Source organism: Ochotona princeps, chromosome 21 (assembly GCF_030435755.1).
Source record: "Ochotona princeps isolate mOchPri1 chromosome 21, mOchPri1.hap1, whole genome shotgun sequence".
In the NCBI taxonomy this organism is placed as follows: Eukaryota; Metazoa; Chordata; class Mammalia; order Lagomorpha; family Ochotonidae; genus Ochotona; species Ochotona princeps.
The window spans coordinates 33,145,788-33,209,238 of NC_080852.1; the positions used below are offsets into that span (position 1 = coordinate 33,145,788).

Below are 63,451 nucleotides of genomic sequence, written 5' to 3' on the forward strand. Positions count from 1 at the left end.
TCCAAAGCCAGGAGTCAGGATCTTCTTCTGGATCTCTCACAGGGCACAGGGTCCCAAGGCTTTGAGCCATCCTCCACTGCTTTCCCAGGCCATAAGCAGGGAGCTGGATGGGAAGTGCAGCAGCTGGGATATGAATCAGTATCCATATGAGATCCCGGCATTTGCAAGGCAAGGATTTACCCATTAAGCCATGGCGCGGGGCCCTAGACTCATGTTTCTATCCACATGTATTGCTCATCTCCCAACAGCATTCACAGTCAGGCTCATATACAGGAGTCTTGAATGTTAAATCTACCTTGTCCCTTTTGGCTACTGTATCTTGACATTTCTTGGACTTTTATTGGTATAGGGCTGTGATTGGCGCTTTCATCAGAGTAGAGTGGATTTTCTATTAGCGAGATAAAGCACTCTCTTCCAGGGTGATGCTGTGCTTTAGTGAGCTAAGCTGCCATCTGCAACACCACCTTCCCATGACAGTACATCCACTCTAGTCGCAGCTACTCTATTTCTAATCCAGCTCCTTGCTAAGGCACTAGGAAAGCAGCACAAGATGGCCCAAATGCTTAGGTTCCTTAGAATAAGGGGGAGACACCTGATCTCAGCCTAGAACAGCTCTAGCTGCTGTGATCATCTGGAGAATGAACCAGCAGATGGGAGATCTTCTCTCTGTATATCTATCACTCTGCCTTTCAGATAAACAATTATTTTAAAAAGGTGCTTCCTCTTTTATTACATGAATAATCAGTTGTCTTGCAGCCATGTATGCAATACAGCTTGTCTTGAATCACCATCTGTGTCTGACTCCTTTTCTAGAATCTTCTTGTTTGCTCGTGTCTGCCTAGTACTGTGGCTTACAGAATGCTTGTCACCCAGAGATGTTCCCACACATTGCCGGCAAGCTTTGCTCCAGCATCATCCCCACCATGTGCGATTGTCTTGCACTCTCGCCCACCTGCTCCACTTGATAATGCTCGGGCCGAGTCAGAGTCCATCTGCTGAAACTTTCCTCAGGATTCAGACTTGGACTGCACATTGTGATGCAGATGACTACAGCAAACCCTGGAGTCCTTCCTGTGCTGTCTCCCCACACGAGAAACTTGGTAGCACCACTCCTTGGTCTCCTTTATGTTTTCTATCAATGTATGTTTTATCCTCTTACATGCTTTTAATCCCTTTACTGCCATGTTGCTTGTGATTTTTCTCACTGTCCTGAAAGTCAGGCTCTCTATTCTGTTGACTTTGAATTGAGACGGTAACTGCCGTGCTGGCCCCAGGGCCAAGCTCTTCCTGTGCTTCACCGTGAGCTGGGCATGGCCATGAGCTTGTTGGCCCCGGTGGACAGCAGACAGGACACAAGCAGGGATTGAAAATGGACTTGCTCTCTTGCAGCTCTGCCCTCACCGGGAGTACAAGTCCCAGCTAATGGCAGGAGTGGGTTGGGGGGCAGATGAAGCAAAGCCCTGTATCAACAGGCCCAGGTTCTAGTAGCTGCAGCACCTACCAGCTCTGCCCACCCCAAGATACCCAGACACATGAGCCACACCAACCTGGGTCAACCAACTCCCAGGCAACATATGGCATTCTGGCAGTTAACACTGCTGGCCAAGGGCTGAGGCAAGCTAACAACGACACAGCATTTCCAATGGATCCAGTGGTGTGGAATTTACCTGTCCATTTAATCTGTATTTGGCTTTGACTGCACACTTCTAGAAATTCTGTTAGATTTCCGTTGGTCATTTTCTGACTTTCGGATGGAAATCCCATCATACGCAGCTAGATTGTTTTGCTCCTTCCTTTGCTCATTTTCTTTTCCCTCATTGTCACACTGCTTTGGGGCACATGTGGCTGTGTGTGCCCAGTGTCCCCTGCAGCCTAAGAAGCCTCTGTGGAGGCCATGAATTAGTCTAAAATCCTTATCGATCCCAAGCGCAACAGAGCAGATGGGGCCCCCAGCAGAAAGCCAATGTGAGGAAACTAAAAGGCAATAGCCTTGAGGAACTGGTAGACTGCCAACCATAGGGAGCTGATCACAACAGAGTGACAAGGAAGAGAGTAAAAGAGAGGCATTTGGCACAGAATATGCCCCCACCCCCAACACTCAGCTCTACCCACAACCACCACTGCCTGCCCGGATGATGCTCTTGGATGAGGGCTCACCCACCTGAAGCTGCTCAGGAATCCAAAGGTGTGGTGGTCCTAGGCAGCTAGTGTAGGGTCACGAGCTTAGAAACCACTTCCCCTGTACTCCCCACCCCCTACCTATGTGAGTCTATCTGTCCACCTGTGATGCTCACCTATCATCCATCATCTGGAACCTGAGAGGGGACAGTATTGCATTGTTGCATAAGCACTCCTGTCACAAACCCCCATAAAGGCACTCCGACTCTTGGCCCCTCCAGTACCAGCTCCTGCAGACAGACTCCAAGGACAGGTAGCCCCTCAACACGGCCCCTGAATGTCTGTACTTCTCATCCTCTGTTCACTGCTTAAGTGACTCAGCGAAGATGTTAATGCTGAGATACTTTGTATTTCTAATTTTGTGTACTTTCAAGAGTTTCAGGAGAGGTGAGGCCTAGCAGTAATGGAATGTGGGCAGAGAAACTAGGAAAAGGTGAATGTTTGCACCTTTGTGAGCCCAGGTTGTTTGCTGCATGTCTCTTAGGATAACTTATATTGCTGGGAAAGCTGGGCCACAGGTCTTCAGTTTAAAGGATGGGTTTCACAGTAATATTCCTCTCAGACTGGATTGCCAGTGGACTTGTCATTTGCTAATTTCTAATGGGCCTGTATCACCAAGCCTGGTTAATAAAGACTCCTTAATACATCCTAGACTTGCCTGGCGTGATCTCTCTCGCACCCCACAACAAGGCCCCCACTGTCACTCTCAGGCCCCAAGCCGGTACAAGTCTCTATACTCACCCGCCTACTTCCTTCAACAGACATTAGCCCATCCTGCAGCGGGAAAAGAGATGGCCCAAGAAAAATGCAGCTGGGTAGAAGCGTCAGGTGTCCAGTATTGATTAGAGCAGTCTCAGGACAGGAAGTGCACCCAAAAGCCCAGGGGTGAACACTGCTCCTATTTGGGATTGGGTTTGTGGCTTGACATTTCATCAGCAGAGGCCATCAGCTCTCTCCATGATTGAGGATGTGAGGGTCTGGGCAGGAGCATGCAGAAAGGCACCATTTACCAGGAGGGAGGGAGCTCGGCAGCCCTTCCCAGGGCTGAGCTGCAACCCAGACTCCCATCCCCAAGGTCATTTGCAAGTCAGATGTGGGGGTGCTGGGAGGAGTCAATGTGCGATTGCATCAGATGTCTGCTGACCAGCTGAGTTCATTCAGAACTTCTCAGAGATGCTGTGCGGATACTTGGGGTGATAAAAATACCACTAATGGCTACAGAGTTGGCTGTGTGCCACACATTGTGCTGCCTTATTGTAATTTTTTCCCAGCCTCTCCCTCTCTGTACTTCTGCCTTTGAAATATGTAAATACATCGTAAAGCAGAAAAAAAAAATAAGAAAGGGACTGGCACTGTGGTGCAACAAGTGAAGCAGCTGCCTGCAACGTCTGTATTCTACATGGGCACTGGTTCAAGTCCTGCTGTGCTGCTTCCCAACCAGCTCCCTGCTAAAACTCCTGAGAAGGCAGGAGAAGATGGCACCAGAGCTTAAGTCCCTACCACCTGCTTGGGAGACCTGGATGGCATTCCAGGCTCCTGGCTTCATGACTGGAGTCCCAATCATGACTAGCAAAGGTACACTATTTAAAAACAAAACAGAAAACAAAAAACTAGACATAGACTTCAAAAGTGTTTGTACTGAGCTAAAATTATCTGTTAATTTCATTTCTTAAGAACTTTATATGCATATGTGTGTGTGTAAATACATATATATTCTAAATTTTCATCTGCTTGAAAGGCATTGTGACAGAATGGCTCACTTCCCTAAATGCCCACATCAGTCAGAGCATCACAGGCAGACCCTGGTGACACAAGGCTCTGCTTCTGCTTCTAAGAGTCATGATTCAGTCCTGGGCAACCTTGGCCTCCCAAACAAAGCATTTCAGCTCTGGGTCCTGATCCTAGGCTGCATCAGAAGCCAGACTGCAGGCCCTACTCTGGTCCATATGACATGCCTTCTCGGAGTGTAGATGAAGTCACAAGGAAATGAAGCCACCCAGTGCCCTGGGGTCGCCCTCTGCTGAACAGGTGCCATTCTGCTGGGGAGGACCCACTGCAGACACAGCATCGGGCAGCAACATGCCCTAGCAGGAATGGCCACAGCCTGCCCTCTGCCTCCCTGCTTCCTTGCCATGTTCTGGCTGAGCACACCCATGAAAATGGCATGTTTCAGCTTCCCTGGCAGTGATGAGGCCCTCTTGAGGCTAGCCAGTGGGGTGTGAAGATCCAGTGTGCACATCTCAGCCTGTGCCTGAAGGGCAGGCAAGAGGCTCATGGCTCCTCACCTGCTCACAGCCACTGGCAGGTGTCCACTGAGCCATAAACACCCAGTAGCGGCCAGGAGAGGCAGGGCAGCAGGACAAGACAAGGAGCCTGGTGCCCCATGCAGGAATTGCCACACCAGCCCTGACTGCTTGCTTTCAACAGTGAGAAATAAACTTCCAGCTTGTTTAAGCCACAGTCTAGAGGGGGGTGAGATCTTTGTTACAAGCCACCTAATTCGTATGCTAGTTCCTACCCTGTCCCTGGTCCTGGGGGCTGGATCCTGTGTAGGGTAGCCTGGGAGGGGAATCCCACAGGGCCATCTGTCTGCCACTGTCCAGACCTCTGCTTGTTGTTAACAAGTGTGGGGACACACCTGCTCCTCTTGTAGCCACAGATACCATGGCAATGTCCTACAGGCAGGTGTTTGGTGCAGTTCTCTGTGTTCCAGGGTGCTTGAGGTGGTCAAGCAATAGAGCAGAAAGCTACCCACGCTCCCAGATGCTCCTTCCTACCGGGGCCCAGGCTCATCACTGGCTGTCACTCAACATCATATCTGTCCCCTCACTCACCATCTACCACCCCACCATTACCTGGGGGGGCTTGCAAGACTCTTGCGTGCCAGGGAAGAAGCTAAAATCTGTGGAGGTTTAAGACATGCACCACAAGTGGTAGGACTAGGAGCAGCAGGCTGCGTGGCTGCAAAGGGCCCGCTTCTCCATGCTCCAGGGCTGTGCTCCGGATTCAGGTGCCCTCCCACCTGAGACCCTGTGGGGCAGATACATGGCAAGCTTGTAAGCCCATGCTTCAGGCAGGGCCCAGGAGCTCAGCCTCAAGGGAACCACTCCCACACACTCTTGATCCCATGTGGGCTCGCTCACCCTGGCCCCACAGGTCAGCTGAGGGGCCACAGGTTCAGCAGTCACTGTGGAAGCACATGCTGTGTGTCCTGTCAGCCCCCAGGAACAGAGGGTACATGAGCACTCAGTGCCACCACCCTGGCCAAATGACAGTACTCCCCAGCCCTTCGTGTCCCTCTGACCTGCAGCTGCAGATTGTGCTCGCACAAAGAGCGGTCCCTCCCACGCAGGTGCTTGCCACTGTAGACATCCGTGCCTCGCTCCTCCAGAGCACTTTTGCCTGCAGAGGGCACATTTGGTCAGAGGTTATCAGCTCCAGTCCTTGCCTCAGGCCCAGGGCCAGGGAGGATGGGAGCATCTCTCCTCTGGACAGCCATACCAAGTGCTGGGCACACAGGGCAGCTCAGTGTCCTCCAGTTGCCACCAGATGGGACAGCTGAGCAGCAGCCACCTCCCAAGGTAGCCATAGCAATGACCACTGCCTGCTCAAGTATTCAAATCCACATACTAACCACACAGCCACCTTCCTGTCAGACATCTGGGGTACGGGGACCTCCCCTGAAAAACACAAGTTCTTCCAGAAGGCTCTTGCCAGCCCCATGCAGGTTAACGGGCCAGGTGTGGCAGCCACCTAGCATTTACTGAGCCAGAGGCAGGCCAGTCCCTGTTCTCCTTCCCTTCTTGGAGCCATTCCCCTAGTGGCTGCCCACACATTTAAACCTCCACTCTGGGACTATGTGGCAGAGAGCTCAAGCACTGTCAGGGAGTTGGGAAGGATGGAGGAGGCAGAGGAGGTGCCCTCACACCATACGCTGGCAGCTCTGAATCCCACTTCTGCCTGGTCCAGGTTCCTGGCATATCTGTAGTCATTGTACAAGGAGCAAAAAGCATGGTCACTTACCTCGGGTTAGTCCAAGAGGATGGCGGATGCGCTGGCCAGCACACAGCAGGTGCACCAACAGGCACCTGACAGACCGAATGCTAGGCAGGAAGTGCCCAGCAACGGCCTCAAACAGCCTGCAGAAGACAGGTGATCCCTGCAGGACCTACTTGATTCCGAGTGGTTCTCACAGAGGCTGTTGGATTTGTGTGGCTGATGCAGAACCCCAGCCCCAGGCACAGTGCTGGGCTCTTTGGGAACCCCTCACTACTGGGCCAGAGCTGCACCCCAAGAGTCCCGGGGTCCCTCCTCTGGAAAGAAAAGCAAGGTTCCCTTGAAGTCTGCCAACCCCAACGTAAACCACAGACTCAGCACCCCAATTTTGTGGCCTTCTGATGTCTGAAGGTCCAGAACAAGTCCCGGAAGCAGTACACGCACCTGCAAGAGCTGCTCAATTTTTTTTTCTTTTTTTTTTTATTGGCAAAGTAAATATATTTTTTTATGAAGGCCCAAAGAAAATATACATAATTGTAACATATGTACACCGGCTTTATAGATTTTTTTTAAAATTTCAAATGTACACAAATGCTGATGTTATTAAAAGATAGTTTATGTAGATGTCCCTATATACAGTTTATTTACATACATTCATAGGATGTGAAATCCACCTATCAACACAAGCTAGTTCATTTGAGATTAATTTCTAAATGAGATAAGGAATGCATTTCTAAACCGGGGGTCGTGGGGGGAGGAGGCACTAGCTGGATCTTTCATACCCATGCAGCCTGCTTCCAGCTCCTCCCACACTAGAGGGGGCATTTGGATTTGTCTGGTACACCAGAGAGCCCCAGCCATGTGAGGGGCAGCAGCTTCCAGCTCCCGTACATTTAACTCAAGTTCATGCACCCCCACCTCTTTCCCACATGCACACCCCTCAGACCACCCCATGACCCTCTGGTGACCGTGTTGAGCCAGGTGTTTTTTTGGGGGGTGTAGCTGCCCTCACACGGCAGTGCAGTCCTGCACTTTTGGCCTATTTCCTCCAACCCAGCAAGTTTCCCTCTGGGAACTGAACATTTCACAAGTGCACATTTCTGCTTGGCAGAGCAATATGGGAGCTGGATCTGGCCCAGGAGAGAGCCCAGTGGGAGAAGGGCCAGCCCCCACCCCCCCAAAAAAAACCTGCCTACAACGGGAAGGCATAAAGGCACCAAGGCTGGCCTTCAGCCCTATGTGCACGCGTGTGTGCACCGAAGACACAGACTCCAGGGTCGCGGGGTGTGTGGCTGCAAGTCCTCCCTGGAAAGGCATCAGGTGGCAAGGTGGGAGGGGATTGCTGGATGCACGCCTCCCGTACTTCGTACTTTGGAAAGGGATGCTGGTAACATTGTCACGTCCCTCTCAAAGAGGGAAATAAATTATTGCTTTAAAAAAAAAAGACATAGAAACGTGAGGCCCAGGATACCAGGCCAGGCCTCGTGGGGCATGCTCAGTTCACCGCACGCACGGAGCGGCTACTCCGTGGGAAGCGATGCACCTTGATGTGCTTGGAGAGGTGGTCGCTCCGCGCGAACTTCTTCTCGCACACAGGACACTGGTAGGGCTTCACACCGGAGTGCGAGCGCCGGTGTCGGGACAGCTCGTCGGAGCGTGAGAACCTGCGGGACAGGGCAGTCAGCGAGGCCCCGCCAGGCAGACTCACCCAAGCAGGTGGCGCCCACGCATTTGCAGTCTGCTGGTGTTGGCTGGGCTGTTTCAGTTCCTAAGGGAAGTTTGAGTCCCCCGGCTTCTCTCCACAGTTCTGAGGCATAAAGTGAAGGCTCCCTGCTGGCACTTGGGTTCCAGGCTCTAGACTGTGGGACCTGCGACAGCTGGTTAGCATTCTGGACATGACAGGCTCTCAAAGAATCAGGGACTTACCTGGCCCACTTTGCAGTGGGGGCATGGGGTCAGAAGCCACAGCTGTGCCCAGTCACTTAGCCCTCATGGCTCAGAATTCCCCAGAAGGCATCTCTCAAGAGGTCTGGGTAGAGAGGCTTTGGTAGAGACCATGGCCTTCCCCAGCCCAGAACCACAGCTGGGCCTGACTCCTTTGTTACTTCCACTAGGCAGGGCGAGGGGGTCCTCAGACTCAAGTCCATCTGACCCCAGGACCCTGCAGCATTCCAGACCCCCTGAGAAACTGCTGCACAGGTCCCTGTATAAGTGGCTGCCCAGATGGCCTGCAAACCAGTGCTCTGAAGGTAGTACAAGTCAGAGCAGTAGCAAAGTGCCCAGATAGCTGTGATGGACCTCATGGCTTGAAGCTCTTCCTTCTTTGATCCTTGTCCTAATAGCAAGATCCCCTTCCCTCGTCCCAGCCTATCTAGCTACCTTACCCAACTACACACACACACGCCTCCTCCCTGTGCACCACTAACACTGCCCATCCTTGATCTTCTTACCATAGGACATTCGCACTTACTCTCTCCTACCCATTCCCCAGAGCTCAGCTTAAATGTCAGTTCCTCAGGAGAGTCCTACAGAACTGCAACTCACCCCAGGCATTAGGCATGTCTCTTTCCTTGTCCTTGTCATCACTTTAATTTGAAATTGGTTTCAGCTTTCTGATGACTGTCAATGTGTCCCACGAGGCCTCATGGGTGCTCAGCCCTGGGTGTGGGACGTGCTAGAGGATCAGTGAGTGCAAGGAAATACAATAGTGGATATAGCAGGCATCCCCAGAGCAACCGAGAGCTCTCCTGGTAGCAGGCCCTCCCAGTGCACGCACACATGCACAGCTGTGCACACATGTGTATGTACAAGTGCTGACACACACCTACACAGGTACTATCACGCACACACACACAGACACCCACGAATGCATAGAAGCATCAGGCCTGATGCCTGCTCTCAGATCTGTGGCCACAAGGTAGGATGGGGTGAAGCAGCACCCTAGAACAGCAGTCCCCAACTCAGACCAAGGGTAGGGGCTGCTGATCCCCTCTGTCCCTGTGGGTGGAGGCCTTGACCCATGTAGCCTGGGGAGAGAAGGGGAACCCAACAGAACAGTTCTCGCTGCAGCCTTCCTGGTTCTGCCCACCCTGGCAACAGCAAGTGCCTGACCTCCCACCCCAGTGGGCTGTGCATGTCACCAGAGCTCCATGTCCTGGCACTCAAACCCCAGCCTGTTTCCCAGGCTAGGGCCACCTCCCCCCATCTACAGTGCATATACAGCTGAGCCAGGACAGAGTGGGGGTGGGGAGGGAGGCAGGGTGCAGCAGGGAGATGGGCACGGGTACAGAAAAAAGAGGCCGAGCCTTCCTTGTCTGGCTGCCAGCTCAGCCCCGCATGCCTGCCAAGAACATGGCAAAAACTCAGTCACACAGCCTGCCCGAAGGTCCATCCTGCAGGTCCCTGTGTGCTTTTCCACAAACAGGTCTCCCTCAGCCAGCCACAGCCTGTCTTAGAGTCCAAAAGCAGTGACGTGGCGCTGTAACCACCCTACGGCTATAGCGACATCACAGGCAGGCCAAGCAGTTGGAAAGAGCCAGGCTGGTCTTCACCTGTCCTCCACAGCCCCTGGTCATGACCCCAAGGTATGCTGGTACTGGAGGTCACCATCCCTGGGAACAGAGCCCTTAGGTGGCCCCAACTGCACCCCTGCATACCATAGGGGGCTCAGTGGGCACCTCTGCAGGCAGGAAGCTCTCACGGATTTACCAGGTAGGCTGGGCTGGTGGCCAAGCTTGCTGGGCCTCAGTATCCCCACCTGGAGAGGAGGAGAATGATGGTCCCCCTTGCAGGTGACTGCAAGGACTGCAAAGGGCAGCAAGTAAGGACCTGGGAGTGACACTCAGCTTGCAGAGCTGCCGAGGAACTGGGAGCTCCCATGACCTGCAAACAGCCTAACACGTGGCCCAGGTGAAGTCCCTGCTTGTGCAGGTTCATGCTGCCAGCTTGCAAGGTGCCCTGATGACTCAAGAGCCTCATGTAACATCAGCACCTCTATGTAAATGTGTCCCTTCCTTGAGACGCCAACCCTACAGCCAGTGGGAAGTTGTTATGGTAGTCATAAGGATTGCAGTAGGGACAGTGCTGCCTGCATTTGTGCAGTGTCCGACCTGCCTAAATGCTGGTAGTCTCAGCTTTTGCTAAGGATGTGGTCAAAAATGCCTCATCATGTACAGGGGACAGTGGATGCAGGGCTCAGAGAGTAGGCTTGGAGCCAGGCCACCTAGGTTGCCTGCTGTCCCTGCCACCTGCAGCTCCTGTGACCTCAGACCTGCAGCTTCCATGCCCTGGACCTAGCATGCCCTCTGCACTTGACGGCAGTGTCTGTTGCTGATTCTTCCTGCATCATGCTTCTGGGCCATTCCAGGACAGGACGTTCAGTCATGAGAACAACGGAGACCTGTGTCTTGTAAGGAAGCTTCCTAGAAGGCAGGCAAATGCACTTCCCTGACTGTCAGGCCAGTCCAAGTGAGACCAGCAAAGCAGGGATGGGGAGTCCGGGTCCAAGACAAAGGCAGCAGGAAGTGGGGGGCTGAGAACCTGGGCCAGGGGTACAAAACTCAGCACCTGGGCCCCTAGGAAGAGATGAGCAGAGGCCCTGAGGTGTGGAGGGAGGTCCCTCATGGAATGTGCATGCCAGGCATAGCCACAGTATCAGGCGGAAGCCCTCCCACCCCTGAAGCAAGCTATCCCACCCCTTGTCAACACACACACAGGTGGGCAGGGGTAGCAGGAGGCCCCAGGTAGACTCCCAGTTCAGCCAGTGTTTGCTGTGTGACCGTGGAGGGCTTGGTTAACCACGCTGTGTATCAGATGCCTCTGACATGAGAGGAGCACCTGGAGCTGGCCTATGGAGCTTCCATGAGTATAGAGAGGCAGACTGCAGATGGGCCCCAAGTCCAGATAGCATTTAGTGGTCCAAGGACACCTAGAAGCCAGCATAGCCTCTGCAGGTGATGGGACATTTAGAGTCCAGTGGTATGTCAATGAGAGCTGATGGCAGTGCCCCAGCACACGGTAACCCAACCCTCTCACCATCGTTTTCCCTGTCTAGACCAAGCTGCCTCCAAAGCTAGGTTCATCCTCCCCCTGGGGCTGTGGGACCCTCTCACCCTCTGATAAGTGGGTGCAAACAATGTGAAAGAGAAACAGCACTGGGGAGGCATGCCTGGGGGTGCAGGATGGCAGCCCTGGGCTTGTTCTTGTATCCACATAGATACAGCCCTTCTAGGAAGTAGGGGCCCTTAGCTCCTGTACCATAGATGACTCCACAGAGGCCAAGCCTGCCATGTGAGTCCTGGGCAAGGAGACCTGTGCCAAGACTCCCCAACAGCAAAGCTGAAGTCCCTCCACACCTCCTGCCTTGGGGAGCTCTGTCCCTCCCACAGTTGCTGGGTGGAGGGTGCTGTCTGTGGTCTGGCAAAGCTGACAGCTCAGAGGAGTGGGCAGCGTAACCAGGCCCACTCTCTCCCCTTTAGCCTGCCCATCCATATCCCTGTGCAGGAGCATCAGCTGGGAGATAACTCCTGCAAAGGGAGCTATCGTGTCCCAGGGAAAGGGTTACCTGCCAAGTAGCTGCCCGACACTTGCATGGTCCCTGCTTATTTCCACTTAAGAACACACAGGAATTACTGCAAGTTGCCCTGGCACCCAGTGCTGGAGTTCATTGCATGCCAAGCCAGCATTCTGGCCCTCCACTCTACAGCTGAGGAAACTGAGGTCCCTCAGCAGGCATGTCCAGGGGCGCTCAGGGACCCAGGGGTGGGCTCGACCCAGTGCCCCCTACTGCCTCCTCCATGCTCCCTTCCCTAGAAATTATGGGTGCCTTTGAGTGCCTTCCTCAATCTCTCGTCTACCACCCATCCATGAGGTGCACCCACCACTGTGGCCAGCCTCATGAGCAGGCTGGCACCCAGCACCCATAGAACAGTTCAAGGGGACACCAAGGGCTCTTATGCCCATGGCAATGAGGTGGGAGTTGGGCACCAAGCAGTGTTGCTCTGGTGCAGCTAAGATTCCCCCATATCCAAGATTCCACTTTAAGAAAAGCCCTTTCGGGCTCGGCAGCGTGGCCTAGTGGCTAAGGTCCTCGCCTTGATCCCATATGGCCGCTGGTTCTAATCCCGGCAGCTCCACTTCCTCTCTGTCTCTCCTCCTCTCAGTATATCTGACTTTGTAATGAAAATAAAATAAATCTTTAAAAAAAAAAAAAAAAAAGAAAAGCCCTTTCTCTGGCCCACTCCACGAAAAGGGGATGTCTGTGCTGCACCTACATTCCCCAAGCAGTTTCCTATCCCTGGTGCTACCTCGGCCAGCCAGCACTCCTGCCACAGGCCAACCCACACAACTCTCAGAACCAGGGCCCAATTGAGAAAACAGAAGCCCCAAACAGCTCTTTGTGTGCCATACTCACACATGCACACACAATCAGACATAAGGTGTATAAACAGGTGGCATCACATGGTACATATAGGAAGCAAGGTGTGCACACACACACATACATGCTCACACAGCTATGGGCCTGCAGGCTCATCTATGTACACCCCCCACACATACACAGTCACACGTGCAGCGGTAGCTATGGCAGCAAACAGCAGGAATGTGTTGGTGATACGTGCATTCTTCCAAGAGATCGCTGTGGGATGGGGATCCTAAACTGGGGACAGCCTTGCTGCAGCACCCCTGTGCAGGGGAGCTCACGGCAGGCTGCCTGCATCCCAGAAAAGGGTGCCCAAGGACAGCAAGCAGCCCCCAGAGCCCAAGCAAGCTTGACCAGCCAAGGGTTGGGCTTGTCTGGGCAAGACCCTCACATCCTGAAAGCTTGGCTTCCCCATTAAGCCACAGAGCAGACGGGGATTCTAGTGGACTTGGCCACCTTCTGCTGGTGCCTAAGTACTTCTCCTTGGCTGGCCTTTGTAGCCTCTCCAGCACATACCCAGATCCCCAAAGATGAATTGAGTCCAGGCCCAATGGACATTCTTGAAGACTCCTGGGAATGAAGCTCTTCCCAGCATCTGGGCATACAGCCTTTTCGGGATGGGACCTCCCTGACCCAACCCTCTTTTTAAGGGCAGTGAGCAGGCCAAGTTCCTTGCCTGATGGGAGCTCCTGAGCCACTTATACAGAAGTGGGAATGATGGTGGTACTTACCCCATGGGTGCTGGCCTGCTGCCCTGCCCCTCCATCACTCTCAGCTGGCCCTGTAAGCACCCTTCTCTGTGGCTGGGCCTCAACCCTCACTCTGTCCTGGGCTATCTACCTAGCGGGCAGTACAAGCTTCTATGAGCCTTACCTGTTCATTATAGAACTGGAGACCAGTTGACTCCTAGCTTCAGTCACCAGCAGGGACAAAGATGTCCCTGGGCAGCTGTGCCAGCTCTGGCCCTGATTCCTTAACCCCCAACCTGTACCCTTGCTCCCCTTCCCAATCAGCTAGGTTGAACAGTGGTGGCAATGGCCTTGCATGTACACCCAAGCTAGCAGATGAGGGCAGGACCTTGCTCGCTGCCCAGGCCTGTCCCCCATCATACTGACCTCCAGCCGCAGCCCGGCCAGGTGCAGGCAAAGGGCTTCTCGCCCGTGTGCCGCCGCAGGTGGGCCTTGAGGTGGCTGCTTTTGGTGTACATCTTGCTGCACCCCGGGAAAGTGCATTTGTGCATTTTGATGAGTTCTGCTGCTGGGTTCTTAGGGAACTTCTGACCCACAAGGAGGCCAGCCGGTCCGGGTCCCAGAGGTCCTGACCCCATGGGCTTGGCAGCAATGGGCACAGGAGCAATACGCACAAACTTTGAGGGCAGATTCAAGTTGGAAGAGGGCACCATTTGTGGCACCAGTGCGAAGGTCTGACCCTGGATGTTGACCAGGAGCTGGGCGACCTTGACGCTCTCTGGGGGTTGGCTGGGGGAGGCAGGCCCCATACCCGATTCTTGTTTCACAGGCACAGGCTGGATCTGCAGGAGCACCGGAACGGGGCCATCTGAAGTGGGCCCCGTGCCTGGGCTCTGGGCGCCACCTACAGCGGCAGCACTTGGCGGAGGAGTAGCACGCTCTGTCCCGCCAGAGCCCGAATGGATGGGGTTCCTGTGTGGCCCAGCAGCCGAGAGCTGCCCACAGGCTTCTGCATCCTTGCCGCCGCTCTCAGGGACCTCCTTGGCTCCCGGCTCCATGTTCTCCTCCAGAAATTCTTCGATCTCCTCCAGAGTGGGCTGGAAGGGCCTGGGGACGTCATCTGGGTCACCCACAGGAAACTCAGGGAAGCAGAAGTGTTCGCCCTTCCCAGGCGCTGGGGCCCTGCGCCAGGAACCCCAGGCCACGGGACCACTGCTGGCTCCCAAATTGCCACCACTGCTGCTGCCACCCAGGGTGGCCTGGGACAACAGGAAGTCCAAAATACTGTCCTGACCCTCAGTGCCCAGGCCTCCACTGTAACAGGAGCAGAGAGCTTGTGAGTCCGGGCTGGCACAGGAGCAGGGGCTGGAGGCATCACTGTCGTCTTCTGAGAGGGGCGAAGGTAGCATGTGGTATGCCCTCCGGCTGGCCAGCCTGTCACCCAGGTAACCAACTGGGCACTTCGGAGACGAGAAGTTCTCGTCCACTGGAAGCAAGTGGTCCACCATGCTGGCCGGGCCGTGCCGGTGGCGGCTGCACAGAGAAGGGACAAGGGAGGCCTGGTCAGAGGCTGGCACGCTCACCTGGCGTCTCATGGACCCATATCCCCTACCAAACCTTCCCCCCAACCGCCTGTGGCCAAAGGCCTGGATCCTGCCTCCATCCCACGGGAGAGCTGAGCCTGCAAGAGTGTGTTCTGCAATTGCACCACCTGTTTGCAAAAGAGCCCTCTCCAGGCCCATTGCACAACACAGGGTACTTCTGGTGTCAAACAGATTTTCCAGAATGATCTTGGAAGAGTGTGTGTGTGTGTAAATGATGGTGCCTGCTGTGTGTGTGCCTGAGTGTGGCAGGGGACATGGCTCCTGAAGTCCAAAGAAGCAGAAGTGCCTGGATGCCTGCTTCTCTAAGGATACCCCAGCCCCTCACCACCCCCACTCAGGCCTGTTGAGTCACAGAAGCAGGGTAGGAGAAGAGCCATTTGTCCTCTGACCCCTGCACTATAGGGTCAGATTGAGCAAATACTAGTCTAGGCTGCCGGTGATACTTTAATTGCAGATTTTAAATTGTGTACCACTCTTCACAGGTGTAGAAGAGTGGACAGGCTTAATGCTAGCAACTTATTTTCACCTATGATCCAAACTGAACTGCTTCGCCTGTGTTTCATCCAGCATTCATGGTCTGGAGGCCAAAACCTCAGAGAGCAGTAAGCGTGCCCCCCTTTGCGGGCTGTTTTCCCAGCAAGAGGGAAGACAGGGACAGCCACAGAGGCCCAGGGGGTTCTCGGTGCAGCGGAACAGAGGAGCTTGCATTAGACCCAAGTTCCCTCAGCCACGGCCAAAGCTGAGCCACTCTGCAGCCCTTGGGGCTGCTCTGCTGGCCCAGGACACTCACCACTTGCCAAGATCCAGCTAGCGCCTGTCCCTCTGACAGCATGGCCCATGATGCTGCTGGGTCCCCAGTGCCCACTGTGACACTTGGTGCCTGACAGGGGCTCAAAGGACACTAACAGGGTGGCAGGGGAAGGGTACCAGAAGTCTAGTAGCCATTTCCTGTGTCAGAGGAGAGTCAATAGTGTTTGGCTGTGGCAGGGCCACCTTTCTGGACCTTGGTCCCTGCCACAGCAGGTAGGTCAGCTGTTTATCGGAGTTGACATCTGAAGCCAGTTTCTCCCCCAACCCCCGTTCCCTGCCATCTCAGGGACCACTCCAAGGGCCACACACACTGCACTGCCCAAGAGCCATCAGGCCCCACCCTCAGCTGTGCCCTGGGACAAGTTCTTGCTCTCCCTCAGTTTCTCCATCTGTCTGGCAGACTGCAAGACAACTGACCTCCATCCCAACTAACCCCCCAAGCTTCAGGCAAGACCTGTGCCCCAGGGCAGTTTTGCCAGGAGGTCCTTAGGATTTTTTTTTTTTATTAAAAACAAAACAAAACAAAAAAACACTCGACTAAGGGTTTAAAACTGGGCATGCTTTCCAAGGCAGGCACCATTCACTAACTCTGATACCGGAAGACCAAACCCGTGGTTCCGCTTGGCTGGGTACCCTCAGGCAGGTGGTACAACATGTGTGTGACTCTCTCTGGAGACCAAGGTTCCACCATCAGGCAGTTCCCAGGGCTCTCTCACACACAGCACCCACACGACCCAGCGGTGGATCTGCCCCTCTGCCTATCCAGGCTTTCCTGGACCCAGAGCTGGCCTGTAGCCCAGCCTGCCCAGAAACACCAGCGACCCTCAGGAAGGTAGTATTTAACACTTACTGTTTACTTTCTAAGTGTGACCATGTTGTTGAGGTTAGTTTTTTCTTTTTTTTTTAAGCTATATATTGAGATACTCACAGATAAAATAGAAAAAGCAGCAGCGGGAGAATTAGGCACAGCAGGGGCAAGACAGAGAAGGAAGTGAACCCCAAAAGCTTTGCAAAGAACCCAGCCACCCCCAAGGAAGGCCAGCACCTGGATCTGCTCCCCTCCCCCCATCCCGACTTCCAACTCCCGCCCACCTCCTCCCATCACCCCCCAGCACTTAGGAGAGGGCCCATAGCTTACACTTCAGTTCAGGAATCATTCTGTTCCATCAGGACCCCACGTGGCAGTCTTCCTCACAGGTTCCATGTGCAAACTGCATAGCGCTGTCCACACACACACACACACACACACACACACTGCTGTCTACACCCCTACCAGAATACAAGCTGTACTGACCATTCAGTCCCCGGCCCTGCTCCAGACTCTAAAACTGCGCCGGGCAGACTTTGCGCAATGAGTGAACGAGTGAGTGACTTGCACCCTGGGGAGACCAGGAATGGAGTCAGACACTCAGGAAAAAAAGACTCGTGGCAGGGTGGGCGTCCTCATGAAGGGGCCACACCAAGGTGCTGCCAGCCCTAGAGCGAGAACATGCGTGAGGTATGGAAGCCGGCTGGCAGCTAAAAAACAGCAGCACGTGGCGCGGCCAGAGGGCAGGCTGCGAGCAGGGGGAGGGGACACGCTGTTCCGGGCACCGTCCCTGGCCGGCTGCTGGACTCCGCCTCCCCCCCCCCCCCCCACCGGCCCGGCTAGGCCTGCTGTTTATCCTCCCGGGGACACAGCGGCTGCAGGAACAACATGTAATTGATAACAAGCCCAGCGCCGGCCAAGGGCTTGCCATTGGGTCAGCGTGCAAATCACGGGGGTGGCGGTGGGGGCCGCCCTTCAAAATAAGAGTCTCCGCTCCTACCCGTCCCCGCAGGCCCCAAAGTCGCTGAGTTCTGGTGTCCTGGCACCTGTAGGGCATTGGGAACTCCCCAAGGGCCTCGGGGTCCTGGGGAGGGAGGAGATTTGAGAGGCACTGTCATGAGGTTTGGGGGGGGAGGATATTTGTCACTTCTGAGGCTATGGGGTCGAAGTAGCCCCAGGCTCTCTAGCAGAAGGATTTCCAATGGTAATCCCACATTGGGGCGAAAAGTGAGGGTCCTGGGATTGGGTGCACCGGGGATGGGAGTGGGAGGGGGATTGATCCCGGGGTCGTTCTGGGACTGAGTGTGAAGGGTGGGGCGTGGTGCCCACGGAGCTCCCCAAGGTTCCTGCGAAGAGTGCACGGCGACCACGCGTGAGTGCCCGAAGGAGTGTGGACTGCGTGGTGCCCGGAAGACTCAAGGGGTGGGATCGGACCCTCGGTGGAGTCCAGGAGCATTGCCCGCTGGGCACAGTGCCCGGGGCTCGTGCCCCCTCCCCGTCCCCCATTGCAGTGACCGACAGTAACCCCTCCGCCTTCCCCCCTGCCCCCACCCCGCCACCTCGGACTAGCCAGCGCGTCCTCCGCCCGCTCCTTTGCCAGGCCCGGGCCGAACGCCCGCCATATGGGAGCGCCGGCCCGGCAAGCAGCGCAGCCGCCACGCGCGGCCGGGCGTCCAGGCTGCCGCGCGGACCTGAGCGGGGCAAACGACCTGGAAGCAGCTGGAGGGCCTCCTTCCCATGGACCTCCCCTCGGACCCCGCTACTTCACCCCCGCGGGTCCGACACTTTGCCCGGCAGCCGCGCAGAGTCTCGGACAGCAGCGCTAGTGCCAGGCCGCGCGCTCCGAGCCCGGCCAGTGCCCCTGCCGGCGCGTCCCCGGTCACCCACCGCGTCCCCGGTCACCCACCGCCGCGCGCCTTTCCCACCTGAACTTGGCGCAAGCCCGGCCGGTGGCCAGGCCCCGGCGGTCCTGCGGCCCGGCGGGCTGCGCTGTGCTGGGGGGTGGCAGTCCGGGTCCGGAGGCGGCGGCGGCCGCGGGCCAAGCCGCGCGGGTCCTACGCTCGCTCCCTGGCTCGTTCACTGGCTCGCTCGCCCGCTGGCCCGCGGGTCGTTGCGGCCGAGCACTCGCCCGCCCGCCCCGGCGCTCTCGGCGCTCACTCAGGGCGGCTCACGTGACGCCGCGGGCGCCGCGAAGGCTCGCAGGAGGCTCGGCCCCGGGCGCGCGCCCCATTGGCCAGCGCCGCGCGTCACGCGCCCCGCCCCGGCCCGGCCCCACCCCCGGCCAGCGCTCCAGGTCCAGCGCTGCTCGCGAGCTGCGCTGCAGGGACCTGGGCTTTGCCGGGACGGACACCAGCGCGGTGGATAGACGGCCTGAGCCCCAGTCCCGAAGTGCGGTTCGGCCCGCGTGCCTCTCTCCAGCTCTGGCGCGGTAAGACTGCAGGGTCCCCTGAGGAATGCCCTCGCCAGGGTCAGCGTCTTGGGACATGACTGTATTTGGCCCGGCCTGGCACTAACAGTTCGCGCTTCTGGCAAAGCCCTGCATCCCCGGGGAGCTCTGGAGAGCTTTAGCTAGTCCCATCTCCAACTAAGGACGCCCTGTCCGTTGTCGGGCGGGTGCAGGCTGGCTGACCCAGAGTTGGCACTAGAGACTGGGCGCCGTGGGGACGGTCAGTCCCTGGACAGCTGTGAGGTTCAGAACCCCTGGACCACCGGTGGTTCCTCCTCCTCTTTCTGCGCTCCCTTCCTTGCCCTCCCAACCAGGGTGCTTCCCGCTGCTGCAGCAGAAAAATTCACAGGCAGAATTCACAGGGGTGGTGACCTGAGCACCAGGTGGGTGTTGGGAATACAGCTGGCATGGTCACCAGGATGAGGATGATCGGAAGTTCAAGTCCTCCCCTTTAGCCACTAGGCCACCGTACCGGGCCTCATTTTTCTAAGACACAGATCTGCAAGGTTGTGGCTGCCGACTGGTCTCTGTGCAGGCCCCCATCTGCTCAGGTCGCAGCACTTCCACATTACCCTGCCTGTCCTCCATCTTTATCTCTAACCCCACCCCATGTGCTCTCCAGCCCAGGGCCTCTGACCTGATGAGCGAGAGCCACAGCCATGGGTCAGAAGCAGCTTGGAAAGAAAGACCCATCTGTCCTTGGTAGCTGCTGTGACACGGAGTCAGACTGTCTTCTCTCAGCTCCAACACCTGTACTACTCTCGCCTCACCCAGGTGTGAAAGCCCAGGTTCCCATCAGTCTTCCATGTGTACTGGATGGAAACCCATACCACAAGCTTCACCTCCTCCTTCTCTTGTTCTCCCCGCCCCCATCCCCACTGCTCACCTTACTCAAATAACCCAGGTTCCCTTGCAGTTCCTCAAACATGCCGGGCTGTTCCTCAGGGTCTTTGCACCTGCTCTCCCACACAATCCCTATGGTCCCCCTGCATCCTTCAGGGTTCATTCAGATTTTACCTGCTCAGGGAGAGACCTGTGCTAGTCCACCCCTCACCCACTGCCACGTGTCTCATTCTTTTTTTTTTTCTTTGTGAATACTTGTTTTTACTGGAAAGGAAGATGTACAGAGAGAAGGAGAGACAGAGACAGAGAGCTCTTGCATCCACTGGCACATTCTCCAAGTGGCTGCAATGACTGGAGCTGAGCTGATCCAAAGCCAGAAGCCAGGAGCTTTTTTCAGGTTTCCTACATGGGTGCAGCATCCCCAGGCTTTGGGTCATCCTCTACTGCTTTCCCAGGTCAGAAGCAGGGAGTTGACTGGAAAGCGGAGCAGCCCATATGGGATCCCTGCACTTGCAAGGGGAAGAGTAAGCCAGTGAGCACTGTGCCGGGCGCTCCCCTACCCCGTTCTGAAATGTTACCCTGGCCTCCAACATTTCCTATCACCATCACCCACTTAAACTTTTTCTTCCCATTTATTGCTTTCTTACTTGTCAGCTTTGCATCTTATTTATTCCTCCATTAGAATTCAATTCTACCCGAAGTAATGATTTCTTTCCCTGGGTTCATTTCATAGCACCAACACCAAATATCACCAAGAGCCCAATTCCTGAGCTTGCAAATTGTTGAAAGACTTAAGACAGTAGGGTCAGCTTGAAAGAAACCTGGTAAAATTTGTGAACTTGCCCCAAACAGGTGAACGGCAGGAATTAGAACAAATTTACCCCCCACCCTTAGGCTAGATCAGATCTTACCCCAGTTCTACGTAGTGCCATGCCCACAGTAGAGTAGGGGCCTGATAAATGCGTGTTGAGTGAATGAGCCACTTAGTTGGACAGAATAGCACAGTCTGCTTAGCCAAAGGCCTGCCTGAGCAATGAGACACACCGTTTGTCCCCCTATCTAGGGAGAGGAGCTCTGCCAATACAGAGGGTAGCTGAATGAAGCCAGAGGCATCTTCAAAATGAAGGTGCTGGGTGCAGCATTGTGGCTTAACAGGTTAAGTTGATGCCATAGGACCAGCACCCCATAGGAGTGCAGGTTCGAGTTCCAGGCAATCTACTTCTTCTTCTTCTTCTTTTTAATATTTATTTATTTTGATTGCAAAGTCAGATATACAGAGAGGAGAGACAGAGAGGAAAATCTTCTGTCCATTGATTCACTCCCCAAGTGACCACAACAGCCAGAGCTGCGCCGATCTGAAGCCAGGAGCTCTTCCAGGTCACCCACTTAGTTCTCGTTGCTGCTCTTCATTTACCTGGATATTTCTTCCCAGATACCCAGTGGTCCTGGGTGATGGTTGATATTCACAAATAAAGGGCTGATTGTGAAGAACCTCAGTGTTTTCTGCCTTACTTGCTTGGCTGGGGGCTGTGTGAATTCCAGGCCTGACAGTCTACGTGACACCTGGCAGGTCATGTAGGCAGAGCACTCCTCAGGAAGGAGGTCCCTGGTGTTAGATAAGATTCACTGCCCTATAGCCCACCAGTTTGCACTTTTTGAAAGTTGCTTGCTTCAAACCCACCAATGGAAGTCTGCCAACTTGCTCTTTTTAAACATTAACAGTTAAACTGACTAATCATGACTGTATAATTGTATGGGATTGGCCTGAAATGTATAAAAACCCTGTGCTGTCCAACCTCAGACCCTTTTCTGCCCCTTCCACTGCAGCTTTTCCTGCTCCAGCCACCATGGTGCCGGCTACTGCTGCCCTCTCCCCAGTCCCTCTGGGCGGGGGTGGCAGCCGGGAGCTTAGGCCAGCCTGAATAAACCACCCTAATGTGTTTGCATCGACTTCAGACTCCTGACGATTTTCTGGGGATCGCAAAATCTGGGCACAACAACTGCATAAACTGAAGTGGGCTGTGTGGCCCTGGGCTGGTGTACACCTGCCTCTCCCAGCAAGGTGGGGATCAGGGAGCCCTGGGTGTGCACTCTGGAAGCCAATCAGCAGGGAGCCCCTAACATGGTAAGGGAGTGAAAGTGGTGAATAATTGACAAGGCTGAACCCTATGTGTGTAACCCACAGCCAAATAGCACGGAGCCCTAAACAGGATGAGGGAGTGAGGCTGGTGATTGACTGACATGATGAGGCAATTGGGGAACGCCTCCCATGACTATAACAGAATGCCTGAGGCTATTTAGCAGAGAAAGAGGGTTGCTCAGAGCCTGGAGTTCATTGCCACAGTCTATGATTGGGCAGTTCCGTGGGTTCCCACTGTGATGGGGCAGCTTCATGAGGCCAGGGAGGGATGCGAATGTGTCCATGTGGCTTCCAACAAAGCTACCAGGGCTCACCAGTGACCCACCCTGATCCAAACCCTTCCCAAATGACTCCCTTCTGAACATCATTTGTGGATGAAGTCTCTCCCCTCTCAGTACCATCAGCTTATGGATGGCTCCGGGGACTGACCAGTGCCAAGTAAAAGAATACCAACATTGAAACCACAGCAGGTAGGAAACAGCCACAGCATCTCCAGAATCAAGACAGCAGACACTCACCTGGCCCTGTGTCTGCTGCTCCAGTGCCCCTGCAAGTAGCCTCACTCAGCCCCTGCCTGGAGGGTCCAGTAGTGACCAGCTGCCGCACGGGCACAGGAATCAGAGACTTAAAGCAACGGGTTCTGCACAAGAAATCACTCTCCTCTCACCCAGCAACCTAGCTACTGAGGCAGGACTGGATGGGCAGCGACCTGGGCTCCTTCCACCTTCTTTCTCTACCACTGCTGAATCAGCAGCACTATCCGTGGCCCTGGTGACTCCTCCCTCACATGGGTTTCCCCCTGTGGGCAGGGAAGTGAGAAAAGGGGGAAGACGCAGCCTTTCTCACTGGGGCACCTGCTGGAAGGAGCCACACCACAGGTCAGGGCATGATGGGTAGAATGGGTTTGTGTCTCTGACAGAAGGCTAAGAACCCAGGAACCTGGAGTCTGTCACATCCCCAGCCAGGCACCCAGACCTGAGCAAGTCATACATTCTATGGGATTTCTGTTTTCTCCTCTGCTCCAAGACTTTGGCCAAAACATCCCCAGGGCATTGACACCCAGAATTTCCAAGTTTTCTTGGAAAAACTCCTATAGACTACCAGCTAATACAATAGCTCACTTTATTGAGTATTCACTGTGTGCCAGGCACAGAGCCCACAGAGAACTTTGATGCCAGGCTTGGTTCTAAGGGCTTTACAAGTTCCACCTGACTTAGCCCACCCACATCCCTAAGAGGGCAGTGCCATGGTCACTCCCATGGACACAGTGAGCCCTGTGCATATGAGCTGACCACCAGGAAACAGGCACATTCAGAACCAGAGAGAGTTCTTGGAAATGTTACCCTTGCTGATACTCCTGCTAACTCAACCCAGACCCCAAATGGCAGAAGGCATGTGTGTGAAGCATCCAGTGGGAGGAACAGGTGGGAATCCTATAAGGAAAAACTATACAAGGAAGGGCTGAGTGTGTCCAGTGTTGGAACCAAGTTCACAAATGAAGACAGAAGGAAATCATCTCCCAGGCCCCGGGCAGCTGTCCATAGCTGAATTTGGCCAGAGGGCCTCGGCAGGTGACAGGGAGTTAATAAGTCACTGCTAGCTGGGTAAAGTCCTCCAAACTAATGCATGATATTCAGGCCAACCTTGAGCCCTCAATTCCCAGCCCCTTCCCCCAGGTGCCTGCCCTGGAAGCCCAGGTGATCAAGTCATCAGCCAGTGCTCGGCTCCAAGCTGCCCACAGAGGAGAGAAGGTGGGCCAGACTGCTCTGGGAAACTGCCAACCTCCACCCTGAAACATAAAATAGATACCCCCTTTCAGGCGACTGTGCCAGGGTAGTTTAAAGTCAGTAGGAATCCCACTTCTGGAAACATACTTGAAGGACATGAAATCTGCATATGAGAAAAGGATCTTATATTTACAGCGGCACAATTGACAATAGCAAAAACACAGAAACAACCCAGATGTTCATCAAAAGAGGAGTAAAGAAACTAGAACATCTACTCCATGGAATTCTACTGAGCCATTGAAAAGAATGAAATTCAATCGTTTGCAACCAAGTGATCCCAACTACAGACCATTATACTCAGTAAAATAATTCCAAAAGGACAAATATCGTATGTTCTCTCTGATATAAGGCAACCATCTTGCAAAATAGATGTATAGGTAAACATACATGTGTGTATAGTCATCTAGAGGAACTGTGTAATAGTGCCTGTCATATTGAGATGTGAAGATACGATACAGTATGCATCTCTACTTTCCATTCAAAGATGGACTCCCAATGAAACTGTTATATATATCTTGGCAATAGGATGCTGGACTCTGCCATTCTCCATACCTACAATGTCAGGATGCACTTAAATGGCAGAATGATGGACATATGACTGTTTTCTGAAGGACTACACTGTTGTTAAAAAAAAAAGGGGGGGGGGAGTCAGTAGGAGAAAGAAGGAAGTTCCAAAGCCTTCAAAACTGTGTCTTAAGATAAATTAATTTTAAAAAATTAAAGTCAGCAGGAAAGGGGCTCAGTTGGTCCCTCTCCAGAAGCAACCTTGCACTGGGGGGAGGGGGTTAAGTCAGGAAGCCCTCATCTAGGTGCTGATTCCATGAGCAGATGTGGGGTCAGGACAGAACCTGGGAAGTGGTGGACTTCCCACCCAAGGGTAACTGATGGTGACTCTGCCCCACGCAGGCACACAGTGGCATATCCTTTCTCCACACAAAGCAGGTTTCTCAAAGCCTCCCAGTGAAAGGTCAAGTGAAAAGATCCTTGGAACGACTTGACACGTGACTGTGTTGAGGAGAAAACATCTCCCAAGGAACTGGAAAGGAATAGTGTAGGTGTTGCCACACCAGCAACGCCTGTATCCCTCACGGGCACAAGTTCCAGTTCCAGCTGCTCCACTTCCAACACTGCTCCCTGCTAATGCACCTGGGAAAGCAGTGGAAGATGGCCCACGTACCTGGGCCCCTGCGCCCATGTGGGAGACCCAGAGTTCCAGGCTCCTGGCCCCAGCCTGGCCCTTACAGCCATTTGGGGAATGAACTATAGGATGGACAGGCTCTCTCTTCATCTCTGAAACTCCACCTTTCAAATAAATTAAGCCTTTAAAAAGGTTATAAAAACCTTGAAATTGATAGTTTTAAAGGTATTTACACCAAGGCATGGGATTACACATCATCTTTCTTTATAACATCACATATTTCGCTTCAGGCTTTCCACAAGGAACATGCATGCCGGCAAAGGATGAGGCCCTGTCTCACCCTTGCTTTGATTGTGCAACTTAATATGCTGTTTTGAAATGAGTTTCTTATGAATATAATTGCTCTGTCTGAAATATCTGAAGAGGCAGACAAGCATTAAAGAAAGTTGATCGCCATAGCAGTGTCATCACTGTTATCTATAACAAAAATGGAACCCATTATTTATTAAAAAACTGTAGTTCAAGACATAAAAAAGTACCTCACTATCTTGCCCATTATTAAGTGTACAGTTCAAGACATGCTGTTCATGCACATGGTTGCGCAACCAGCGCCTCCAATCTATTTCCAGAACTTTCTCAACATTCCAGGCTAAAACTCTATTCCTGTTAAATCCTAATGCCCCGCAGCTCCTACCAGTCCTCTAAGGAGCCGACGCCTCTGCAGACCTCACCCCAGGGATCAGATGGCATCCGTCCTCTGGGTCTGCCCTCTGTCATTAAGTATAGCATCCTTTAGGGTCCTGTCACCTGTAGCTTGGGTCAGAATTTTCTTCCTCTGGGAGACTGAACATGGAGAGAATGTATCCTGCTTATCCACACAGCTGTGGATCAACACCTGGGTCACTTGTGAAACTCTGTATTAACAGAATGACACCTTGTTCCTCTATATACACATTGAAGCAGTAAGACTGAATCACGTCAGTCATTTTAGAAGTCGCCTGGCAGTCCACAACAGCAGGAATGTCATCATTGCTTTGACAAATCTACGCAACAGCGCCCTGGGGCACAGGCCTCCTGAACTTCTGCTCCAAGGTCTGGGAGAGACATTGGAGGCACAGGACTTGGGAGCCGAGTCATTGTTTCCATTTGTTTCCATTGTTTCCGCCTCTTTGGCTGGCGGTAAGGTTGGGTAGCTTCTACAGCTGCCTCTTTCTGGCTGGCAGCTGGCGTGTTTCCGGCATCTGCCCTCTGCGCGGGGCAGGTGGAAAGAGGAGGGGGATTTGGAGGGGGAGAGGGAAAGAGAGAGAGAGAAAGAGAGAGACTCCGTTCTGAGTGTTCCCTTACTGTGTGTGTGTGGGAGGATGCTCACAGCCTGGGCCCAGCTTCCACGGCTGCCCAATGCACTGGAGCTTGTTTTCAAGGGTGTGCGCCAACGTCAGGAACAACTCACATCTCAAGCCAGATTCAGGCTTCTCCCAGTTCTCCCCTTCTCATATCATCCCAAGACTTGGCGGGACCAATGGGGATGAGGGTGTGGCCCAACATTTAAGGTGCTGGTTAAGGTGTCTGCACCCGTAGTGGAGTGCCTGCATTCAAATCTGTGCTCCCCCTTGAAGGTCCAGCTTTCTGTCAATGCCCACCCTGAGAAACAGCAGGTAACAGCTCACGTTCTGGGGTCCCTGCCACCCCTGTGGAAGACTCAGAGGAATTCCAGGCTCCTCTGTTCAGCCAGGCCCAGTTCAGGCTGTTGCAGGCATTTGGGACACGAGCTAGCAGATGGAAGATCTCTCTCATCCCTCACTCTCTCCTTCTCTCTCTCTCCCTTTCAAATAAACAGATACATAATTATTTTTTCAATAGTCAAGGCAATCATTTTTCTGTTATGAGTATTTTACCACTTTAAAAATGGGAGGATATAGTGTTGCATTGATTAGCATCCAAAAAAGAGGAGAGCCTCCCACCCCTACAGACTGCACAGAGGCAGGCAGGGGAGGAATCACACCCCCCAGAACCTGGAGGAGCTGGGTGGGCACATCTCTTTCCCTGTATTATATGGGCAAAGAGAGAGGCAAGCACCCTGACCTCTCTCTCTGCAGCTCCTCCTCCTCCACACCTGCTAACACCCTCTATTGATCCAACCACCCTAGAACCCCGGGGTGAAGGCCCAAGTGGTGCTATCACAGAGGTCAGCCTGAGGACACAGCAGAGGGCGGGGACGAGGCATCAGGGGGAGGCAGCCAAGCTGCTCAGTGGTGGTGCAAATGGCCTGAGAAGGCACTGGGCCAGAGAATCATGGCTGAAGGCTCAGAGCAGGCAGAGGAGCGTGATGCAGCTGCTGTGTGCAGATGCCACTCTGCGCACTTATATAAGTGCATTAGCCTCTCTGCCGGGAGGGGGATGAGCTACAGCGTCAATGGGGGAAGCCAAGGCATGAGACAGAAGGGAAGGCGAGCAGGAGGCAGCACTGGACAGCAACGTGGTGCCAGGATTTCTTTAAGTGGCTGCAAAGGTGGACCCCTGAATGAGAAAAGAACTCAGCAAGGTCGAGGGTCTTCCAAGCGTGTTCTTGGCTCAAAGCCCAGCATATGCAAAGGCCCTGAGGCAAGGCAGAGACAAAGTTAGCTCATCCAAGACATGGTCAGCCAAGAGTCAGAGAGCTCACTTCCAGCCCAGGACAGTGAGAGGCTGTTGGAGTCTCTGCAGCGCTGTTCCCAGTCTGCATCCGTACCCCAAACCCATGGCACCCTCTCAGGGACTCACACCTGGATGCAGAGTAGGAACCCCCACCCATCCAAGGAGGGTGTTCCGAGAAGTACAGTCTGCTCCCTCTGAACGCCAGGCTACACACGCTTGCTTTCAGAGCAGCCGATGGTTCTGTGTCACTCACACCATGGTCACCCAGCCAAATCAGATGAAAGTGTACACAGCGCAAGGTGGGACTCCCACCTACCCACCATCTAAGGAACCCCCCTCCTCGAAACACACCCTTTGGCAAGGCTGTGTAGTTGGGAAAAGCAGGCTCCTGGCCCTTGGTGCCTGGCTGGGGCCCGTGGTCCCAGTTGCTTGCCTCATCAACGCCCCCTGCTGGACTCTGCCTTTGCTGCTGCAAACCCCTGCTGCCAGGGATTCCCTGACCAAGGGGGAGAGAAGGCAGGGGAGCAGCCCCCAGGCTATATCTGTTCTGAAAGGTGGGGACAAGCTTCAAGCAGACCTGTTCCATCTTGTGGGGAGGAAAGGGGAGATGAGTAGGACCCACAAATGCACATGTAGTTAAAGGACTCGCAATCCCTTAGGCCTGGGGGTAGGGGTCATCACGTCATCCTGCAGGGCCAGACTTCTGCTCTGCCAGGCCTCATGGACCCTCCTGCCTGGGACTACCAGGACCTTGGATCTTCCCGAGTCCCATTCTCCTACCTCCCCAACTCTCTCTCCTTCCCCACTCCTCCACCAGCTCAGGGCAGCTTCCTTTTCTAAGCCAGGACCTCTTCAGCCACCTGGAAACGTGCCTTTATCTCCTCCAAGGCCTGGCTGGGGCTTTTTTCCATGCCTCTGGCCACTTCTTGCAAAAACCAAGTTCCTTACACAGCACTGGGCACACTGCCACCAGTGGAGCAGCCAGGGAGATCTGGGACTGGCCAGCGAGGGCCTGGTAGCCAGGCCTGGTCCATGGTCTCTGCCAGGATGGGATGGTGAGAGGCCAGGACACAGGCCATGTCCCCTGCCCTGCAGTGACACCCATGTGTGCCTGACTCACAGGGAGCAACTAGCAAGATGGCACCTTTCTGCAGATGGCCTGAAGCTGTAGGGCTATGGATTCAGCACTCCAGATCACTCTGGATATCCTGGTCCCTCAAACTTGAGGCTGTGTCCTTGTGAGCTCCAGGCACTGTCTGGGACTTGGGTTACATCAAGGGACACAACAGGAAAGGTTTTTGCCCACAAGAAGCATGTTTTGCAGGGCGAGCTGGAAAGCTGATGAGAGGCTTGGGGGGAAGGAAAGATGTGGGAGACACAAGCAGAGCGGAAGGTAGATGTTGCCTGGGCCAGGCCATGGACTTGGGCTGCTCTTTGGGCAGGCTTCGTAGCAGGGTGGCTCCAGTCTCAAAGAGTGGAAGCAGACAGTGCAAAATCCTAGGACAGCAAGACCAGCACAGTCGAGAGGCAGGGAGGGAGCCATTGTGGTCACAGCAGTGTAGACACAAAGAAACATGGCCTGCCAGCCATTCAACAGGTCTCCTCCTGATGTTGATCAAGAAGTGAAGTCAGAGGCCAAGTGGGGAGGACCTTGGGGGAGAAGGGGTAAGGCAGAAGCCGGGGGAGCAGCAGGAGGCTTCCCAGGGGTCTTTGGAGGACTGAGCGCTTGGGCCAGGCTCAGCTGCCTGTGAGTCCTGGCACCTGAGGTGACCACGGAGCCCTGGGAGGCAGGCCGGCTCATTGTCCTGCTTTAACATTGGGTCCCAAGACACAGTAAAGTCCCCCAGTGAGGTGACAGAGCCAGACCCTGGGGCTCCAAAAGACCCACACTGCCCTAATGGAAAAGCCAGGACCTCTGTTCAGAGGCCATTCCCAAGCAAATCAGGGCCTGGATCCCAGAGTGGCCAGCAGTGGGCAGAAGACAGGCTCAGCCCAGGTGCACCTCTGCCCATCTCAGGCAGGTCCCTGGGCCACCCTAAACCTCCTCGCCTCTCTAGGCCAGTGGGGATCACAAAGGTAGCTGCCTCCCAGGGCGCCATGGACAGGCACGGCGCGTGCTCTGAGAAAGTGAGCTAGCCTTGTCACTGCCTAACAGACAGGTGTCATTTCTCTTTTCTTTCAGCTTCCTCCAAAATGTACAGAAATCGTGGATGAGCCTGCGTGTATGTCCATGAGGAATGACTGGGACAGTTGGAGCCATGCAGCGTGGGATGGAACAAATGACCAATGGAATAAAACAGGGCCTGAACCCTGTTCGTGTGTCCACAGAAACTTACTACATGGCAGAGACAGATGGGAAGCTCAGAGGGGAAAGGGGGACATTAGTGCATCCATGCGGTAATGTGACAGTTAGTTATGCAAACAAGAAGGAGAAATAAATGAATGAATAAATAAATGAATAATGAATAAAGTCCCCATCTCACCTTACACACAGAAATAATTTCCAAGAGGTTTTAGAAGTCAAAACATCAAAGGCCGAGTTGTGGCTTTAGGAAGACAAAGATGTGTGTCCCAATCTAGCTGCTGTGTAGGCACGAACACAAAGAACGTATGCAAATTCACAGAGAGAGCAAGCAGACATTACAGACAGGGTTAAAAACCCACAAGAGACACCTTAGCAAAGAGGAAGTCAACAGCCAGCAAGGGCACAAAAAGACATTTCAGTTTGAGAAGAACAAAACAGGGACTGGTGCTGTGGCATAGCACGTTAATCCTACACCTGCTGCACTGACAACTTATGTGGGCACTGGTTTGAGTCCTGGCTGCTTGACTTCAATTCAGCTCTATGATAATAGCCTAAGAATGCAACAGAGAATGGCCCAAGTCTTGGGCAAAGTCCCGCTCCATGGCTCGGGACTGGCCAGTTCCAACTGTTATGGTCATTTGGGTAGTGAAGCAACAGATGGAAGATCTGTCGCTCCTTCCCTAGTTTAGTCTTTCAGCTAAAAATAAGTAAGTCTTGGTCCTGGTCATGAGGAAGCAAGGTCGAAGCTGATCTCTAACCCCTGGAGTCAAAACTTCTGGGTCTCTGACAAATAGAAGTCAATGTGTCTGGGAGTGTTGAGTCCTCGTTTTTGGTGATGGAAAACTGACTGGTAATTGAACAAAATTCTAGATCCATAAATCAAAGTTTGAATGCATTCTTTAGAACATGGAGGAATTGGCCAGATGAAACAGCCACGAGTCTCAGAGAGGAAAGGAGAGGGGTGAGGCAAGGAATCGGGAAGCAGGGGTTTTTATTATTCGGCTTAAACGCACATTAGTGACTAAACACTTAGCTATTGGGAAGACTGTAAGTGGGTCTTTGAGAAATGAGAATGCAATGCAATGCTATTTTTTTTGGTCCAATTGACAAAACCAAGGAAGATGAGTAACCCCAACATTGGTGCAGGGGTGATGTAACCCCAGTGTTGGCGGAGGTGTGATTAACCCCAGCACTGGTGCAGTGGGATGGAACCGCAATATTGCTGCAGGTGTGAAGCTGCAGGCATTTTCCTCCACTGCTGGTGATACTCAAGCGTGTCCAGAAATGAAACTCCAGTTTCCACAACAGGCAGCAGCTGAGACTGTGTCCACTCGTTTCTAGGACACGCGAAAGACCTGTGAAAACCTCACGAGACAGGCTGCTGGCCCAGTAGTCAAGGCACTGTGTGGGACACTAACTCCCCATGTAGCAGGGCCTAGGTTCAAGTTCAAGCTCCAATTCTGGTTCCAGTTTTCTGCCGACGTGTTCCAGGTCCTGGCTCCTCACAGCCAGGTCAGCATACCCTGGGAGGCAGTAGGGGATGGTTGCCATCATCCACGTGGCTGACCCAGCAGGAATCCGACTCCTGGCTTCAGCCTGGCCCAGCCTCACCTGCTGCAGGCATTTGGGGAATGAAACAACTGGTGGGCGATCTCTGTATCACATAAACACAAACTTCTAATAACTTATTACAAATGTGCATGGTGAAAAAACTATATATGGATTTCTGATCTTTTTTGCACCAAAAATAAACTTGAATGTCCATGTTCTGAGTATTCTGAAGTCCCCTATGCCTGCACAAGGAGATGCTGTGCCATGGACAGGTGACACCTGGCTCTTGAGTCAGTCGACATTCAGCCCCTACAGGTGCCCCCAAGTGCACCTGGTCACAAAGCAGGGAGCACCACAGGCTCTCGGCTCTGATGAGACTCGAGATGGGAGCACGTGTGTCCCTGGGGGGGAGGAATCACATGCAACCAGCAGCAAGGAACCCAAGTCCAGCACACTTGATACTGCAGGGAAAGCTTACTGAACACGTTTTCTAAAACCCACATTCTGAGGAGGCTGTTTAAAGGTGTGGCTTGGGATATTCACAGCCAAGCTTCATTTCTGATCCCAACTAAGATACCCCAAGAGGCAGCATGTGATGACTTCAGTACTTGGGTCCCTGCCACTCACACAGAAGAGCTCAGTGAAGTGCCTGGCTCCTGGCTTATGCCTAACCCAACCCTCATGCTGTAGGTTTGGGGGAATGAATCAGCAGGTAGGGGACCTCTCTCTGCCTGTCAAATAAAAATGAGACAAAGTGCAAAGAAATAAAAGGCAGCAGGGCGATGCAGGCCATGGGTCCTCTTCATGATGGCAAGCCCAGCCCACAGGAAGGGGTGAGTTTTAGGGGAGACGGGGACCTGGCAGTTGGCCTGGCCTCATCATGTTCTACCACACCTGCAATGCATCTGCACCTTTCTGCTGTTGCCAATGGTGTTTTGAAGCATCTATGAATCCATGTTTGTGTCAGGAGATGGTATAAAATGGTTACATTTTGTTGCTGTGGTTTGGGGGTTCTCTGACTAGAGCCATGAGATGTCTGGGAATGAGGTGTGCACTTAATGGTCTGTCATCCAGGCTTTGGACTTGGGGGAAGATAGGACCAGTGTTAGGAAGAGAGGAGGGTGGTGGCATGGGATGAAGCCCAGGCTGAGACCACTCGGAGCTTGAATCAGGCTGTGGATTTCCCAATCAGGTGACGGTTGGAGACTTGGCCACAGTAGGAGGGGCACAGGGATCCGTGAGCTGGGAAGCTCTCCTCTGTTCTCCCCACCCCATGCCGCCCCTACTGCATCTCTGTGCGGACTTCGGCAGCGATTCCAGGAGGGAACTATCTGGATCATTGCAGCACCTGTCAGAGTGGTGCCCAGGAGCAGCAGGCAGGACTCCCACCACCCAGGAGGAGAAGCCGGACGTCAGCCCAAGCAGCCAAGGTCATGAAGGCACCATCTGTGTGGTTTGTCTGTTGCAAGTGCGCAGCACAGAGTCTTTTCAACTTGTTTAACACAAACCTGCGTCACTGGCAACCTTTCACCGCCACTGGGACAACAGGTTCTGCTTTGGTGAGTCCCCTTTGCGCAGAAGGGTGTGAGCCAGGGCGGGGACCCAGCTGATGTGGGAGCGACCTCGTGTGGTGGGTGTGGGCAGCACAACCGGTCCCACTTCCTCCTGTCTCCCATTCCTGGTCGCTTTTGGGGTATACACAGTCTGACCCTAACATTCCCACGACTCCCATGTGTCATCTACCTGTAGCACTCCCACCACCTCACACAGTGCCCTCCACTCTGTTCTCCATGCACTGCAAAACGCCTCACCTGATAAAAAGTTATTGAACACCTCTTGCATGCCAGGCCCTGAGCAAAGGAACAAGGGGTCACAGGACAGGGTTCCTGGCCGCAGGGACCCATAGGGCAGCAGAGGAGAGCCAGCTGCATGGAAGAGCACCACTGCTTTAGGTACAAAGAGGACACAGCCTCCCGGATACATGGACTGAGCAACTTATACCACATGTACAGGGGCCAGGGCACAAGCTGCCAGGGCTCCTAAGCCACTGCACAGGACTTGAGTGTTCCCTGGGGCATCGGTGCCACTAACAAGTTCCTTCTACTTGTTTGATTATGGAAGTGACACAGTCCTGCAATAATCTCTGTGAAAACCAAAGTTCCACAGGGGGAACAAACAGCCCCCAGCATCCCCACCTCTCGGAGAGGGCAACTGGAGCAGGTACACACAGACTTTGTCCATGCAGGGCTAGATGCAGGGGTGGGCAGCCCCAGGGCTCACAGACACCCCAGGGTAGGGAGCTGTGCGTGCAATAGTCGCCACTGGGGACCGGTCCGATATCCACTCAAATCTCCTCCCTGGCATACCAGCTGGTCTCCAGGCACCCATCCTTGTCCCAGGCCACAGCTCCAGCACTGGATCCCCTTCATCCCAGAATCCCCAGTCTCTGTTCAGGCCAGTAGCTTGTTTGGGGCAGGCAGGACACTGTGGGGTATGTTGTGGGCGGATGCAGGCGGGGAGTGGGTGACAGGGTGAAAGAGATGTGACCAGGAGGGTTCCAGTCAGTCCATCTTGTTAGGTAAGTCACTTCTGCTGGTGTTTTTTGCTTCTTGAAGAGCTAACCGCAGACAGGCAGGACTGTAAGACCCCCATCTGACCCTGGTCTAGTCTCTGTTCCTCCTCCTGGCCCAGAGCATGACCCAGGCCAATGCCATGAACCTTCTCGTACGTGTGCTGCCTCCCCACTCCTGGCTGGTCCACTCCTCATCCATAGCAGCCTCTGGTCTGGCTGTGACATCCTGGTCCCCTACCAGGCTACAGGGAAAGAATGGACAGGAAGACAGAATCATGGCCAAGACATCACTGGGGCTGTCCATGCGCCCATCTCCCCTCCCCTAACACCTCCAGAAACTTCCCTCTTGCTAAGGTGCACCTGCTCAGTGGCCAATCCAGTTAGCACTTCTGACTCCTTCCCTGGCCACCCAGGAGCGTGTGCATTGGGCTCAGCTTGCTGCTGATTTTCCATGTTATGCATTGAGAGATTCAGTAATAAGCCCCAAACGTCACCACTTACAGTATATGGGTCATATCCACAGCCTCGTGTGCTTACCACCATCATCTCACTTCAAATACTTTCTTTACCCAAAGCAAACATCCAAATCTGTTTGCTAATGGCACACAGGTGTGGAGCCACAGCCAAGACTTACAAGTGCCAGAGCCAGGCGGCAGGTGAGTGCGTTCTGGCAGTTTTTCTCTGCAGAGTGTGTGCTAAGCACACTTCTTCTGAAACAGTCACCAACTCAGCAGATGCACGCAGGCCATCCAAGCCCAGGGAAGTGCCCAGGAGCTGCCTACGGTCCATTGGTCCACCCGGCCTCCCAAGTGCAGACTGAGTCAAGCTCCATCCTGACGTCCTCGGCCACCACTGACGCCACCAGTAACTGGCTTGGGAACAACACAGCACCCTGCCCACAAAGCCAAGGATTGCATTAGACCACGAATCTGACCACTTGAGGGGCCAGGCCATTCACACAATTGCTCGCAGGATGAATAAAAGCAGGCCAGGCTGCAGCATCACAAGCACCAGTGGGAACAGCTGCCCAGACGGGGGGATGCTCACACACGCGACAGACACACAGCATCTGCCCATGGGCCATCACTGCTCAGCACAGTGGGGACAGTGCCAGGAGCACACAGTGGTAGCACTGCCTGTACAATGCCCTGGACCCCAAGTCCTGAAGCCATGCATTAGTTCCTTTTCCATAGCCACCACCTCTGAGCACGTGCAAGATTCTGGGCAATGAAGTCCCAGGAAGGCGTCCCAGAAGTGTGCCTGATCGCACTCCACACCCCTTGGAGGAATCAACGCCTGTGCTGACTGCCTACTACCCAGACCTGCCCATGGCTGGGAGCTGTGCCCTCCCTGAGTTCTCAAGCAGCTCAACTTGCACAACCCCAAGTGGCAGGTCTCCCAACAACCGACAAGTACAGGAGGAGCTGGGGAGGAAGCTGCCTGTGGGATTACAGAACACATCTGTAGCCCCAGACTCCAAAACTCCCTCCAACCTCCGACCACCACTTCCAAGGCTCTGGGAAGAGGCACAGGCTGGGCCTCTGTAGGGCCACCTGAGCCCAAATTCCAGCTCAAGGATCTACCCTTAAGGGTTGTGTGGCCTGGGGCAAATGGCTTTGTGTCTCTGATTCCAGCTTTCTCACAGAAATAACACTACAGCTCACTTTTGTGTGGGGCCAGGCTTGCACGCAGGTGAACCTCGTCAAGCAGATGCATCCCACACATCATGGTAGGGCCTAGACAGTCACAAGCATCCACTGTAGAACTCCCTCCCAGGTTGTTCTTGTGTTATTCCCTGAACACACCTGCAGCTGGCTGTGGCCATGTGGGGAGTGAAGATCCCCTTCAGACTTCCATGTTTCCACAGCTCATGTGCCACTGGTTTGCTGAACTGCCAGTCCCCTGGAGCCAGCAGTGTGTCTACATAAGATGGGACCCCCCCCCCCCCCCACCGCTCGCCTTTCCACCCCAGCTGGAGTACTGGCTGGTTCCCTGTGGAAGGACAGTGGTAATCACGAACCCATCACTCAGGTGGCCGTAGAGGCTGGCCGCCTAGACAGCAGGCCAAAGGCTCCTGGGGCGACCCATGTGGGAACTTAAGTAAGTTGCCAAAAACAGGGAACTGGCTCTGTCCTAAGGGTCCCTGGTGCCCTAGATTCCTGAAAGCCACGCCAGAGCTCCTGGTGTTTGTGGAACAGCATCTCAGCGGCATTCATGTCCACAAAGCTCCCCCCCACCGGCTGCAGAGGCCAGCTACAGCTTCCACAAAGACCCCCCACCACCAGGCTGCAGAGCCCCAGAGGCCAGCTGCAGCTTACAGGGCTTGCAGGGAGCCAGGCTGCTCAGTCATTTAGGGCTTCCAACCACAGTGTGAGGAGCCTGTATCCAGGGGTCACAGGGCCTCACCTGTCTGCTCCGGGCTTCTCATTCTAGTGGTGGCCAAAATTATACTCCCTTGCAGGCACGTACACAACACGCATGCACGTACACACTTTTGCACACACTCACATGAGTATATACACACAGGAATGAGGAAACCCTTCCTTCCCAATGTGCTCACTGCCAATGTGGATACTGTCCTACAAGTCCTGGTTCAAGGAGCCCCTTTACACCCCGACTCCTGACTCCATGAAGCCTGTCCCCCACCCCCTCACTGCCATGGAGCTATATGGTTACCTGAAGACGGTTCCACAGGTCCCCAAAACCCTATCTGCCATGGCCCAGCGCACTTCTGGTCATTGTGGTGAGAAGGGGTCTCTTGCTGAGCCTTTGTCCCACCCTCCCCTCCACCACTTCCCCCCACCCCCGCAGTTCCCATTGTGTCTCTGAGGGGAGGGACAACTTGGATCCGCGGGAATTTTGTTATAATAACTAAACTGCTTGTTGGCTTCCACTCAGTTAGTCTCTGATTCTGCAGCAGGAGCCGAAAACTTGGTTTTCCTAGTTAACTCCCTGGCAAGTCTGAGGCTGCTAGGCCTGGCTCCACACTTGGAAACCCGTCTCGTTGGAAAGCGCTCTGCGGCCCGACCTTGCTGCCAGCTTGGAGTGCTGCGAGACAGCCAGCCAAGCAACAAACTCGGTTTGTGCGCGAGGTCGTCCTCCCCACCCTTGTCCCAGCTCTTGTGACTTCACTACCAGCCCGGAATGGTTGCCTGGGCAACGACGCCAACTCAGAACTCCGTGTTCCAAGGCAGAGAACTGCGGCGGCCAGGAGGCTTCGGAGTCCCGGAGTCCCGGAGTCCCGGAGTCCCTCCGGTGGGTGTCGCGGACCGGACCGGAGGGCGCGCGAGGGTGGGGGCAAAACGTGGGGCGCGCGGGTGGGGGGCCTGGGCGGAGCCTTGGAGCGTCCCTGGCAGGGTGGGTTTATGCCTCTACCCCTGCTTTGCTGCTGCTGTGATTGCTATGTCACTTGTACCCCTGCACGCCCCGTCCTTCTGTCCCAGCACCCAGAGGTTGGGGGTAGTGGGGCGCCTTGCCCCTATGACAGGGTCGCGCGGTGGAGCTGAGTGTCCGGACGTGGGTGCCAATCACCTGCGAATGGCTCGGCCGGGCCCAGAACCCCTCCCCCTCCCCCATCTACTACAGGGCGTTATAGTGTAGTGGGAATGACACAAATATTATATTAGATTCAAGGAAACCCGAGTGAGATTCCAGGTCCCAGCCCTTGGCTTGCCCACTAGCCAGATATCTGCAGATGTGAGAGTCCTCTGTATTCTGCCTAGCTGAGGCGTGCTAAGGTCGCAGACCCCCGCGCTGGTGGAGCTTCTGGCTCCAGAGGGAAACTGACAATAAACTTATGAATGTACAGGAACTGATGATCGAAGTGGTCATTGCAAAGGCTGGTCGGGGCGGGGAGAGGAAACTACTGGGGTGGGGCACCCTGGAAAAGGGACATGGGGGAGGGGAGCCCCCAGCTGCAATAGGTGTGCAAGAAACTTTGGACCTTAAGGCTGCCCAGGATTCTGGATTGCTCAAAGAACAGAAAGGTTAGACAGGGGGAATCAGAGCTGGCAGGAGGTGGGGTGGGTGGTGGGAGGGGAGGGTAAGTCTGCCACTCAACCAGCCCTCACCAAATGCTTGCTATTGCCAGGTACCCCCGGGTTCTGGGCAGGATGGGCGGGAGTTGGGGGTCCTGGGGACCACAGGGCTCAGGCGCCCTTCCCTCTCCCCAGGTGAGCAGCTCCTTCAGCCAAGGTCAAGCTCTGCATTGGCTTCAGCCAGGATGTCTGCGAAGTTGTCCATGGCGGCCTCTAAGAGCAAGACCAGCAACAGTGAGTACCTGGCAGGCAGGGGACTCTCAGAGGTTATCGGGGAGGAAGGTGATTTTCCATCAGACCAGGATGCTGGCATCACAGGCCCTTGATATGACAGTGAATGTTGTGGCTGTCAGCCCCCCAGGGCAGTGGGTGTGGGGACTTCCTCTTCCCTGGAACTCTCTGATGTGTGTGTGAACACTTACCCTTACCCCATGTCTGCTTTGGGCCCACGTGGGATTCCGGGGGTAGATGTAGTGTAGGAATTGGGGGTACATGTCACACCTGGACCAGGCAGGGGAAGGAGCACAGTATAGGGAGCCTCTCCCAGCTGTCCTCCCGCTGTGCCTGAGGGGCTGGGTGCCACTAGCCCCTGGGGTGACACATCCCTTCCCCAGGCTGAACCACATGTCTGTGACTGGTTGCCCATGCTGGTGGTCCTGACACAGGAAAAAATTCTACAGGTCCAAACCCAAAGGCCCACACCCCCGAACAGCCTCCCTCGCCCCTGGCCCTAGACACAGTGTCCCCTGCATGAAGAGGGTATCACCCATCTCTGCCTGCATGCTTCTGCACACAAACAGGTAGATTCAGCTTTGACTCACACAAACGGCCACCTTGGGTAGCTGGCTCTTGGCCTTCACTCCATAGGCTGTGAGGATGTGTCCTTATAGGTCCCTTGGGAATTCCCTTAGGATTTGTTTCTTTGTTTTTCTGCTGCTGAGCAGAACAGGAATCTTACAGTGTGGCTACAGCCTGACTTTGTTAGTCCACTGATAAGCCCGTAGCTTGCTTCTGAGTGTGCACGACCGTAACACCATGCTGGTAACACCTGTCACACCATGTCTGCCCCCTTTTCTCCAGGGGAAACTATAAGATGAAGAAAGACTGAAATAGGGTCATATACAAAAAAAAAAAAAAAAAAAAAAAGTTGAGTTTTGAAATGCTGGCTGGTAACAGCTTGACTTTCAGTACACACACACACATAAACCAAAACAAGGAACTTGCTGTCAGAGGCCATGGGAGGCTTTACAAATGATACTGACTCCTCTGTGGCCCTGGGGTAGCGGGCAGGTGGCAGGCGGGGGACTGGATGAATTCAAGATCGGTGCATTTGTGAGCACACCAGGCAGGTAGGCAGGGCCTGGGATTGGCAGGCCTTGCCAGGCAGGAGAAGGGGGCAAAGAACAGGGCAGAGCCTTGACTTCTTACACAGGGCTAGGAGCTGGGGGCAGGGGTAGGGGTCACAGGACCAGCATCCTCCTTCCCCTGCTCTGGTCCCCATCCCTGCGGCACCAGTCCCAGGACAGAGCCTGTGCAGGGGACAAGGCCTGCTTGCTGCTGGACCCTCCATCTCTGTGGCTCCTGATATCTGGCCCAGCATGTGGTTTGAGCCTCACAGTGGAGTGGGAACTGTAGGTCATTGGGTGACCAAGCATCTTTGCAAGGGGCCAGGTTGCAGGATCAGGACTGCAGGAGGAGGATGAGGCCAAGAGAATCTCCGAGAGGCCAAGAGGGCTGACACCTGCTGCCTTTCAGGTCTGTGTTCCCAGTGCTGGGAGAATCTGGGAAGGAGGGAACCACAAAGGCTCTAGAGGAGGACCGTTCCAGGCTGAGAGGAAGCAGGGCTAGCATGCCATGTCTTTCTTCTTTGTGCCTCTCACGCCAGCAGAATGCCTGTCTAGAGCCTGGACCAAAATCAGCCTCAGTAAAAATCCACTGGCCAGAAATCTTCCCTTGTAAGACTAGGAACAAGGTCCCAACTGTAGACAACACCGTAGGTTGCCTTGTGCCTAGGCAAGTGTTAAACAGCTGGGAGAAAGGTAGCCAATAGCTGGTGGGCATCCTGGGCCTGGTTAATGCCAAATTTGTGTTGCCTATACCAGTGTGCCACCACAGTCGCCTATTCCTTTTATTCCATTTCATTTAATCTCAAGATATGTCAGGGGATTTGGAGCAGTGGGCCCCCAGCCTGGTTTGGGCTGGCCCATGCCAGTGCCATTTGGAGCCACGGACCCCTAGCTCAGCTCGTGTACCATCTGGCACAGGGTACCCCATGTCCTCCCAGGTGCAGGGACTGTAGATTGACCAGGGAAAGGGGCAAGGAGATGTGTGGAAGGGAGGACTGGTGAGAGAGTATGTTACAGGTAAGGAATGACTTCTGAGGGACTTCCATCGACAAGGCCACTGTACTTGCTGATCATGGGATGCATGGTCAGAACTGTGCCTCCTCGGTGGCTCAGATGGAGCAGTGGACGGCATACCCAGACGCACATGGAGAATATGGCAGTCCACTGGGCCTGCAGAGGACACCCAGTACCATAGCAGAGGATGGAGGGCAGAACAAAATGGTCAACTACCCCAGTCAGGTGTGGCCGGCAAATATATCAGTGCTTAGAGACTGTAAGGTGGACTACGTCAGCCAATGGACCTTGCAAGAATATCCTCATCCTTGGATCAGCAAAAACGACATTACAGGACTATTGAAATCACTTGAGCAGAACTGTCGGGGCATGTTCCACATCAGGGACCCTGGGAACACACTGGGTGGCCATTCCCCATCCCTGGGTACTGAGGTGGTTGAGAGGGTGGGTCCGGCTTCTCCCCTTCTCTCCCTGCTTTCCCCAATACAGGAAGTAAAGTAAGTTTGGAAACAATGGTCTCACCCACTTTCCCCTAACCCTTGACCCTTCCCACCCAAACCAACTGTGTAAAACATCATCAAAAATAAAATTAAATAGTATTTTTTTAAAAAGACTAGGAACAAGGCAATGTTGCTCCACATTGTATTAAATGCGTGAGCCAAAGCAACCAGGCAAGGGAAACAAATACACTGAAAAGGAGGAAGTGGAGCTGTCTGTTCACTGATGACATGGTCCCGTGTTTAGACAAGCCTGAAGAATCTCCCAGAGAGCCACTATAGATCCAGGGAATTAATCTGATGGAGATGCAAGCGACAAGACCAACACACAGACATGAGCAGTGACCACAGCAATGGACAACCCGAGTGACCCTTGGCTGAAGCATCTGAGAGAATGTCAGAATAAGCCTGATGTCAGCCAACAGGTCGAGCAGCAGCGTCCAGGAACCCGGCCCTGCACTGAAACAGCCAAGGGCAGAAGCGGTCAGGTCGGCTCTTTGGAACCCCTGAGAGTGGCCAACCTTGCAGCTCCCGGGGGAGTAGCTGGATGGAGTGGCGATGGGGGGAAGTTGCAGCCAACTGTCAGTGTTGGCTGGGTGGGTTCCCAGCTTGCAGCCTGGCAGCAGGCAGCCGAAGAGGGGGTGGCCAAGCACTCCAGGAGCAGTGGGACTTACGGACTTTGTCCTCCAGAACCCAGGGTGCGTAGTATGTGCGCACATGCACGTGCCTGTTGACCGTGCACTTGGTGGTGCTGGGGTCTGCGCAGGGGCTTGATTCCCTCCCACTGGCTGATGTGATCACCTTGGCCGTATCAAGTACACTCTCCCTGACCCCTCCACGCTCTTGGAGAGCCAGATGAATATTTCAGCTTAGAAATCTCTGACAGGGGGTTACTAAGATCCAGGGTCTATTTTTATAACTGAAAGGAATCACAGGAAAAAAATAAAACAAATAAACAAAAAACCAAACAACTCAAACGTGAGCAAAGCAAGTAAAGAGACGTTTTTCCAAAGACAAACAAGTGACCACAAAGCACGTTTGAAAATGCTCAACTTCCTGAGTCACTGGGGAAACACAAGCACAACCATGGCGAGACACTGCCTCCCATCTGTCGGGATAGCTGCCAGCACACATGTAGGAAGGGGTGGTTGTGACTGGGGTGAGGGGCGGTTTAAGATGCCCCTTGGGATGCCCAGGTCCAATATTGGAGTGCCTGGGTTCAAGTTCCTGGCTCCACCTCATTTCCAACTCCCCCCGAGGCACATCCTGGGAAGCAGTGGTGACAGCTCAGGAGGTTGGCTCCCTGCCACCCCCACAGCGGACCTGGACTGAGTTCTGGACTCCCAGCTTTGGCCTGGCCCAGCCCTGCTTGTTGGCTCACTCACTCACTTTCTCTCCCTTTCAAGTGAATAAACTGTAGCATAAAAGCATTTACAAAGAACAAGCCTAAAGTCACAGGTGTTGGCGAGGAAACACTGCAATGTGTTCACAGTATTGTCGGTGGAAAACAGCTTGGCAGTGCTCCCTACATTACCTGTCCTCCCACCCCCCAAAAAACCCACTCAGACTGAAGATGGATTCAGCAAACCTAGTCCTGGACCCTTACTTAACCCCAAGAGGCTGAGGGCTGGATTAGGTTGGGGCAGGGAAGGGGATGAGGGAGGGGAGGGCTTGGTCTGTGTGCAGAAGCCAGATACCCTCAGGGAACATCTGGTGTGCGAGGTCTGTGCTGTGCACACGCAGCCTTACTGCATGCTCTGGGAAGGCGGCAGATCCAGTCACAGTGGGCATGCACCAGCGTCCATCGGGCTGCTATCTCCTGAAGCCAGTGCCTTTCCCAGCAGTGCCACCATAGCTCCCTATACACGCAGCCTTACTGCATGCTCTGGGAAGGCGGCAGATCCAGTCACAGTGGGCATGCACCAGCGCCCATCGGGCTGCTATCTCCTGAAGCCAGTGCCTTTCCCAGCAGAGCCGCCATAGCTCCCTATACACGCAGCCTTACTGCATGCTCTGGGAAGGCGGCAGATCCAGTCACAGTGGGCATGCACCAGCGTCCATCGGGCTGCTATCTCCTGAAGCCAGTGCCTTTCCCAGCAGAGCCACCATAGCTCCCTATACACGCAGCCTTACTGCATGCTCTGGGAAGGCGGCAGATCCAGTCACAGTGGGCATGCACCAGCGTCCATCGGGCTGCTATCTCCTGAAGCCAGTGCCTTTCCCAGCAGAGCCGCCATAGCTCCCTATACACGCAGCCTTACTGCATGCTCTGGGAAGGCGGCAGATCCAGTCACAGTGGGCATGCACCAGCGTCCATCGGGCTGCTATCTCCTGAAGCCAGTGCCTTTCCCAGCAGAGCCACCATAGCTCCCTATACACGCGTGTGCATGTGCACACATGCATACACACACACATTCATTTGCCCCACACATGCAGGACCTGGGGGGAAGGCGGACCTTGGATCAGGACCACATCAGACTGCATGGGACAGCATTCTGGGGAAGCAGGTCCTAGGGCTGAAGCCTGACACGACTTGCAGGGTGCAGGCGGGACCTGCAGGCTAGCGCAGATGGCATCCACCCACTAGCGGTGGGGCTAGGGTTAGCCTCTCTGCTCAGCTCACTGTCATGCCTTCCTGCCATGTGTGCTCAGCTGGGCTCTGAAACAGCCTCATGGCCGGGCCAAGCAGAAGGGTCAGTTAGGAAATGCAGCCTTTTTTCTCTCGCTCTGGAAGTGGGCAGAAAGTAGACTGGGGGCCACCCAACACTGTGGCCCATCTCTGCTGCGGCTCAGTCTATTGACTTGGGGCTTGCCAGGCCCCAAGCCCAAGTAGAGTAGAACCAACCTCCTTTCCTTTCTTGTGAAAACCAGTCCCCTGGGCCTTGAGCTTGAATGGGGAGTACCACTCGGTGGGCTGTGTCACCTGAGTCCCTGGACCTTCCCAAGCCTGGCCTCTTCTGGGAAATGACAGCGGTGACTGTCGTCTCATGGGGATGGAGCTGAGTCCTCACCATGTGTACATCTGGGAGCACTTCTTGGAGCGGAAAGCCCAGCGTGTGAGTGAGGGCATGTGGGCCAGGGTTTGTAGACAAGCACAGAGGGGTTCGCAGGGCAGTGGGGAGTCATTAAAGTCTGACACCAGGAGTGGCTGTGCCTAGGGAAAGCCAGGAGGGAGGAGGGGAAGAGGTGAACATAGGTGAGGCTGGAGGGAGAAGGTCGCCAAGGCCAGTGGCCTGAGGGATTTCTGGGGCTGCAGGGCAATCCTGGGCTGCAGCCTTGCTTTGGGGCATCCTAGAAATGCAGCACAAAGTGGCAAACCAGTGACGGCCACCTGGCGATGGCCACTTGCTCTCGGGCAGTACATCCCCCTGATTGCCCTGGCATGGGAGGCCACCTCTGAGTGTTCACCACCCCCAGCCGCTTCTCCCCTGAGCCACCCCGCAGCTGCAGTGTGGCTGTTTCCCCATAGACCCAGCACAATCCCAGCCCCCAGTAAGAAGCCCTGTCCCAGCGATGACAGTTCATGGAATTCTGAGTCCTCTCCAGACTCACTTCTACGGGGGTGTCTGGCACCTGTCGTGCAGGTGCCTGCACCTGTTAACAACTGGAGGTCAGGCTGGTGCTGCGGCGCAGGTGTTAGGATGCTGCTTGGGATGCCCGGGACCAAGTACGGTCTCCATGTAGGAACCAGCACCCTGCTAATGAATGCATCCTGGCAGGCAAGCAGGCTGACGTGACCTGAGGACTTGAGTCTTTGCCTGTCCATATGGGAGACCCAGAGAGTATTTCAGGCTCTCAGCTTCAGCCTGGCCCCAGCTCCACTGTAGGGAGTGAAGCACGGATGATGAGTCTTTCTAAATCTCTCTCATCCTCACTCCTCTGCCCTTCAAATCAACTTTAAAAAAACCAGTGACAGTGGCCCACAGTGTGCCTGGGGACCTCGTTTACATGGCTGGTCCTGTGCTCTTTGTCCCGAGGGGGCTGCATCCCAAAATTATGGGTGGCAGTTCTCTGTCCACACCATGACACCCATTCTGCACAGGCTGCCACATGTGGTGCTGGGGTCTGCACCACATGTCTGCCAGCTCCACTGGGGCAGGCTCTTGCCTCGGTGGCCCCTCGTCACTGCCCTCAACCCTCTGCCCACATTACCTCCATGAAGTTTCCAGGGACCATGCTTGTCACAAGAACATCTCTTTCTGTTTGTGTTTTCCCCTGTCTAGGAAGTAGACGCCAAGAAGGCAGACCTACCGTCTCTCTCGTAGCAGCATCGCCTGAGCCCGAGAAGGTGCCAGCGGGTACAGTCAGGTGGACGCTGAGTGAGTACCTGTCAGAGCCTGAGCCGGAGACCCCAGAGCCCCTTCAGCACTCCACACTGAAGCTGTGCTGATGTCCCCAGGCTGGATGCCTGGAGGAGGCCTAAATAGTCACATAACATCCTCACTAACCCAGATCCAGGGGGGACCAGCATGGGACCCAGGAGGCAGGCTCAGCTCTTTCTAAGCATAACGAAAAAGCCCTGGACACGGGGGAGGGGTGCTTGGAGCCCCCAGAGTTGGACAGCTCCCCTATTCCCTATGCAAATGGGTGACAGCTGTGACTGTCGCACTTGTGTCTCCCCAGACAGCGGCCCAGGTTCCAGGAGCAACAGTCCCCCTCCAGCTGTGGCAGCACACCTGGGGAAAAAGGCGCAGAGACAAAGAAAGGGTAACCTTGGAGCTGGGAGCTTCAAGTCCAAGGTGGTAGGAAGCGAATGCCCCATTGCCCTCTGTCCCCGGACACCCCCAGACCCAGTCTGTAGGCCCCCCGCGCAGAACAAAAGGCTCCTGTCCCATGAGGAATTGGGTCCAGATACCTGCAGTTCCAGGAGGGTGGCAAGGTGGCCCTTGCTTGTTCCCTGGCCAAGGGTGGGCAAGGTGGCAGGCCACCCTGGGGCACCCAAGTTGCCAGACAGTATTTCCAGGAACTCTGGAGTGTCCAGTGTTCTAGCTCCACCAGAAAGAACCCAGAACTTCCTGTCCTTAAGAACTGATACATTTAAGAAGCAGTTAGAGAGATGATGGTATATGCCCTAAACGGCACTTATGGCTGGGGCTGGACGAGGCGAAAGCCAGGAGCCAGGAGCTTCTTCCAGATCCCCAAGTCAGTGGCAGGAGCTCAAGCACTTGGGCCACCAGGTGCTTCAGCAGGAGCTGGGAAGGAAGTGGAGCAGTCACATACTACTGCTGTGCCATCAGAAGGGGAAAGAGGCAAAGCAGTTAGCCAAGGTCTTGAGCCTCCTGTGGTGCTGCCCTGTGCCCAGGCTTACAGGCTAGGCTCCCATGCCTCACCCTGGCCTCTTCCTCTTTTACTGAATCATGAAAACTTAAACAACACCCAGCAGTACAAGCTTATACCTCTAGGAACCGTCCCCACACTGGGCAGCTGACAAGACATGGTCCCCTCTTGGGACACCTGTCCTTTATTCTCCTTTGTCAACATGTGTCAGAGCATGGCCACCATGTATCCCAAGGCGGTCTGCCTCCCCCATTCCTGCCTGCAGGAAGGATGCTCCCTGTACACCCACAGCATGATCTCATCGCACCCCTCTGCCATCACACCTGTCCTGCAAGCCAGGAAAGTGACTGCTTCTGCTGTGCCCTCTCCCATGGCAGGGTCCTGTGACCCCTTCCTTGTGTGGAGGATGTGTGCCCAGTCATGCATCTGCACCAAGCCTGTTGGCTCTTGCTGGAGAAGGGCACTCAGGTGCAGCTGGCAATGCCACCAGCTACTTGGGAACACCACACCAACCCGCAGGGCCCTGACAGGCATAAGGACAAAGGGGGCACCCTTCAAGTGGCCTCCTAGAATTTTCTAGAACTTTTCTTGAGGCTCAGCAGGACACCTATCCAGATTACCTGTCCAGGCAACTTCCTGACTGCCTGTTCTGAGGTCACAGTGTGCAGCAAAGTTGTGGGGACCAGGAAGTAGATCTGTGGGAACTGGCTCCCAGGCCCTGATTACCTCCGATTCCTACACCCCCACATTGCCAGGTAAACGGTCCTGTGAGTGCCTCAGCCACCCATCCCACACAGTAAACAAGTTCGAACTCTCTCCTCTGCAAAGTTGAGGTTTCCTAAGACCCTTATGGAGGGCAGGGGATGGGTACTAGAGTCACAGAGGGCTGTGTTCACAAGGTCTCTTTCAGGTACCAGGGACAGAAACCCACCACGAATTAAGTTAAAGATCAGAGGTGAGTCTGCTATTCCAGGAGTGGGCTTCAGGCATGGCTGAATCCAGGAGCATGTGTGCACACACACACACCACTCCTGCTGTCACGGGCCAGGCTGGGGGTGGCACCCAGACCCTGCAGGCTCCAGCCACTACCTCTCCCTCTCAACGAGGCATCTTCCCCCACCCACATCAGATCCCGGAAATGTCCCCAGCTCTCCGGTCAATCCTTTCCGCGTCCCTGAAGACATGGATTTCTTCTTGCTCAGAGAGCAGGAGCGGAAGAGGGCTTTCTTAGTAAGTGCCCAGGACAGGGGCCAACCCCTTAGAGCAACCTCACTGTCCCCAGGACAGGGGCCAGCCCCTTAGAGCAACCTCAGTGTCCCCAGGCAGTGAGCCCCACCTCCCTTCCCGGAGGAACTGCTTTCTTCGGGTCACTCTCATGCCTGGTCGTGGTCAGCAGGCTGTTGCGTCCGCTCCCACTGTCCCTTACATGACACGCCACCCCTTCCTGTCATGTTCCTCGCCTTGTAGGCTTGTCTAAGATCTCTGCCTGCCCAGAGATCTCTCTGGGTACTCTGGGCACACCCTCATTGGACTCTTGCAGGCCAGAAGCATGCATTCATGTCCCCAGGCCATCCCTGCAAGTCCTGCAGCCTGCCATGACACCTGCCAGCCCTTGGCTGTGCCCCAGCATTCTGCATCACCTCCTGCCCCCACCTACTCAGTGTGCCCACAACTTCAGCATGTGCAGCCCTGCCCACACCGATGACAGAGCCACAGCCTCCCTTCCTGGCCCCTCTTCAGCCTGAGAGAGGGCTCCCAGACATTAGCACAGCCAGGCCAGCCAGCCTCCTGTGGGCATGCATGGAAATGCACTCTCTGGTCTAGTACCAGCTCTCCCACACCAGAACAGAGAGATCAGCAGTGTGGTCCTGCCCTGCCTCACAAGATGTTGACAGCGCTACTGAGAGAGGTTACCCCAGGCGGTACGTGCACCCCACAGCCTAGCTATAGGCAGGCACACTCTTGGCTGAGGCCTCCCCATGGGGAAGTGACCGCACACCCAGGCCTATTTGCCCTGACCACCTGGCCTTGGAGACTCAAAATGGAGCTTTCTCTCAGCCTGTTCATGGCCCAACCTCAGGGTCTCCCCGCCTCCTACTGAGCAACACCATCAGCCTGCACTCCCTGCAAGTGGCTGCCCAGTGCCTGCAGCTGGGGACAGTATACAAGGAACAGATCCTGGCCCTTGGCACACAGAGCTGTTCCTACCTGTGGGCTTTGGCCAGGTCGAGTGACCAATGCCTATTGTTCATGTTGAGTTCTTTGTTGAATCGGGCAATGTCAGCCGGAAAGACCGTGACCTCAGAGACTCCGGGGAATAGGCTGGGCTGAGGGAGGATAACAGTGGTACCAGCAGGTGCATATGGAACCTCAGGACCTAGGCAGCAGATGGATGGTGGGAGCTTAGGCCAGAGACCTGCTCTGGGCAAGGAGCCCCATCCTGCCCTCTCCTGCCATTCAGCTGGGGTTCCCCCCAAGGTAGGGCTGGGCCACGATGGGATCCCTTGGAGAAGTAGATACAGGGCAGCCTAATATCAGGCCCACCTCATTGATAGAGCCCCAGATCCAACTGTGTACTTCCTGGGCCTCTGTTTATCATTTCTATTAAATGGGACTTCAGGTCAAAGGCAAGATCATCTTGGCCTGAGTCTGCTCCTGCCGAGCACACATGGGCTGCACCCTGTATTGTGCCTGGCACCCCATCCTTGTGACACTGCCGGAGGCTTCCTGTCCAGATCCCCTAGGTGTCCTCCTGGCACCTCCCATGCTCACCTGGTCCCCATTTGTGTGCATGGGCATGGGAAGGAGAGTGGGGATATTAGGGACACTGGGCCCAGATGCCGTGGTGGCTGGGGGGAGGACGGCAAGGTAGAACGAAGAGCCTGGGCATTGCCCCACTCTGCCTCTGGCCCCCCAGGAGCGAGAGCAGAAGAAGGTGATGCGGGTACACGAGAAGATGACCTACTCCTCCATGATGTCGGCCAAGCACAGCCGCATGCGGCGGGAGCTGCAGCTGGAGGACAAGGCCGAGGAGCAGGAGCTGCATGAGAAGGTGGAAGAGCTGCGTGCCTTGCCCAACATCTCCTGGAAGCTCGCTGTGACCAAAGGTGCTGCCCCTCCCTTAGCCTGGCCAGGCCTAGGAAGAACCTTCCCATTCCACCCCTTCCCCACCCCGAGTGAGCCTGGGACCGCCCCCTCCCATGCCTTTCCTGGTGCATATACCCAGAGGGTGAGAGACATCCTACCCCAACGTTAGGCCATCACAAAGGAGCAGCACATTCAGACTGTGCTGGGGGGGGGGGGGGGGGGAGACAGTTCAGCTCAATGGGTAGAGGAGCACAGTCACAACTATAGCCCTCAGGAGCTTTATGGTCATGGCCAAGCTATCTGCCATCTTGGTATCTGTTTCCTGTCCCAGCTGACGTCAGCACTGACCTTGAGGGTACAGGGGGCGACCTGTGCCCTGGCATTGTCGTAAGGCAGACAAGATCCATGTGTGTGGCAGGGGGGCTGTTGGTATTCTTGTCTCCAGCAATGAGCAGGTGTTTGGAGGTGATTCTCACAAGTCCAACACAAAGGCTCTTAGAAGCAGTGGGTACAGGGGTAATGGGGGAAGGTCTGCAACTCAGCAGTTCCCATACCTGGGGCATGTGAGTCTGCCAGGAGTATGAGCCAGCTGGGGGTTGTGTGTGTCTGGCCTGGTATCAGGGAGGAGGATTGTCTACTTCTACCTCCACCCTCCATTCCATGAGGAGGCTGGGCCCAGCAGGTTTGGGCAACAAATATCCTCCATTTCAACCTTGACTGTCAGTGAGGAGCTGGGTCTCCTTTGGGGGCAGGGATCTCTCTCAGGTTGCCCAAGGCACTGTGGGGGCATCTGGACTGAGACAAGAGAGTTGCTAGCACCAAGCACCTTGGGGGCCCTTCCAGACAAGAATGGACTGGGAGGGACAAGGCTGGAGACCTGTAGGCAGCTTTTGGGCCTGGCCAGACAGAGGGAAAGAGGCCCCTGTTGTCCCTGGGCCACAGCATGACCACTCTCAGCCAAATGTCTTTAACATCCGTGGCTGAGGCCTGTGGGAACACCTGCCTGTATGGACTGCTGCCCACACTGAGCCCAGAGTGAGATCCAGCAGGGACCCATTCAGGTCCTGGCTAGCAGGAATTATGAAGCCAAGCTGGGTGCTACATTCAAGGTGGGAAAATGCAAAGCCACAAGCCCGGGAGAACAGTGGTACAGCAAGAGAGAACCAAATCAGACCGGGGACGGGCTTCCCACCTGGTTTGACTGCAGTCTAAGACAATGACACAGACTGGGTGGAGCCCTCTCTCTCTGGGCTGGTGACGGGATGAGGGCGCCCCCCCACCCGCCCCTCCACTCTGCCCTGCCAGCCCTCTCATGGGCTCCTTGGCCCACTCTCTCTTGCTGCAGAAAAGAAGATGCGATCTGACAGCATCAGGAACTACATCACACAACAGCGTGAGATGTCACTCATCCAGGTAGATGTGGCTGCACCCAGGACAAGAGCTGCTTACAGCAGGACAAGGTGGTGTGACCGCGGGGTCTGGCTAGGCACTTCTACCCCTCTCTGCCTGGCTCCACAGTATGCCCTGGACATGAAGCACCGAGAGATTCAGCGACTAGAGATGGTTGCCAACAAGGAGGAGGCCAGGCTGGCGCAGGCTGAGAAGGCCCTGGAGAAAGACAAGTCCCTCTTTGACGAGTTCCTCAGAGAGAATGACCAGAGTTGCATGCAGGCCATTAATGAGTGAGCCTGAAGCCCTAAGGGTGGCGCCAGCCTGCCAGTGTCCTCTGGGCCTATGGCCACTTGCTGGCTGTGGCTGCACCTTCCCAGTCCTGCCCCCATACCCTCGCCACCCACCCCCAAGGTTGAGTGATTGGCCCTCTGTTCCCACTCCCAGGGCTGAGAAGGAGACCAAAACCAAGATGGAGAAAATCCTTGAGATGCAAGAACTCACCACTCAGATCACCAACATCAAGAGGTGAGGCCACAGGCTTCCCTTTCTCTCCTTCTCCACACGGCGCCTGGGGCTAAAAGGCAGGGGGAGGCTTGCAGCTCTCAAACCTCAAGACTTTGCCTCCTAGGGACTCCAAACCCCAAGGGGCGCAGCTTCCCATTTTACAAGAGGCTTAGGCTGAGATGCCAGACCATACCACTGAGGGAAGGAGGGAGGGGAGAAGGCAGGCTGGGCTGGGAAAGGAGGGGTGGCAGAGTGCCAGGGGTGGCAGAGTGCCAGGAGCTGGCCAGTTCCTTCATCAGACGGCTACTAGGCCCAGAAGAAGCGATGGTTGGCTGTGGGGCCCTGCAGGGGCCATGCTGGCACAGCCTGTTCAGCATGTATACTGCAGTGGAACAGGGGAGCCTGCCCAGGCCAGGCCATGGCAGAGGGCACAGGCCCCCTTGCTTGGGCACCTTGCCCAGGCAGAGCTTGACCTCCCCTTCCCCACCCCCAACCCTTCTGACCCGGGACCCAGCGAAATCTCCAAAGTGGAAGACATGCTGCAACAGTATAAGGGATACAAGGACTTCCTATATAAGCTGTCGCCCAAAGAGTGGCTGGAAGAGCAGGAGAAGAAGCGCTTGGCTCTCAGGAAGGCCAAGGAGGCTGCCGCTGAGCGAGCTAAAGAGAGCAGTGCAGGTACAGCCTTCCCTTTTGTGCCCCAAGGCAGCTGCAACCAGGACCTGGGTCTCTTGGGCTGGCCCCACAGTGGCCCTGTTCTCAGCCCAGGCTTTCCCTGTGTTGGGGGTCAGTGGGGGAGAAGTCTGGGGCTCTCCTCCCGAGCGCCTCCCTCCTCCTAAGGCTGGGAGCAGCAGCAGCAGCACCTGAAGCCCAGCACCCACTGAGGCATCTAGGGGTTCCTCCTTTGCTTCCTACAGGACCAGGCAGCAAAGGCCAGGCAACGTCCCTGTGGACCCGAGGTGAATGGCTGCCCTAGGGTGGTGGTAGGATGGGGAGGGTAACCTGCAGCCTACACTGAGGGGCTCACAGAAACCTCCCCTCTGGTTCCCTCCAGATACCCAGAGCACAAAAAAACCTTCCAAGTTTCTGCAGGTGGCAAGGCTGGGGCAACTCCTGGCCAAAAGTGTCAACCAGATGAGCACGCATGCCGAGCTGGAATCCAACAAGTGAGTGAGCTTGGACTAGGAAGTGGTGCCCCTTCCACCCCCCTTCCAGCCCAACTCTGAGCCCTGGCGCCACCTAGATCCACTGAGGTCAAAAGGCCCATGAAACAATGACCGCTGGAAGGAGTTGGTTACCTACAGTTCCTTAGCAATGGGAGGGTCCTTTCTGTGTGCCACAGTGGGTGTCAGATGGGAAAGCTCAAGGGCCAGCCAGCAGGCAGAGCGAGAGAAGACAGGGGCATGGCGGGTGGCAGCCCTGAGCACAGTTTCTTCAAGTACTGGGGGCCAGGGGTAGATAGGCAAGTAGAGGACTGATTTGTTGGGAGACGGATAGTATAGTGTCAGGGCTCTGAGCATGGGCTGTGACTAGGCACCTGGTACTATCCCCATGGTGATTAAGGTAGGCAGAGGGATTCACAGTGGGGGGAGTCCCCCAGAGAAGGGGCTGGCCCATGAGCCTGGATAATTGCCTTGCCCTGGGGTAGTGTGGTGGTGAGCCTGTGAGACAGGGCCCTCAGGGTCAGCAGGCCCCAAGCACAGCCCTGAAACAGGTCATTGTGGCAGGCAGGACATGCATCTCCTATGGCTTTCATGGCACTTTCCCGGTGGCAGAGGGGGAGAAACTTGTGCTCCATGCCAGTCCTCTCCCACCTGGGTCTCACCTTCTCACCCTGTGAGCATTGTCCTTTGAGGACCAGGCATTCTTCAACTTGCTGAGATGTTGACAGTATGCTTGGCGCCCTGCTTGGAAAAGTCTTGCAGACCTCAGTCCTGGTCGCAGCCTGCTGTGCTTCCTTCTAGGGGCTCGGAGGCTGATGTGCTGGGCTTTGGGCAGTGGTCATGGAGATGGGGAGTGGGGGGCTGCTCAAGGGTCTTTCCTGCCTTCTCTCCTGGCATCCGGAGGCACTGCCCTTTCCTTTGTGGGACCTTCACCTGCTGCGTATCCTCTGTCTTCCCTACTCTGACCCCACTTGTCCCCGAGTTCCATGTCCACAACTACTCAGCCCCACCCTGAATCACCAATGTACCAAATGCGGGCCTCTGAGCAGGATGGCTGAAGATCCACCCTCTCTAGTTTCCAAGCTCACCTTCCCCTGTGTGTCAGCTTGAGCAGTCTGTCCACCACGGGTGATGTCCACGGTGGATTGGCTTCTCCAGGAAGGAGTCCCATGGAGCTCTGCAGGTGACCATGCCTGCTGTCACATGGGAAGGATGCCAGGGAGTGCAGGGGTACTCGCCTGCGCTCCCTTTGCAAGCATAGTCCCTCTGGGGCCTCCATGGGCATCTTGCATGAACAGAGCCTGATATCCCCTTGCTTGGGGTCCAGTGGGATCTCCCAAGTAGAAGACACGCTACAGCAGTATAAGGCGTACTCCACGCCAGGCAAAGACAAGCCCCAGAGCCCTGAAGCCACCCTCTCTTCACAGGCCAACCCCGGGTGTCACCCCACAAGAGGACACTGACAGTGACAGGGAGGTCAGTGGCCTGGCTCTGGCATCGTGCTCTCCTCTATCCCCTCCCAGGTGCCTGGTAGACTTAGTGGCCTCCCCAGGGACACATTGTCGTCCTCCTCCATCCTCCCACTAGGTGTCCTGTCCTCTCTTGCCCCCTGTAGTCCAGGTCCCCTCCCCCATGCTCCCTGTGCCAAGCAGTGTGGCTGTCCCCCACCTGCACCCCACAGCAGCTTGCTCGGTGGGTGCAGGAGCTGCCACTGTACTTCACGGAGCCCCAGCAACTCCTGGATGAGTTCATCCAGCTGGAGGAGCAGAACCTGTCACTGATTCAGAACCGCCAGGAGATGGAGGAGACCCTGGAGGAGCTGAGCCTCAGCCTCAGGAACACACAGCTGCGCATGTGCGTACCCAGCCCCACCCCCAACACACTGCAGCCCAGGGGCCTAGGGGTGAATGTCCCTCTGCAGGCCTGGCCCTGGGGAGGGGGCGTATTCCCCTGGGTGGAACGCCCTCTGGAGCTGGGCTCCTCTTCAAACTCCCTGCAGGAACAAGTTGGAGGTCCCAAGTTCCCTGGGTACCCACATATGTCACTCAGAGGCTCAGGCTCTCAAGACAGATGCCTGTTTAGGAGGGGAGGGAAGCTGTGTATCCCCAGCACTTGCTAGGCCATTGCGCCATTGCGCATCAGCTGTCTCCAGCAGAGAGCTGGGGAAGGTCAGGCCTTTTGGTCCTGTACCTTGCCAGGCTATTGTGAGATGTAGCCTTCCACAGGTAGCTTAGCTGATGGCAGGAGTAAGCATGGTCATGAACAGGGAGATACGGCACAGAACATGGTGGGTCAGGCCAGGCTGGGGGTGGCTGAAACATGCCAGCAGGAGCCAGAAGGAGCTGTGTGGCAGAGGCAAGTGGTCAGCATAGTAAGGTGGTCAGGACCCAGCCCCCACGGTTCTGCCAGAGGGGCAGGAGGTACCTCAGTTCTCACCTGCAGCGTTGGTGACCCTTCCTGCTGGGTGTCAACCCAACCACCTACTACAGTCCCTGTTCCACCATATACACACGTCCAAATGCCAGAGTCCCAGGCAGGGTCAGACTGGGGCCCCAGAGGCGACCTGTCCAGAGCGGGGAATACATCCTTAATTGCCCCCCAAGGACTGGCTAGGCTTCCCTCCTGGGCCTCAGCTCTGCGGGGTAAGCCAAGGCTCTGCTCTCAGAGGGGCATGTGGTGGCAGCATACATGGCAGACAGGCCCACAGCTCTGTGACACTAAATGCAGGTGAGGCAGAAACAAGCCAGGGATATGAGGAAGGGAGATGAAGGGCAGGGTGACAGCAGGAGGAAGCATCCTGTAGTCTGGGTGGGGAGCCAGACATCTGGAGACAAGAAATCCACACAGAGAGGACAGCAAACGCAAAGGCCTGGAGGGGCAGGCTGGCGAGCCTTCAATGTCCCTGAGTGTCTGCCAGGCCCTAGAGATCCAGTGTCTCTGGGAGTGTCCATCCGGAACTACATGAAGCCACTAACTCTCGGCAAGGCTGTGGTCCTGCGAAGCTGGTAAGCATCCCACCCACCCACACACACACAGAGATGAGGCTATCATGATGCTAAAACTGGAACCAAAGACCTTAGAAGAAAGGGCACAGACCAGTGTCCCTCAACAGCACAGATGCAAATACCTTCAACAAATTATTAGCAGATAAAACCCAACAAGGAATGGGAAGAGTTGTACACTACAATCAAGTGGTATTGATGCAATACTGGTCTAGTATACTACAATCAATCAATACAACATTACATCAGGAAGCTAAAGAAGAAAAAAAAATCATGATTCTATCAGAGATCAGATACAAGGCAAGAATGAATGCTTTCATCATTCTTTCTCAAAATTATATTGGGAGTCCTAGCTAATGGAATAAAACAAGCAAAGGAAAATGTATATAGATGAGGATGGAAGAAATGCAGGCTAAGCCACTGTTGGAGCAGTTGGCATCTGTTGGTTTGTATCCTGGCTATTGTGCTTCTAATCCAGCTCCCTAGGAATGCCTGTGGGAAGGCAGCGGAAGTGGCCCAAGTGCTTGGGCCACAGCCACCTATGTGGGAGACCTGGAAGAGTTCTAGAATCCTGGCTTCAGCCTGACCCAGCCTCAGATATTGCCTCCTTTTGGGCTGTGAACCAGTGGCTGACAGCTCTTTTTTTGTCTGGACTTCTCTAACACTCTTCCTCTCAAATCAATCAATACTTTTTAAAAGAGCAACAAAACTGCCTGTTTTCAGATGTCTCCATGTCTATCAGAGAAAGCGGGAAAAAGGCAACCAAAAACTCCTGGAGCACACAGGCAATTATGGCATAATGTAACATACAAAAGACAACTGTTTTTCCACAGACTGTCAGTGAACAACCAGAATTTAAGACTTAATAACACAATAATACCACTTAGGTTAGCACCCCAAAAATCAACCATATGGGTATAAATATAGCAAAAAATAAAACAAGATCTGTTTGAAGAGAAATGACAAAACTGATGAAATCAAATAACTAAGTAAGTGGCAGGTCTGTTGAGCAGCCACAGTGCCAGCTGTGACTACAATTCCTCCATGCCAGGCAGCTTTCCATACCCAGCTGCCAGGGCCCAGGAAGTAAGGTGGGGGGGGGGCGGCTACTCAGCAATACACAAGAGCAGAGGATCAACACAGCCAAGCCCTCAAAGGGGCCACTCAGACGTGACGCTGGCAAGATAAAGCCACACCTGAAGAACACCTGCTATACTTGGTCACTGGTTGTGCTGGTTTGTCCTCTGCGTAACAAGCCCCACAGACTGTGCCAATTGTCTTACTGTGTGCCTCGTACAGATGACGGACGACTGGTCAGCCTTAGGAGGAAATGAAGCTGACCAGTGCTGAGGCAGGCGAGTGGAGCTTCAGCACAGCACACTGAAAGCCAGCTGGTGCTTTGTAGATGGCACAGGGGAGACAGGGCCTTCAGGATCAACTGCTGCAGGGGGAGGAAAGTGCCCCAAAATTAGATCGCAATGACGGCAATGGAACACCCAAGCTATCACAGAGTAGGCTTTCTGTTCTTTCTATTCTATGTGAACTCTGCCTCCATTTGGCTGTCACTTTACACCATCTTTGTGTTCTTTACACCATGTTTGTGTTCTAGATTTTAATGACTGCTTTGCTTTAAAAATAGTTGTAGATTTTAAATCTCACCAGCAATTTGGATGCCCTGGGCCCCTTGGCATTCATGGTCCTTTAGCTGCTGGGGGGCAGTGAGAGGGCAGGGGAGAAGGGTTGGTGTCCATGGCCTGAGGTGTGTCCTGCCGATGCCCCACTCCATCCAGGGACAGGGAGGTCAGCCAGCTGAAGCAGCTGATCAGCACGTTAACCAGGTCCATTACCAAGGAGGAGGAGACGGCTGCCGAGTTGGAACTCAAATCCCGGGTCTTTCACTTCGGGGAGTACATGGGTGACGAGCAGGTAGGCAGGGGAGGTGGCCATGGGCACCTGCTGGAGCGGCTCCAGCAGCCCCTGGGTGCCAGGCCCGAGGCATGTAACATCCCCCCCCCTCCAGGTACTGACAACTCAGTGCTGGCTAAGCAGCCCCACAGCCCTGTTCCTTTGCTTTTTAACTTTCTTAAACACACAAACATCCAGCAAGGTAACCCTGAGAGAGAGAGAGAGAGAGAGCAGGACTGAAAGGCAGCTAAGACCACAACAGCAGGCTCCCATGATGACTGCACACCTCAGGCCTACTTCACTCGCTCTCTCCTTAAAGCATTAAAACCAGAGTCCCCGCTGTGTGCCAGCACTGGGCCAGACACCAGGAGGAGGCCATGAGCAAAGACACTTAGACAGGCCTCACTGGACACTTGCTGTGTGCGCTCCAGGCCATGACTGGGCCCCTCTGACCACTGTGCCTTCCCCCTCCCACCCACCACGGGAAGTGCCTGGTAGAGTCCTTACATGTCAGAACAGAACAGCTTCTATTCATGGCCACCCAGGATATGGTTCTGTGGGGAGCCAGGATCAGTCGAGGCCTCCCTGGAGGAGGGAACTGCACCTCAGCAGGCTCCCCAAGGGTAGCTGGGGGAAGGGCTGAGATAGGGTGAGCCTCAGTTTAGGATGGGACCCAGATCTAGATGCCCACAGTGGTCGGCAGGGGGGATGATAGCATTGAGCTACTCTGGCCCAGGAAAGCTCACACCCCAATTTGTCTCAACCCACAACCCTCCCAAGCACCAGCTCTGTGCTGGGCAGTGCCCTGGGGCTGCCGGCTACTCCCCACCCTGGGAGGCCAGCACGCTGCAGCCTGGGGTAGATGCTGCCCCGCTGGAGGCCGCCCTCCTCTGCAGGACAAGCTGTTGGAGAGTTTGAACCGCAAGGTGCTGGATGTGTACCACCACTGCATCGGCAGCCAGCAGGAATCCAACCTGAGCACAGTGCAAATGCTGGCCATCATCGAGCACCAGCTCAATGAGCTGCTCGAGAACCTGGAGCGGGTGCCCCAGGCCAAGGTCGAGCAGGTGGAGAAGGCCAAGGAGAAGGAACGGCGTCTCAGGCAAGTGCCTGCTACCTCCCCATCCCACTTCGTCCCACTCCAGCTCCCAGGTGGGGCCACATACCCAGGGGAGACACAGTCCTGGGGCTCCACTTGTGAGGTGGAAGCCAGCATCTGGGATAGGAGTGTCACTCTCAAAAGAGGGAGGGGACAAGTTTGGTGACAGATAGTAGGCTACAGCCAGCACAACTTGAACCCTGAAAACCAGGGGCAATGGAGAGGGCAAGGTGGGATTGACTGAACCGTCTTTTCTGGCTGGGGAGGTGGGAAGGGTAGGAAGATCAATGTTGGTGGGACGGGGTAGCAGGTACGTGCTGAGTGAAGTGGCAGGGCAGGTGGGTGCCAGCTTGCTGGCACAATGCTGAATGAGAGCCGACAGACAGATGAGAGGTCCAGTGAGGACCCAGTGGGGTTGTGGGCTGTGGGTTCACTTACTGGTCTGCACAGGGCCCCTGGGGCACAGCCACCCATCCCTCCTGCAAGCATAGGGCTCCTCCTCTGGGTCCTCGTCACTTTGCTCTGATAGGACTCTGGGCAGAGGTTTTCCTGCAGTAAATATAGAGTCACAGAGAGAGAGCTACTGCCCCAGCCAGCTGCTGGGCCACCAGGGGTGCCCACACCTTCGTAGGCACATGGGTTAGCCATGTGGACCAGGAATGAGGGAAATGAGTATGTGGGTTGGAGGGGTTTAACTCAGGGCAATCTCAGCTCATGCCATACCACCTAGCCTCCAGCCCACCACATGGGGGCCCATGATTTGGCTAGTAGTCAAGCGCCCAGCAGTGGGTCAGTGGGCCAACCCCTGTCCTGGCCCAGCTGGGAGTTTTCCCATGAGAGGTGGTTGTGGCCTGCCTGGGAGGACCACCCAGAATGATGGTAGTGGTGACTGGCAGCAGCAGTGCTGCATAGGGCCCTCTGCCATCTCATGCCATCTTGTCACACACAGACTGCGAGAAGAGAAGGTCATGATGCAGAAACAGCTACAGGAGGAGCGCCTGCAGCGGGCCCAGGCCCGGGCCCAGGCCGAGATCAAGAAGAAAGTGCGTGGGTGTTGGCTGCGGCCCAGTAGTCTTGTCCCCTGAGAGCTGTCTTTGCAGCTGGTGCCACTAGGGCTCTGATGGGCGGTGGGCTCCTTTGCAGCAAGGACAGGATGCGACAGGGTCTCCCGTAGCCAGGCCTACTGCCTCCTGAGGTGGCCCTCCCTACCTCCAGGCCCTGCCTACTCCAGGATGCCCATTATGTCTCCCTACAGAATCCTCACTCCTGGCTGCAAACTAGCCCAGCTGAGCCCTTCCATCCAGCTATGGGCAGGCATAGAGCTGCCCCTGATGGTTCAGCCCTCCAGGGTCCCCTATCCTAACCTACACTTCAACCAGATCCACATGCCACACTCATCACCTGTTACTGGGATTCTCCCCATGGCTGAGGTCCTCAGCTTTCTGCTGAGCCATCGCCACTTCCACTTGTCACTTGGGGAAGGCCAATGACTGTATCCACGCCTGTATCCACTCTGTGGAGACACACTTCTTAGGGGCAGTGCCACACAGGCCAGGCTTGGTTCACGCTTGACAGACTCCCTCCTTGGCCTCAGCCCTCACCTGAGCAGGGCCACATGGTGCCGCTGGCTCAGGAGAGACACCTGGCCCAGCCCACCGAGCCCGTTTCCCTTGCAGAAAGGCCGAAAGCTGTTGTCCCGCTCCCACCCACCAGTTGCCAAAGTCAAGGGCTCCAAGAAGCACAGGCTGACAGATGAAGAACAGGATGAAGAGCTGCTCTTTTTCTTCACATAACCAGCCCGGGGCTATGACTGCTTTGGCTGAGGGCCCAGAAAAGTCATCAGCAGTGCAAGCAGAGACCGGACTACGTCTCTGCTGGCCTGTCATTCCCCCAGCTTCCCTCTGTACCCTGCCCTGCCCATCCGGGAATACATTCGTGTGCCCTCTTTCGCTCTTAGCAGACAATGCCATGAACCTTGTGAGAATGCTCCCTGGAGACACACAGCTCCCACTTGTCTGCAGTCCCCAGGAAGGCCTTCACACAAGTCCTCCAGCTCCAAGGATGCACATCTATGCATGCACTCTCATGCCCAGGCACACCACCAGGGCACAAACAATTCCCAGGTTGGTTTCCTGGCTGTGCCACCTGACACCCAGCCCCTCCTGTGGCCCTAGCTGTCACAGCCCCAGGACTGTCTTCGCCAGCAGTGAAAGCCCCTACACCACCTTTCTCTGAGTCACATCAACTACACACCTCATTTCCTCTCATGCCACCTGTTCTTTCCCAAAAAGCAGCTGGAATGAGCCTTTCAAAAATAGTTCATCACAGGGATGGCATGGTGGAATAGCACAATAATTCTCCACCTGTGGTGCCAGGATCCCACATGGACACAGGTTTGAGTTCCAGCTGTTCCACTTCCTATTCAGCTCTCTGCTCATGGCCTGGGAAAGCAGCGGAGGACGACCCAAATCCTTGGGCACTTGAACCCACATGGGAGACCCAGAAAGAGTTCTTATCTTTCAATCAGTCCAGCTCTGGCCATAGTGGCCATCTGGGGAGTGAACCAGCAGAAGGAAGACCTGACTCTCCTTCAAATACCTGTCCCATCTAAGACCCATCAGTCAATACCAACATGACTCAGCTCCTTTCCTAATTTTCACTTTAGCACATATAAACATGTGGTTCAGGTCCAGCGTGATAGCTTAGTGGCTAAAGTCCTTGCCTTGCACATGCTGGGATCCTATATGGGTGCCAGTTCATGTCTGGCAGCCCTGATTACCATCCAACTCCGTGTTTGTGGCCTGGGGAAAGCGGTCGAGGATGGCCCAAAGCCTTGGGACCCTGCACCTACATGAAAGGATCCAGGCTCCTGTTTGACCAGATCAGTGTATGGATGACCTAACACCTGCCTATTTCTGCATTTCCCATGTAATCTGGGACTCAAGTCTGGTGCTCTCGCTTCCCTTAGCCAAGCAGTGCAGACAGAAGTGGAAGCTGACCTGAGGGTGGGTGGGCTTGCTCCGCACAGGAAGCTTTGTACACACGCACAGGCTGTCACCCTTAGCACGGAGACTTGAGTTTACCCTTCTGCAGCCTGGTGTGCCTGTTTCTGTCTTAAAATGCAAGCTAACTGTGGTGCTGCCCTATCGTCACTGGACAGGAGTGCACCAACACTCTCGGCTACCCTGCTGTAGTCCAGCATCACACGAAAGCTAAGCCCTCCTCAGGACTCTGCAGAGTCCTCCCTCCGGAAATGCTATCGTTGGTGCTGAACAGGAGAGTGTAGCCCAGCAGCTGCTTGCCACTGCATTCTGTGATTCGTACACTTGTGCTGTGGGAACCCCACACAGCAACCACACACACAGGGAAGCTCTCTGACCCAATTCTTTATCCTTGAAGCGTGTTTCTCCCATCCACGCCAACCTTCTATTTTACAATTTGCTTCCACCTCGTTAGCTTTGCTTCTGGCCAAGGATTTCTACACAGGGTAAGAGCCTCATCCACGCCACGCAGATGGCATGTCTCTGCTCTGCCCAGGGCAGTCAGGCTCACTTCCAGGTTTCCTATGACAGAGACCTTCTGCCCTGCCACAAGGCATCCTGCCATCCTCTGTCCCTCAGGGCAAGCACCCATGACACAGCTGCCATTGGTATCCACCCAGGACTGGCTCCAGGAGCCCCTGGGGAGACCACGCTCTGTATCCAAGTCCCTTACACAAACAGGGTGGCCCAGCACCTATCTGCACATCTGCTCATGTACTTCACCTGCAGACTACTCCCAGTACCAAACACAACACACATGCTACAGGAGAAATAACAAACAGGTATCAGGAAACGACAAGAAAAAAAAATCCCCCGCGAGTATTGTGGCACATACCACTTATGTTGCGCCACTAGGATCTAAGGTCGACTGAACACACAGAAGTGAGGCCCACAGGTTCTGAAGGGCAATCGTGCCATCTTCCTTCCTTTGCCCCTGCCACTTCTGAAGCTGGCTCCACTCAAGATTTTATAAAGGCTGACACTGTTTTAACAATAAAACCAATGTGGGGGTTGATGCAGTGGTTTTATTGGCTAATCCTCTGCTTGCAATGCTGGGATCCCATATGGGCGCCGGGTTCATGTCCCAGTTGCTCCACTTTCCATCCAATTTCCTGCTTGCAGCCTGGAAAAGCAGTAGAGGATAACCCAAAGCCCTGGGACACTACACCACTTGGGAGATTTGGAAAAGGTTCCTGGCTCCTAGCTTCATATTGACTCAGTTCCAATCGTTGTGGCCCTTTGGGGAGTCCATCAGTGGACAAGATCTTTCTCTGGCTCTTCTCCCTGTAAATATGCGTTTCCAACAAAAATGTACTCTGCTTTTAGTCTAATTTTCATGGAATCCTGTGTACAAGTGACCCAGCTCCACTAACAGCCCCAACACATTGCAACCGACTTCTGTCGGGGTGGGCCACAGGGCCACACCCCTCAACCATGATTCTGAAACCCATAAAACTACGAAACTCAAATGTCCACCCTTGAAGATTATTTCCTGTGCCAAAAACAATTTAGCAGCAAAACTGACCTGAACAGACATGAGGCTACAGATGTTCTTCTCGGACTTCTTAAGTAACAAGGCCACACCTAGGAAATGTGAAGTGTGTTTCTAAAATGTAAAAATTTTGAACTCAAAATACAGGGGAAGGATTCCCAGACTCAGGACGCACACCCAGTGGGATGGTCACTGGAGAGGAGGTCAATTCCAAGACTGGGAAGACAAGGACACCCCAAGGTGAGCAAGGAATGTCCCCACCCCAACAAGCACAGCTTCCCACTGCCTGCACCAACGCAAACGGGTGACCTGGCCGACAAGTTCTATTCCTGTACTCATCTATAAATGTTTAAAATCCCTAAATGCTCATTGTCACAGAGAACGTGAAGGAACATTCATGAGCAAGGTCATTGTCATTTTGCTGCATGACCCATGCCTCAGGATAGAGGAGTGACTGCCAGTCACTGCTTACCTAATTATTCTAGCTGATGGGGAAAGGGGAATGATAGAATTAAATGGGGAATGATAGAATTAAAGGAGACTGAGAATCCTGCGACCTCCAAGCAAAAGAGGCATCCAGTCCATGAATCCCACTGGCTGTCAATATCAAGAACAGACCCCCAGTAGCAGAGGCCTCCTGCAACAGTCTCCCCCAGCTTGCTCACGCTGTGGTCAG

General features: G+C 54.8%; 2 protein-coding genes and 1 long non-coding RNA gene across 3 annotated transcripts in view; 1 reads left to right on the forward strand and 2 right to left on the reverse strand.

Annotated features, from left to right (window-relative positions):
- Window positions 1-2,267, reverse strand: part of LOC131482895 (uncharacterized) — a 6,964-nt gene extending 4,697 nt beyond the window's left edge. Inside the window, exon 1 of the long non-coding RNA XR_009247389.1 lies at window positions 2,162-2,267. This is a non-coding gene — a long non-coding RNA (uncharacterized LOC131482895). The remainder of the gene's footprint in view (window positions 1-2,161) is intronic.
- A 4,378-nt stretch (window positions 2,268-6,645) lies between these two features.
- Window positions 6,646-18,719, reverse strand: KLF15 (KLF transcription factor 15). Its single transcript, XM_004581357.2, has 3 exons — window positions 18,429-18,719; window positions 13,708-14,814; window positions 6,646-7,838 (listed from the first exon to the last, which is right to left on the reverse strand). Exons 2-3 carry the CDS (start codon window positions 14,787-14,789, stop codon window positions 7,670-7,672), a joined length of 1,251 nt encoding a protein of 416 aa, XP_004581414.2. The 5' UTR covers window positions 14,790-14,814; window positions 18,429-18,719; the 3' UTR covers window positions 6,646-7,669.
- Window positions 18,720-37,974: 19,255 nt separating this feature from the next.
- CFAP100 (cilia and flagella associated protein 100) lies at window positions 37,975-60,173 on the forward strand. Its single transcript, XM_058678863.1, has 19 exons — window positions 37,975-38,009; window positions 38,092-38,190; window positions 45,037-45,132; window positions 45,437-45,554; window positions 46,990-47,045; window positions 47,220-47,320; window positions 49,008-49,197; window positions 50,523-50,590; window positions 50,696-50,859; window positions 51,014-51,094; window positions 51,588-51,751; window positions 51,991-52,032; window positions 52,128-52,239; window positions 53,664-53,712; window positions 53,939-54,090; window positions 57,029-57,164; window positions 58,040-58,245; window positions 59,192-59,285; window positions 59,919-60,173. The coding sequence occupies exons 2-19, from the start codon at window positions 38,142-38,144 to the stop codon at window positions 60,033-60,035; spliced, it is 1,995 nt and encodes a 664-aa protein (XP_058534846.1). The 5' UTR covers window positions 37,975-38,009; window positions 38,092-38,141; the 3' UTR covers window positions 60,036-60,173.
- Window positions 60,174-63,451: the final 3,278 nt, after the last annotated feature.

Coding starts and splice junctions, on each gene's coding strand:
- KLF15 (XM_004581357.2), bottom strand. CDS start 14,789: ATGGTGGACCACTTGCTTCCAGTGGACGAGAACTTCTCGTCTCCGAAG. Junction 7,839..13,707: donor TGGCCGGGCTGCGGCTGGAG/GTCAGTATGATG, acceptor CCTGTCCCGCAG/GTTCTCACGCTCCGACGAGC.
- CFAP100 (XM_058678863.1), top strand. CDS start 38,142: ATGTCTGCGAAGTTGTCCATGGCGGCCTCTAAGAGCAAGACCAGCAAC. Junction 58,246..59,191: donor GAGAAGGAACGGCGTCTCAG/GCAAGTGCCTGC, acceptor TGTCACACACAG/ACTGCGAGAAGAGAAGGTCA. Junction 59,286..59,918: donor AGGCCGAGATCAAGAAGAAA/GTGCGTGGGTGT, acceptor TTTCCCTTGCAG/AAAGGCCGAAAGCTGTTGTC.